The 61289-nt window shown below is 44.9% G+C and overlaps 4 protein-coding genes across 16 annotated transcripts in view; 3 read left to right on the forward strand and 1 right to left on the reverse strand.

The window, feature by feature from the left end:
* Positions 1 to 8210, forward strand: part of sfmbt2 (Scm like with four mbt domains 2) — a 23903-nt gene extending 15693 nt beyond the window's left edge. For all 5 annotated transcript variants that reach the window (XM_069519624.1, XM_069519627.1, XM_069519626.1 and 2 more), the window contains 14 exons: positions 65 to 162; positions 1173 to 1274; positions 1637 to 1867; positions 2581 to 2707; positions 2801 to 2914; positions 3006 to 3048; positions 3579 to 3646; positions 4308 to 4447; positions 4924 to 5033; positions 5554 to 5729; positions 5829 to 5998; positions 6572 to 6841; positions 6985 to 7107; positions 7219 to 8210. In XM_069519624.1, coding sequence (XP_069375725.1) covers positions 65 to 162; positions 1173 to 1274; positions 1637 to 1867; positions 2581 to 2707; positions 2801 to 2914; positions 3006 to 3048; positions 3579 to 3646; positions 4308 to 4447; positions 4924 to 5033; positions 5554 to 5729; positions 5829 to 5998; positions 6572 to 6841; positions 6985 to 7107; positions 7219 to 7359 — 1913 coding nt within the window. In that variant the 3' untranslated portion in view covers positions 7360 to 8210. The remainder of the gene's footprint in view (positions 1 to 64; positions 163 to 1172; positions 1275 to 1636; positions 1868 to 2580; positions 2708 to 2800; positions 2915 to 3005; positions 3049 to 3578; positions 3647 to 4307; positions 4448 to 4923; positions 5034 to 5553; positions 5730 to 5828; positions 5999 to 6571; positions 6842 to 6984; positions 7108 to 7218) is intronic.
* Positions 8211 to 18168: 9958 nt separating this feature from the next.
* prkcq (protein kinase C, theta) lies at positions 18169 to 32002 on the forward strand. Of its 3 annotated transcripts, none has more exons than XM_069519631.1 (18): positions 18169 to 18578; positions 22090 to 22414; positions 25240 to 25439; positions 25691 to 25751; positions 26421 to 26601; positions 26681 to 26712; positions 26795 to 26880; positions 27349 to 27478; positions 28238 to 28347; positions 28468 to 28597; positions 28697 to 28866; positions 28971 to 29144; positions 29218 to 29309; positions 29441 to 29503; positions 29588 to 29726; positions 29963 to 30151; positions 30815 to 30943; positions 31087 to 32002. In XM_069519631.1, exons 2-18 carry the CDS (start codon positions 22297 to 22299, stop codon positions 31243 to 31245), a joined length of 2163 nt encoding a protein of 720 aa, XP_069375732.1. In that variant the 5' UTR covers positions 18169 to 18578; positions 22090 to 22296; the 3' UTR covers positions 31246 to 32002. The 3 variants fall into 3 exon arrangements, with proteins under 3 accessions (XP_069375732.1, XP_069375734.1, XP_069375733.1); XM_069519633.1 differs by having other exon boundaries at positions 18528 to 18582; positions 22101 to 22414; XM_069519632.1 differs by lacking the exon at positions 18169 to 18578 and adding an exon at positions 21537 to 21857.
* Positions 32003 to 33078: 1076 nt separating this feature from the next.
* Positions 33079 to 48503, reverse strand: tbc1d30 (TBC1 domain family, member 30). 5 transcript variants are annotated; one of them, XM_020109798.2, is made up of 15 exons: positions 47788 to 48503; positions 45643 to 45807; positions 40860 to 40921; positions 40697 to 40762; positions 39879 to 40004; positions 39386 to 39571; positions 39210 to 39279; positions 38860 to 38958; positions 38600 to 38768; positions 38372 to 38477; positions 38166 to 38272; positions 37944 to 38083; positions 37042 to 37263; positions 36660 to 36746; positions 33079 to 35576 (listed from the first exon to the last, which is right to left on the reverse strand). In XM_020109798.2, exons 1-15 carry the CDS (start codon positions 48317 to 48319, stop codon positions 34387 to 34389), a joined length of 3327 nt encoding a protein of 1108 aa, XP_019965357.2. In that variant the 5' UTR covers positions 48320 to 48503; the 3' UTR covers positions 33079 to 34386. The 5 variants fall into 5 exon arrangements, with proteins under 5 accessions (XP_019965357.2, XP_019965359.2, XP_019965360.2 ...); XM_020109800.2 differs by lacking the exon at positions 36660 to 36746; XM_020109801.2 differs by lacking the exons at positions 45643 to 45807; positions 47788 to 48503 and adding an exon at positions 43025 to 43436.
* Positions 48504 to 49417: 914 nt separating this feature from the next.
* Positions 49418 to 52863, forward strand: atp5f1c (ATP synthase F1 subunit gamma). Of its 3 annotated transcripts, XM_069520428.1 has the most exons (10): positions 49418 to 49549; positions 50060 to 50094; positions 50534 to 50665; positions 50771 to 50978; positions 51390 to 51533; positions 51654 to 51718; positions 51805 to 51960; positions 52245 to 52341; positions 52528 to 52554; positions 52730 to 52863. In XM_069520428.1, exons 1-9 carry the CDS (start codon positions 49509 to 49511, stop codon positions 52532 to 52534), a joined length of 885 nt encoding a protein of 294 aa, XP_069376529.1. In that variant the 5' UTR covers positions 49418 to 49508; the 3' UTR covers positions 52535 to 52554; positions 52730 to 52863. The 3 variants fall into 3 exon arrangements, with proteins under 3 accessions (XP_069376529.1, XP_019968369.1, XP_019968370.1); XM_020112810.2 differs by lacking the exon at positions 52528 to 52554; XM_020112811.2 differs by lacking the exons at positions 52528 to 52554; positions 52730 to 52863 and having other exon boundaries at positions 52245 to 52345.
* The last annotated feature ends 8426 nt before the right edge of the window (positions 52864 to 61289 follow it).

Here is a 61289-nt window from a genome sequence, read left to right on the forward strand (position 1 = left end):
TCTCGTATTAATTCTGAATATCTGACGTATCGAACATTTTCATCTCATCTCTTCAAATCCTCAGAGCTCAGGTCTCTGAAGAGCGCCCCCGACTGGCAGCAGGCTCTGGAGGAGGCGCGACTCCACGGACGGAAGAACCCGCTGCCGCTCGAGGTGTTCAAGGTGAGTAGGATCTCACACGTCTCTGCCCTTCACTCAGCGTGTGTGCAGGGTCGGCACGGAGCCAGGCCGCGGGGTGACCTTGTTGTTTTGTCACTGTCGTTGATTTATGATGTGAAACCTGGAAAGTCTTTCATCAGAAGTTTTAAAATGACAAAGTTCTCTCTAGAAAAACTGGAAGGAGAATATTTAGTCCTGATTAAAGGTAGAACGTCCCACTGACCTGCCGTAACTTTTCACTGTATTTTCAAGGAAACTCTTAATTAAGAAATACTTAATACTATAGTATAAATACAAGTATAGTGATGTAAAGTAATTATAATACTTTTTTTTCCCCCCGATAGCCGTTAAGATGGTTTTACTCCTGCAGCAGAGTGAGCGACTGCATTTAAACAAACACTGGTGAACTTTGAGCCGAGCACAAGACAAATCTGACATGAATGAATCAGTAACACGGAGGAAAAAAAGAAAACGAAAACTGACTCCGACCACATCTGTCACACAGGAAGTGTTTATGAGACGAACATGAGTCAGGTCATTGTGATGAGGAGCAACGACAACAAAAAAACTCAATCAACCAAATACATCACAGCTCAATACGACAAAAGCTAAATAACTAATCATCCAAAGTACTTTTACTTTATTAATGTTGACCGTTGTTTTAAGGGATAAGTTACACTCAGCTCAAGTACTTTTACTGCTTTGAGCACATGGGTGTTCCTGATATATTGCGTTCACAAGAACATGAGGTCATCGTAACCTTCAACCACCAAAATCGAATCAGTTCTTCTTAAAATCCAAAGGAACATTTGTACCAACATCCGGAGAAACTCCCTCAAGGTGTTTCAGAGATGTTGCGTTCACAAGATCAAAAATAATGTGATTCATAAAATACCAACATGTAGTTTCACCAGGGTCACCAGCACTTTGATATCAGACTGAATTAACCTCTGAAGCACTTCACATACATTCATTATCTGAATAATCTAAAAGTCTGGACTTCACTGTGTCAGGACCACGTGGACCTGCCCGAGCTTTCCTTCCGGACGGGGATGAAGCTGGAGATGGTGTCGCCGTGGGAACAGCTCAGGATCTGCCCAGTTTCCGTCACCAAGGTGAGTCCGACGGAGCCGTTCACGTTTTATCTACAGAAACGAAAACACCGAGACACTCCCCACATTCCTCAGCTGCCTTTATTAATCAGATTTCTGCAGAAGAAGCTGACTCGCTCGTCTGGCTTGTTTACGTTGCCGTGGTTCTTTTTTTTTTTGACGAGGGCGTTTCAGGGAACTTTACACTGAGTTCTGAAGTATTTTGTCTCGTGTGTCTCAGTAATTCTCACTTATCACGTCTGTGTGTTTTTACAGCGAATGATCGAACACTTTACTTATTTTTTTTAGCCTTTTTACGGATCGAGTTTTCTTCTGTTGATGAAAACGTTGCATAAGAGTGACGTTCAAATCTTCTCCCTCCTCAGGTCTACGATAAGATCTACTTCCAGGTCACGCTGGACGACCTCTCTGTCGACGCCAAGCCTCGGTCCGTGGTGTGTCACGCCAACTCGCCCGGAATCCTGCCCGTCCAGTGGTGTCTGAAGAACGGCGTGGGACTGGAGAGGCCCCCCGGCTACGAGGGCCAGGACTTCGACTGGGCCGACTACCTGAAGCAGAGCGGGACCGAGGCGGCGCCCGACGCCTGCTTCCCCGATGTAGGACCAGACGTTTTTTAAACTTCTGTTCATGACAGAGTCGTGTTCAGTTCTGATGTAAATGTTTTGCGGTTATCACGGTATCTGAAGAACATCTCATCCTGAGATACTTCTTTCAACACGTTGCTCTCTGATCTGGAAAATGTTCTGGAAAACTCAGTTCACGTCTGATGAACTGATTAGAAGAAGATATTTTGGGATCTTAACTGAGATTCCGGATGATGCAGATTAAAACACGTCCTTGTTTGATTTCTTTTGAAATTTACATCATATTAAGCTTGTTTTCTAATATTTCCTAGAATGTCTCCGTGGTGAACTGTAAAAAATCTTTCCAGAACTTTATCTGATCACGTCATCGCTGACAAACACTCATATATTAGACAGGTCCCAGCAAATCAAACCAAATCACACTGTGACCTCACAAGGTTTTTCGTTACACAAACTTAATTTTGTGATTGTGACGGAGACTTTAATGGACTCTTGTGTCTCAGTGAAACTCAATGAAGCTGCCGATTCGCTGTTATTACACCTAAAAGCTTTCAAGGGTAAAAATCAGAGTGAAAATCAGTTTGAATATCAAATAATCTGAGTTTAGCTTTAGGTTATCTCAGGTCAGAGCGCTGTCCTGAATGTAAAATAAAGTCTGCCTCTCTGTCTCCTTCTGTGTGTGTGTGTGTGTGTGTGTGTGTGTGTGTGTGTGTGTGTGTGTGCAGACATGGCAGAGCAGAGGCTTTGCCAAGGACATGTGGCTGGAGGCGGTCAACCCTCAGCGGCCGGTGGAGGTGTGTGTGGCTCAGATCACACAGGTCAGAGGACGCCTGCTGTGGCTCCGACTGGAAGGTACAGACACGTGTGTGTGTGTGTGTGTGTGTGTGTGTGTGTGTGTGTGTGTGTGTGTGTGACAGCCCCCTCACTTGTCCCCCCTGTCTCCAGGTGTGGCCAAGCCCCTGTCAGAGTGCATCGTGGACGTGGAGTCAATGGACATCTTCCCCGTCGGCTGGTGCGAGGCCAACGTTTACCCTCTGACCCCCCCGCTCAGACCCGTCTGTATGTACACACACAAACACACACACACACACACACACACACATATTTCCCCGTGAGAAACAGGATGATACAAACTCTGTCGTGTCCACAGGCCAGAAGCAGAAGAAGATCGCAGTGGTTCAGCCAGAGAAACAGTAAGAATCCGACTGACTGTCCCTTCATGAAACCACATCTGGACTTTTATATGGATCTAATTGTATTGATTAGTTTTCGAGGTTAACACCCTCAAGGTTTATCTCTCCCCTCTCTCTCTCCCTCTCTCTCTCTCTCTGTCGCTCCGCAGCCATTCATTGAAAAAGTGTCTTTTTACAGCAGACCCCCCCTCCCCCCCCCCCCCCCCCCCCCCCCCCCCCCGTGGGCGCCGATTGATTTTTTTAGACAAATGCCAACCCGGCGGTTTGAGAGCAGGAGAAATATGTCGTCGTCTGCAGAACTTTGTCAGCTCTTATGATAACGGCTAATTCCATTTCTCACCTTCGGGGGAATCCCCCCCCCCCCACACACACACACACACACACTTTGTCCCCCCCGCTACGTTCTCCCTCACCCTCTGTAGCGGCCTCCTGCTCAGCTGATTGAACCGTCGTCTGGTTTCTGTTTGCTGGATGAGTTTATTGATTTTATCGTTGAGGTTTGATACTCACCCCCTCCTTCCCTCCTGCAGGTTGGTTCCGTCCCAGCCGATGGAGACGACGCCCGTCAACTACTGCCACCCCGTCGTCATGGATCCAGGTAATCAAAAGCCACGGTTACACATGATTGATCTCCAGTAATTGACGCTCGTCAGATCCTCGTTAACGGCTCGTTTGGTTTCTGGTTTTCTATAAAAAAAAGCTTTTCAGGATCACGTGTTATATCTCTGTGTTCTTCTCATGTACACCGGCACAAGTGGCCATTATTTTAGTTTGGTAATTCTGGTTTACAACTTGTTTTCGTCGTTTCATCCAGTAAAAGTGTTGCGGGGTGTTTTCTGGATGTGAGAACTGAACTGAAACCGCAGGACACGGTGTTCGTGGACAGAGAGAGCAGGGCGGCTAAATGTAGTTTCCATGATCCCCTCCCCTGTTTAAACACCACCCACCGGCTCATACATATTCATCAACTCACCTTATTACCATCCACCCCTGGCGCTGTGCTTCCAGGTGCCCGGCGGCGGTCGGGGGCGGGCGACCCGGTATCATTAAGTCGACCCTGGACTCATCTCTGCAACAAACAGGAATATATTATAGTTTTCACTTTGTATTTTTAAAATACAATAAAAAATAAATCAGCGCTTTACACTGAGAAACAAACAGTTTCTCTCTGGCTTGTACGGAGTGATGGTGATGTCACATCTTTAAAACCACCTTCAAACATTTACTTCCTCCCCTCTTCCCTCTTCCCTCTGTTCCAGGATCAGCTAATGGCAGATACTGCTGCTCCAAGATTTTTGTCAACCACCGCTGTTTCTCAGGACCCTACCTCAACAAGGGGCGCATCGCCGAGCTGCCGCAGGCCGTCGGACCCGGGAAGTGCACGTTGGTGCTCAAAGAGGTGGGCTGATGTCAGGAAGGGGGGGCTGGGTTTGGGGGGGTGCAGGTTTAATCAAAGGAGGTGCACATGTTCAAAAGGAGGGGACGGAGACAAGGGGGTTGGGGGTGACAGCGATGTCTTGTTAACCACCTGCAGGTTTCCCAGCGGTGTCTTCATTTTAATGTGAGGAGCTGTCAGTCACACACACACACACACACACACACACACACACACACACACACACACACACAGTCACTCAGCAGAACAACATCCTAATTTCTCTAGAGACTGAGTTTTTGCGCTCGAACTCGTTTTCTGTGTTTGCAAATTTAATTCTGTGTTCGGTCGTTCTTCTGATTTTTGGTTTGGAACCCACCGTCACGTTGAGAGCAGCTCACTCTGACTCCTCTCGCGAGCTCATCCTCTCGACGGTTGTTCCTTTGAAACCCCGGGGCTTTGATTTCTTTTAAATCCGTTGTTGCTGCTCTCGCCTCCAGCTGCTGAACATGCTGATCAACGCCGCCTACAAGCCCGGACGAGTCCTGAAGGAGCTGCAGGAGCTGGAGGATCAGAGCTGGGACTGTCAGGAGGAGACGCTCAAAGCCAAGTGAGGAGAAAGAAACACGGTGTCACCGCACGACAGGACGGAACAGATTCTATCATTTGTTTTTAAAGTACAAGATGAATGATACTCAGTGAAGTCTGAACAGTCCCATTTCTCAAATTATCGATTAATCATCAGCAAGAAATCAAGTTTGAATTATTTAATGAACTCAAAGATATTAATAAAATAAAACTAGATTGCTGGAAGAAGATAGAACGAAACAAACAAGTGATCTACACAAATAATTTCATCTCATCATCTCATCATCTGATTGGATGTTTAAGAAGTTGTCAGATTTGTCGTCCGACAGCTCAGCTCACGTCTCTGACCTTCAGCGTCAGATGGGCGATGGTAAATTTGACCGCTCTCTGAATTCACGCCTGCTCCTAAAAATCACGACCGCACAGACATAATCGCCCCCTGTCCAGTGCTTTGACGGATTACAGATCATTTCATTATCCATTGTCCTCATAAATAAAAGTGTGTTCACAGTCTGACGATGTCACGACACCCTCTCCTCCAGATATAAAGGGAAAACCTATCGCTCCACCATCCGGATCGTCCGCCTGGCCGACCAGATCCCGGACTTCTGCCGCAAGGTGTGCGTGAAGCTGCAGTGCTGCCCCAACCTCTTCAGCCCCGTCCTCATCGCCGACAAGTGCCCAGAGAACTGCTCGGTTCAGACCAAGACCAAATACAGTGAGTGTCACGTGATCATGTGCATCACCACGATAATTGTCTCTGATGAGTTGTGTCTTTGGGTTGAATTGTTTTCAAACGTCTGCCGTGCGTCCGCAGCTTATTACTACGGGAAGAAGAGGAAGCTGTCCAAGCCGACGGGAGGCGAGGAGGCGGCGGAGGGGGAGCTGGCCAAGCCGACGCGCCGCAGGAAGAAGAGGAAAGCCATCTTTGTGCAGAAGAAGAGACGCTCGTCCGCCATGGACTTCACTCCCGCTGGCTCACCGCAGGTTAGACAACACTCCTCTCTCTTTTTTCTCTCTTCTGTTTTCCTCCCTCTCTCACGTCGTCCTGTTCGCTCCTGCTCACACGTCAGGTTCAAATCTATTCAGTGTATAAATAGAAACAAACTCGTGAGACACAGGAAGAAGAAGAAGACGTGACTTATGTCTTTTAGAGGATTTACCCACTTAGAATTTTTCGTCTCAGCGACACGACATGAAAACCGTCAACCTCGAGGATGAACTCGGAATCCGTCGGTCGTTTCTTTTGCTTATTTCAGACGTGAACTTTGGAAAATGTCTCTGAGATATTTGTGTCTGTTGTGTGTTAAACTGTCATCAACACGCCCACCTGCTCGCTGTGAACGTTCCAGAAATGTCCCCGCTCTGTTCTCGCAGCACAGCCCCAACATCTGTTTGACAAATGAATTGACCTGGACTCACTCAGTTGTTTTTTGGGACATTTTACTGGGAGGGGGGGGGGGGGGGGCTGGAAGAGTTCCACAAAATGCCCCACTAGGTCCAGGGCCCGAGGCGTATGCCCACTTTCTCTCTGTGGTGATCCATCATCTGATCCCTCAGGACAGTGACGAGGGAGAGGAGGACGAAGAGCTGGCGATGCAGTCGGGCAGCGAAGGCAACAGCTCTGAGCCCCGCGACGACCACACCGACGCGTCCTCGGTGGAGGTGGCCAGCAGCCGTCCTCGCCGGGCGGCGGCGCTGCGCAGGGCCTTCAGTGCGGGACACGCGGCGGGCAGCGAGGAGGCCCCCGGGGTCCGCAGGAGGTCGACGCGTTCGCTGTCGGCCCACAACCAGAACAAGTACCAGCTGCCGCAGGAACAAGACGTGAAGGTGAGACTGTGACGGAGGTTCTGTCTTCACTGTCGACAAACATGGGACAAGGACGTGTGTCCGGGAAGAAGCCATTCAAGTTTGGTGTTGACTCTTTAACATGGACAGAAAGCATGTTTTTAACGTGTGTGTGTGTTTCTCAGGTGGAGGAGGAGGAGGATCAGCTGGTTTTGGACAGAAACCCTCTGGAGTGGAGCGTAGATGAAGTCGTTCAGTTTATCAACTCAACCGACTGTGCATCTCTGGCCAACATCTTCCAGGAGCAGGTGCACGCACACACACGCACACACACACACACACACATGCACGAGCGCTCTGAAGTGAATTAAAGTGTTTGTCCAGTTCTTGAATATTTACTCACGTCTGTTCCGGTGCAGGACATCGACGGCCAGGCCCTGCTGCTGCTGACTCTGCCCACAGTCCAGGAGTGTATGGACCTGAAGCTCGGCCCCGCCATCAAGCTGTGTCACCAGATCGAGCGCGTCAAGGTCGCCTTTTACAGGCAGTACGCCAACTGACCTCGGAGCAGCGAGGGAGAGGAACGCCAAGAGAAAAAAAACTGTGTTTGTGGACGACGTGGACGTGTTGGATTTAAGTTTTTGTGGAATTTGCAACTTGCAAGAAGAAGGAATATATACGACAAAGAGAATTCTGGAGGATTTTTTCCCTGAGAGAAGTTGAAGGATTTAATTTCTGGGCGACTGTCTGTGTGAAAATGTGACGACAGTTCCCACATAAACTTGGAACCGAACACACGGGAGAGGATCCATGTGCTTGACTGATCTGTGAAGAAGTTCGTCTGAGAAGCCGAGAACAGTTTATGTTGATTTCTTACTTTTCATTCCCACGTTATTTGTGATAGAGGAGCATTATAGCAATTTAAGTTAAAATAATTATTGACTATAGAGACCTTTTCTGCTTTTTTGTGACATAATTGGTTCTGGAAAAAAATATATTTGAGAAGTATTTAACAACCCAAGAAGTAATATATTTGTAGTATTTATTGTAATCCTTCTTTATAAGGAGTAATCTTATCTATTCGGACGCTGAGTAGTGAATTGAAGAGTTTTATCAAATTATTAATATCAGCTCCTTCTTCCCCTGAAACTAAACACGGAGGACGAATTCATTATTTCATGAACAGAAACTATAAACTGCTGTTGTTCAGATTCACAGTTTCATAGAGGAAACAGAAAAAGGTGTCCCACGTGCTGCCTGAGAGAAAAACGCCCTCCAAAATACTTTGTGCTCTTTCTCCTCATCGTTACAATCACGTGAAACAATCATCGAAGCTATTTTGTGTCCATCTATGCAAAGGTGTCGCAGATATTTTTGATAAGTCAGAGAATAAATTTCTATTGATTTTTGATGTTTTTGTCTCGTCCTTTTCTTCTCAGCGGGACATTTGTTCTCTCCTGGTTTCAGGTTTCGACCAACATGACGGAAAACAACTCACTAAATTTATGTTTTTATCTAAAATATCACCTCCAGGACTTGAATAATAAAAATAAGTGATGGTTTGCATTAATAAATTCCATAAAATCTTCTGGCAGAACATTTACACATGAATTAAGTTTCTGCTTTCCAAAACAAAGCGAAGGTAAATTCAGCCGAAGGTTTTTAAGACTGAAGTGCGTAAACAAAAGCTGCAATTTATCTCTTTTGCTTAGAATAAAAATGTCTGTTGATATAAAGAGTTTCGGCTTCGTCTTTTCTCCTCACATGAAAGAATGAATCAGTCCTTTATTCAGGAGCTATTTACACGTCTGACTGCTTTTACCTGAGGTTTATTTATAGAAGCCGCAGACGTGCTCCTGCATCAAAACCCTGTTGCAGAATATTGTGCTTTTGTATTATACAAAAAACAGGAGGACATTTATTTCAAAAAGCCGCCTCTAGTTACTGAGAACAACAAACTGACAGAATCCTCTAAAGTACTTCTGACACAATCATCCATCAGGTTATTGTTCAGATTGATAATATAGAGGAAGGAGAGAAGATCGTTTTAGGAGCAGAATTCAGTCTCATAGACCTCAGTCCTCCAGGATCCATGAACTCATCCTGAGGAAATCTCAGTGTTAAAGAAAGCGACGAAACATTCCTGGATCAGAGTTTGATTCCGGTCTTTCTTATCCCATTTACCATCTTTCCTCCAAATCTCCTGGAAATCAGTTGGATGGTTTTTGAGAAATCCTGCGGACAAACAAACCCCGATGGACGGGGGGTGAAAACGTAACCTCCTCGACTTTCAGACTTGATAAAGAAAAGTTAATGAGGTTCGTCCAGAAAATAAGAAAACTCAAGACGTGACATTAAAACTGAAACTGTGGATCCATTAAGAAGAGGTTTTATTGCCTCTGCCTGGTGGCGATGGCCGTTTCACGTAGAAGCATCACTGGAGCCGCGTTAAGAAGCAAAAACTAGTCTTTAGTCGGTCACGCAGCACACGACCCGATGAGCTGAGTCATTCGTGTTGCTCGCCTTGTTTAGCCAATAGAAATAAATTTCATTCAAATTCAATTCAAGGCAGTGATTCACATTCAGGTTGTATTCAGCAGCGAGACGTGTCGGGCCTCAGCGGCTCTGTGTGGCTGCTGCAGAATCTATTTAATAGCTTCACACACACGCAGCTTCTCCAACTCTGACACTTTGCAGTGAGTCACTCGGAGGAGCTGCTACCTTATACTGTTGCCAGGCAACCTCATTATCAAACGTGCGCTGTGCAGGACCCCTGCGTTGCGCGTGAATACAAACTAAGTCGCGACAGCCGACGACTGCACAAGACGTTTAATTTCACGTGAGTGAGAGCAGACGGGGAGTCGACGTCTCTTTTTTTTCAGCTGCTGTGGTTTTAATAGTTTCACTCGCAAAAAGGCTCTGACGGATAAAACATCCCAGAGGTGACAGGACGACAGATCACCTGTCAGTCAGAGTCCGATCGACCAAAGCTCGTCTCTGACGAGGCGACGATCCGTCACACGGACGTTTCAGCAGATATTCAGAGCTCAGCTTTGATTTTAAATCACGTCCAAATGTTTCCAATATTCCAATAAAGCAGCAAATAAACAAGACACTGAGGGAATCGTGTAGTTTTGACAGGGGCAGAAAAACACTAAACTGTTTTTCATCATTATCATCATTACAGACATGAATCCTAACCATCAGACAGGTGGAGCTGATATCATCCATCCATCCGGTAACCCACCGAGCGGGGTATCCCAGACGTCTCTCTCTCTCCCCAGGGGCAGCAACTCCCTCCAAACCCCCCAGAGAGTATGAATCCACCTCCAGCAGAGAACCAGGACCTCAGACTTTGAGTTGCCGACCATCAACCCCGACGTCCTCACACTCGGATGCAATGATGAAGCCAACAGAACCGCATCATCCACAAAAAAACAAAAAAAGGCAGGATACCTCTTCTCTCGACTTAACTGCAATTAAGTTGTCAATGATGTTGATGGTAACGGAAACTGACTGAACAAGACAAAACACAAATTAGAGGGTGTGAGTGTGTGCGACGGGGAAGTCTGAGTGACTGTGGGGGAAAGAACAAGGTGTTTGGTTAACCATAGTCTGAGCCATCTCTTTCTCACACACACTCACACACACACACATCACTTGCATTGCACTGCACACTTGAAATCTAGGTCACGGTAACACACACTCAGTGTTTAAAGGCTCTACAGAGAGAGAGAGAGAGAGAGAGAGAGAGGACAGTCAGATGTGATGAAGACGAGGCTCTCAGCTCACCACTAACTCCACCGTCTCCCCTGCTTCATTTTCTCACCGTTTCACTTCTCACAAGTCGTTTTCTTTTGACGAGGTGTTGCCGTTTCCCGCTCCCCTGTTGTAACCACTTCAGCTCAACCTACCAGAAGATGTGTGAACTTGTGGGTTGGAATCAGAGCAGAGAGCAAGATGCAGATGATAGATGAGTTTTTCTATCTGCAAGATGATCAGACCGGGTTCCAGAGTCTTGGGTCTAATTTAAGGATTCTCATCTCCGTTTCAAAAAAGTGTCCTCACAAATGGCGATTTTAAATGTTTGAGATAATTGAGGAACAGAAGGAACAAAATTTCGTCCGATGGAGAGGTGGTCTGGGAAGGAGGTTGAGACAAAATTAAACAACAGAAGAAGAAGAAGAAGCAGCTCTTAATGTCTGAGGAGGACAAGGACGTTCACTTTGGTTTGAGAACGTCCTCAATCTGCACCAAACTTTAGATCCACAATTCAAAGTGCATCAGCAGCTCAGATACTTCCTCCACCTTCCTGTCCTCTGGGAACAGTCGAGTCTTCATTGCTAATGAATTGCACTGAGAGATGCATGTAACCCCCCCCCCCCCCCCCCCCCCCCGCATCGACAGATCTCAATCTGAACCCAGCAAAGCACGTCTCATAAATTATGCGCCTCCCGAGCTTTTGATGAGCTAATAGACGTCTGAGTGGAGGTAAACTGATGCCGTGCACGCGTGCTCCAGACACGACTCAGCGTTAGTTCGTGTTGAGCAGGGCCTGAACGCTGGCCCGTCTCCAACATCACACCTCTGTTTGTACGACAGAGCGGTTTCCTCTCCATTGTTCATTATTCATTAGTCATCTGCTGCAGCTCTATTTCCATATGCCTGACTCGACCGAGCGAGGCATCCAGTACATCTGATATGTGCAGAGAGAGAGAGAGAGAGAGAGAGAGAATGAATCTGTCTCTTTTCGCTGCCTTCATCTCTTTTTCAAGAGCTAATGCATTCATTGATGTTATCATTGGGGGGAACGGATGAAATGATAAAGATGGAAATAAACTGCTGCTTTGAGCGGAGGCGGCGGAGGAGCGGGACACAACAGGACTGGTGTGTGAAGAGAGGAGAGTGTTCGGGCGGCGGGGAAAACAGAAACGTCTAATGAGGAGTTGGCCGAGCAGTCTGCCTACATGGGAATTCACGTTGAATAATTTGACACAGGAAATGAATTTAAAAAAAAAAAAAATTTCCACCCTGAAATTGGTCTCATCGCTTATCAACACCTTTGTCTCAGTTTCCAGAGAAATAATTAAATGTAGGCAAAAAACTTTTGTATGAAACAGTGGGAGGAAAACGAGAGTGTGTTAAAATTTAAAAACCAGAAATCCTCCAGAGATTCTGCTGAATTTACTCCAGAGCTTCAGTGGTTGAGCTGATTGATATAATCCAGACAGATTACGTTTGAGCCCCGTTGAATAAAAGTTGAAAGTAAAGCTGAAGAGATTCTTGCATTTTTTTAAATTTCGAGAATAATATCGTTATATTACGAGAATGAAGTCATAATATGATGAGAGGATTTGTTTTTCCACTTTCTTTAACATTGGGAGATTTTCCATTACGCTTTTGATGATTGCTCATAGATTCGAACATGTTTGACCTTGTGCAGATTAGGGAGGTCGTTCAGGGCGGCGGCGGCTGCACACACGGACAATACCCACAGTTCTTATTTTGCAAGGTCGGTAACATGTGGCACCGGATTCAATAAAACAATAAACAATAAAACTGCTGTCAACATTAAACCCTCGGAGGAGAAACACGAGCTCTACTGAGCGGTTCTCTAATTTTAAACTTATTTTCACACGTGCGAGCTGCATCTGAAGCCATCAGATGATCGAGCAAAGAAAACTCGAGTCAAGTTTTATCTGACAGTAAATTACGACGAAGTTAAAACGGCTCAGAGCATTTTTCTTTTTACCTCCCACTCAAGAAGGCACCATAGAGCAGGATTAGTGTGTGTGTGTGTGTGTGTGTGTGTGTGTGTGTGTGTGTGTGTGTGTGTGTGAGTGGCAGGTCTGTCAGTAACGTGAGATCAGATCCATGTGGATGAGTGGGGGTGCAGGTGGAGGTCGATATTAAACTCTCCTCTTTAGCTGCGTCAGTGAAATTCGAACCCTGGTCGGAGTAAAAGACGACACGTCACGACCGTCATCATCCAAACAAAACTGCAGAAAAGTGTCTGAACCACCTGCAGACACAATTTCCATCTTTGCTTAAGAATGTTGCAGAACTTCCCTGGTCCCACACGTGGAAATCAAAATGTCACAGCAGCCGAGAGAAACAGAATAAAATATATATTTAAAAAAAAAACACTAGGATAAAGGACAAATAGTGATCATATTAATCATCATTAATCATTATTGACCAATGTAATAAATTAAAATTCTTGTTTTCACCCCTTTTGTCTGTTTGTTTCTAAGCAACAAAATGTAAAAAAAAAACTATTTCCACAGAACCAGGCGGATGGAGAAAGAACTCATTAAATCTTGTAGTGGATCCGGACAAAGGGAAGAATCCAGGAAATCGTTTTTATCGTTTTCTTTAACGTTGTGAGGTCGTAGCTGCTTTCTGACGTTTCCACCAATTTCCAAAGAGTAATTCATGGATCAGACATATTCAGGGACCGATATCTGTGAGTGTGTGTCTTTCTTTTCTCTGTGTTGCACACACACACACAATCCTTCACTTCTCTTTGTCCTCCTGCAGTGTACTGTGTGTGTGTGTGTGTGTGTGTGTGTGTGGCACTGAACTGCTCAAGCTCTGCCCAGATGTTTCATGCACAGCACTGCAATTATCGTGCTCTATTTGCGTGCACGTGTTCTTCTCAGTCGTAAACCGGACCAACTTCGCCTCGCTCGTCCTGCACCTGCATTACATTTTGCACTTTACCTGCTTTTTTAAATTGTCGCAGTCATGTCAAACAGCTGACTCATTTCCTTTCTGCGTTCTTTATCGCCAACTGCTGCACGGCCTCGGTTCAGCTCTGCATCAGCTGCCTGCGTGTGTGTGTGTGTGTTGTTTCCAGGTAGAAGGTGTGTGTGTGTGTGTGTGTGGGGGGGGGGGGTTATTTTTACAGTAAAAACACTCAGTCGTCAGCTTATAAAAATCTGTGTGCTGGTATGCAATATGAATGTGAGGGAAGAGGGAGGAGGGGGGGTTGTGTGTGTGTGTGTGTAAAAAATAAAAATGGCTGGGAGGAGGAGGAGGGGAAGGAGGAGGAGGAGGAGGAGGAGGAGGGGGAGGAGGAGGCCGGATTGTTGCGGCAGCTGGTTGGCTGCTGGGCTGGTTTCCATGGCAACGTGTATAAAAAGAGTGCAGGCTCCATCCCTCAGTCCCGTGTCAGTGCTTTGTACAAAAGAATAACATTTTCCACTACGTTACGAGCCTCCTCTCTCTCTCTCTCTCGCTCTCTCTCTCTCTCTCTCTCGCTCTGAGTCTTTGTCTCCATGTGTGTCCTTCTAAAATAAAACATGGCAGATATTAAAATATAGTTTTAACACGCACGACTTAATCGGTGCGCGAGGAACCAGCAGATTCCTCTCGTGCAAATTCATATTATTTCCAGAGAGCACGTCCTGATTAGAGGGAGGAGGAAAAAGAAAAGAGCCTTTGCTGGATTTGCTGCTGCTCACACTCACAAGGACGCTCGTGGTTGAACTCACAGAAATAGTTCAGCTTCTTTTTTTTTTTTCGAGCCGACACCTACAGCAGGAACTCTGAGGGAAACGATATCGAGTCACTGTCCAAAACTGCAGCTGGAGTAACGTTATATCTCCGCTGATAAAGCGAGTTCGGTGACTGTGTCATCCAAAACTCGTCATGCACAGAGAAAAATAAAAAAACTGTTCAAATTCTAGTAGAAAAATATCTTCAACTAGAATAATACTCAGTAGTAATACTTCATATCACCACCAAGGCCCGGCAGCCCCTTTAAATAAGAACAAGCCTTGGAGCTGAGGACTTGGGATGTTTCTCAGTTACACATCGCTGCTAGTTTCAGGTTTGTTGCCTCATTTGTTGAAAGCAGACAACATGCTAACACAGATCCGGCAAACAGGAGCTGACCGCCCATAGTGCCGTCAGTCTGCGTGGGCCAGATGTTTAAATCCACGGAAACCAGATGACTCACACTCACTGATACCAAGTCCCCAAAGAGGTCTGACTCTTTTCATCAAGATTCACAATCAGGTCTGTGAGAAACCTGCAACAAATGTTGAAAACTTCCTAAGTAGGAGAGAAAGAAATCCACAAAACATAAACCTCAGTGGTTTTTTTTTCTTTTTCTTCTTCAGTTGAGTAACTTTTGCGCAATCCTGCAAACAAACAAACTTCGATGCAAAACACAAATTCAGCCTCTGGGAGTGTATGAAACTATATGATTTAAAAAAAATAATTATTCATCTGATCGTGAATTAAGAGGACAAATGTCTCATTTGGAGGATTTCTCGTGTCACCGAATGACTCCAGAGTTCCATCTGCAGATACTTCTGGTACAAAAGAGCTGACGTCTGGAAAACAACTCCATCAATAGGATGTTTGTGCCAATAAAAAAAAAAAAAAAAAAAAAAAAACAGGCGAGGAAGAACGAGACGAAATCAACTGGATTTGTGGGAAATCTGGTCATAATTTTTAAAAGCGCAGCCAGGAAACAGAGACGGCTAATACGATTTGAGGGAAGCTGTTTTTTTCCTGTTCAGAAAAAAACAAACAACTTACATTTAAATTATATTCATGTCTGCAGCTATTTCAGCAGCGGCAGGAGGGAAATGAAATCCTGCGCACACAGACGCTGTCCACAGACGCTGTCCGAAGACGCTGTCCACAGACGCTGTCCACAGACACTGTCCTCACATGGTTCAGTAGATAACGAAACGCTGCACACAAACTACAGCGACGCCTCGAGTTCAGTCAAACAAATCTGATTGGTGTAGCTCATATTCACAAATCACAATTTGTCTCTTGGATCTTTAGAATCCAGACATCTTCTGCTCTTCACCCTCAACAAGAGTAAAACTACCGAAAAAAACTTTTAACAAGATAAAACACAGCGTCAGAGGACACGTGTGAGGATCCGTCTCCCAGGTCACAGCCACGAAGCCGTAAACCATAAAACAGACTGTGAACAAAGATGGAGTCTGGAGGATGAAGCCGCGGTGTCAAGGTTCCGCCGATACTCGCACTCGACCGACCCAGTCAGTCAAAAAAGTATATTTAAAACGTATTTAACTTTTTTCCACTAACATGGAGGAGACAGGGTTTTTGACCTATACTGCAGCCAGCCACCAGGGGGCGGTCAAGCTGTCATGTCGTCCACCTTTAGTCTTTGGTTCGCGTCTCAAACCCAGAGAACAGTCACCGCGTGTCACCGGATCATTAAACCAGAAACTCGATGATAACAACAACACAACGTCCGGACGTGTGGACGGACAACAGGAAGTCCCACAGCAGGTGGGTGGAGCCACGAGAAAAAGATTTCTCAAAGATTTATTCAAGATGATTTGTGTCGGGTTAAAAGTTCCGCTCAGCTCATTCGCTCGCTGAGGTTTTTCTGAAATTCAAATCAGTTTCAAATGAAGTAGAACATGACGGCAGCAGGCCAAGAATAATACGTGGCTGTTTCAGGAACTACTGCTCCGTTGTAAAAATACACTGTCGGGTAGAGTGAGACAGAACAAGACATTAATAAACAGAGACTCTGCAGACGGAGGAGTACACGATACAGTACAGCAATGGAAAAGTGCAGTACTACAATGTGCAGTAAAGTAACTGTAAGTGCAGTAAAGTACTTTATTATATTTTACAGCATATAACAATAATTTACTTTAATGTACTTTACTGCACGCTACAGCACTTTACTTTAATGTAAAGTACTTCACGGTACAGGGTGAGACAGTATCACAGAGCAGAGCACGAGAAAGTTAAATATACTGTCCTCTATTGTACCTCGCAGTACTGTCAAGTACATAAGAGTACAGTAGAGACTGGACAGTAAAGTACAGAAGAGAAGTAAAGTACAGTAGAGTACAGTACAGTGAAGAGAAGTGAAGTACAGGAGAAGAACTTCAGACCGTAACCAGATGATTATAAATCATAGTAAAATACAAGAAGCAATAAAACTAAAATACACAATATTGTCAATATAAAGATGAGAAGATTAGAGTCAGTGACCGGGTCCATGTTTCTATGTGAACAGTAAACGAACAGCACCAACAAGGACATCTGGACTTTTTCTCTCTGTTTCTGCTTAACGCACAAAGACTGTGTCGTAAATCTTCTCTGTGTAAACTGTAATTATGACTGTGTGTGTGTGTGTGTGTGTGTGTGTGTGTGTGTGTGAGAACAGCAGCGCCTGAACAATTAAATATGCCAAACACTCAACAGTTATCGGAAGGAAGTGTGACCTCACTCACACACACACACACACACACACACACACACACACACACACACACACACACAGATTGGTGGTTTAGTAAAATAAACATAAACAAAATATATTTTCGTTAAATTAATCAGGTTACACTTTTACTTATTCCATCAATTTATCATCATCATCATCATCATCATCATCATTACATGAACACTGGCACCTCCTGGTGGACAAACTATGAACTATTATGTCTGTCACTGCTTTTCATTAATTAAAACTCTCAGGTCACCTTCTTCCATCTTCTTCTCATTCAAAGTTTTGTTCTTTGAGCACGTGACACAAACGAGACACGATCTTTATTTTAACGATGGAGAATCTTCACGTTCACCAGAGTTTAACACGTGAACGACTCCCTGAGACGATTCAACGGAGTTTTCAAGAAACATCTTTAAAGTCAGTGTTGTTTTCTTGACCCTAGTTTTTTTTTTTTTTTATCTTGTCTTCTCAATTCTGGAAAATTCCTCTCGGGTAAAATTTGCTCAATCAACAAGTTTTGAATCCGAACAAACAGAAAAATAAGAGCACTGGTACATTTAAATAACCTCTCATGATTTATTTTGCAGAGTTACAGTGAGCGGCTGCTGTTTTTTAAATATTTGTGATAAGTTTATAGATAAACTGTAAAAAAAACCAAAGACAATCTATCCTCAATCACATTTCTTTATCATAAGTGTTTGACATCAACACTTTAGGAATCATTTACAAATTCTGTTTCCCAAAATATCTGCATTGGTCTCACAAATCTAAACTGGCCTAGAACTAATGATGATGATGATAATAATAATAATAATTTAAACAAGGATTGGGAATTGTAATGTACACGTACAATTCATAATTATTAACAGTAATATAATTAATCTAATTTATAAATAATAAGAATAAAACTGTGTATTGTTGCCATGGCCATCAAAGCTGTATCACATCACTCTCTACCGCCCCCTGGCTTCCTCCCCAAACCGTCGACTCTACGTGGGCATCACCCCTGCCAGGCCCTCGAGGGTTTCAGACACTAGGTGGCGCTATGAGCCCTTTTCGACCAAAGTTATGTGGATTATTCGTTTTTGAAAATCAGGTTTAAAGGTCAGATTCAAAGATCTTCCCATGCACAGTGACAGTTCTCAGCTCAGAGGACGTGGAGCTGTGAATGTGAGGTTTGTCTTTAAACGTGTCTCTGAGCTTCTTTCACTTTGTGTGGGTGACGGATCTGTGCTGCGTTCAGGGACCCTGCACACTTTGCTGCGGCTGGTTTTTAAAAAGCTGTTAACACGCTTCCAGTCGCCTACTTGTTATTTTCACGAATCTCGATCCGGATGAAATGTTCGGGGGAAAAATACAACAGGCAACTTTTTGTTCATCAGAATGTGACGGTTTGTGTTGTGTCTCTGGCGTGAAGCCGCACTATCCGGACGGTCAGTGAACGCCTCACGGTGTGTTGAGCTGCAGCCTCTGGTTCTGAGTCAGTGAAGTTCAGATGTGGAGAAGACACAACCTCAGGAGACACTGAATCCTCCACAGGTCAGTTCATTTTAATAAACACACACATCAGACCACACGTATGTGACAGTTACACACTTCACATGTGTCATGTGTGTGATATTTACTCACGCTTTGTATTTTGCTTTTACTTGTAACGATGCTGGATTTAGAATATATCTTTATATTTGGATTTATTATCAACTAAATGTACTTAAATACATCCAAACAGTATTTTATATACATTTTTATTTTATGACCTGCATATTTTTCTTGATGATTTAATGTGAGCAATCATTTTAACTACTTTAAATGTGTGTAACCTGCAAAGTGATTAGAATTTATAGTAGTGAAATAAATATGATAAAGTTCATCCCTCTTATAAACTCTGTAACTGTAAATAACTGTGATGTGTAGTTTGCTGCTATTTAATATTTTATAATTATATACACGTTGATTGTTAAACCTATAGTTAACCATTTTCAAACTCAATTAATTTTCAATATTAACCTTTAATTTGGAAGTATAAATGAAAGTATTACACAAACTTGTGCTATAAGCAGTAATTTATTATCGTAGCTGATCCAAAATGAAGCAGCTTTTATCTGTACAGGTGTTTTACGTTGTTTAATCCATAACAATCAACACATTAATGTGATATTTGAAACTGATCGGGTGTTTCTGTGTAGAAATCCTGCATTAAAATTGTAGCTCTGAGATAAAGTGGAGTAAAATGTGCAGTATTTGGAGGATAACAATACGAAGTACCCTTAGAACTACACAAGTGCAGCTCTTGAGTAAAAGTACTGTAGTTACATCCCCACGCAGAAAACTTTGAATTCCATTTCCTGGGAAATGGTCTCGTTTTGACAGTTTTTACTAGAAGATGATTCCTCGTTTGCTCATCGATTTCCTGGAGACTGACTCAAACCTGAACCATAGTTACTGCTCACCTAACCCGAACCTTAACTTAAACCTAAACCCTTAAACCTAAACCTTAACTTAAAGGTCCAGTGTGTAAGATTCAGGTGAAAGGATCTATTGGCAGAAATTGAATGTAGAATAATCCTCATGATGTTTAGTTCGTTTCATCTAAATTGTATGAATTGTAGTTTTTCTTTACCCCAGAAAAGGCCCTTGATATTTAAATACTTTATATTTACATGGAGGGGACCCTCTCTACGGAGGCCGCCATGTTTTTGACATTAGTCCAGACTGGACAAACTAAACACCTTTTGGGTTTTTATATTTAATTAAAGTTTACCACAGGTTCTTCTTCATGTTTGGAAGGAGAGGGTGAGGTGAGGGGTGTTCAGCTGCAACATGAACCTTCAGCACTAGACATCACTAAATTCTACACACTGCACCTTTAAATATAAACCTTAAGTTAACACACGTCTTTGAATGAGGCCACTTCAGGGCGTCTGAGTGTGTGTGGGCTCTTGTAGAAGCAGCAGCTGTAGTCAAAAGGTTTCTGTCACACACACGGAGCGACTGTCAACAACAACAAAGACTTCCCCCTTCCTCGTCAAACACACACACACACACACACACACACACACACACACACACACACACACACAGGCTGAACTTTGGCGTGGTCAGTACAGAGCGTCAGGTGGGCGGCTCCTTTGACTTCTCACCTGAAAGGTCTCTGAAAGGTCTCGAGCTCTTGACCTTCCCCTTGCCCCATGTGTGTTTGAGGATGTGTGCATGTGGCATTTAAGTGTCGGCGGGTGGCTGCAGCAAAGAGAATCCACTACGCCCATCGGCAATGATCTGACCCCTGCACACACAACCACACACACATCCACCCACACACACACACACAGATCTGCCGTTAACTCAACATTAATTCCTCTCACTAAAAATGGAAATGAAAATAAAAGTCTGTGTTTGTGTGGAAAATCACATCAGACTCCAGCAGCAGCTGCTCGGGTTCAAAACAGTCAAAGATTAAATTTTAAATGTCAGGATCAGCAGATTGTTTTCACAATGACCCCTGTGTTGGTCACGGTTAAATCTACTTACATGTATTGTGCGGTTACTTTATGAGAAGGAAAGAAAAGGGGCTCGGACGGATTAATCCCATTAGGACGTCACCACAGGCCCGATGCTTTACATTCCATCGGCTCCAAAGCTGCAGCTCGTTTCCTCCCGAGATCGTCTGTGGTGAAATCTTTTATTTTATGTTGAGTGAGTAAAGAAACTGGCTTCAAATTTAAATCAAAGTCACAAGTCATAGGCGCAGTGTTTGTGGACGGAAGTTGACCAGGCCGCAGATATTAATGTTATTGTTAAAGTTTTCAAGTTTCTCTGGCTTTGCTTTGTATTTGGCGCCATTTTTAATCTCTGGTTTGCAACGGCTCCACCTGTGAAGCTTCAAAACAAAAAAGGAAATCGCCCCGACACAGGAAGTGTGGTTACTTCGTCGTAACGTCAGCACCGGAGGTTTTACTCCTTCTGCATCAACACAGCCGGGAGGCGTCTGCAGCTCTGCATGTTTCACGTGTTTGAGTCTGTGGTTGTTTGAGCTGAAGGACTCTGATTTTATTTATTGTGGAAAAATTCGATATTTACTGGAGAGAAAAGTGGTAAAGAGTCATTAAGTGATTTTAACACAGTGAGTGCACGATGCGTTCAAGAGCTGCTGCAGACGTCATGGTGATGGTTGTCATGGATACTATGTCACAGTGAGACAGAGCCCGACGGATTCATCGGTGGGCTGATGAAAAAAAAAAATCCAAATGAGACGTGTATTTATATTTGAATTTCTTCAATCAAGTTCTGTATATTAGGTAGAACTTGTGTTTTATTTTATTTCTGGTAAAGTTTATGGTTAAACTGTGAAAACATCTGAGGTTTTGAAAACGACATCTTCGGAATCATTGATCATTTCTTTCTGGCCTTTGCGTGTCTCTGCGTGTGTCTGATCACATGACTCCTCTGACTCAGGGTCAGTGGGAGTTACGGTAAAGGAGGTGACGTCTGCCAACTTCTGACAGAAAGCACTGCGGACTCAGGCTCATGCGGTCGTATATTCCTGATCTGAGTTTAGTATTTCAGCTCTATTAATAGTCACCTCTGAGCCTGCTCTCCACCAGAGGCCGTGACACACACACAGAGACACACACACACACAGACACACACACACACACAGAGACACACACACAGGCCTCAGATATCACATCGACCGTCACCAACACTCTGACATCAAAAACTGCTGCAGAGTGGGACTGTCGTTATCTTCACAGCCGATCTCTTATTGTGAAGCGAGGGGCTGGAGGACTCTGTGACAGCTGGTGTTTACGGCTCCTCGAGGTATTTTGTTTTAGCTGCTGTGACTTTCAGAAGCTGCTTCGTTATCTTGCTCCGGGGATTTTCGGTGCAAAATAGTTTCCCGTGCTCTCACAGTCAACTTTTCTACGGTGGATCTGTTTTTGTGTCCACACGGGGAGACGCTCACGAGGCGAGCGAAAGGGGAAACTTGACAGCGAGTTCTTGTGGTTCCGTTTGTCACAGGTAATGAAACCTCTCTCTCTTCCTTTCACAGATCGTGACAAGTGTCAAGGGCGAAAAAAAAAAAGCGAGCCCCCTCCTCCTCTTCCTCCTCCTCCTCGTCCTCGTCTGCCAGCCCATCGCTCCTCTGCTGCAGCATCAAAACTAAATCTGAGAAATCTCATCTGCTGGCGCTGCTTTCGCAAGGTGAAAACCACCTGGAGGTTTCCTGTGGATTTTTTTTGAGGAATCGTCCGCAGACATGTCGCCTTTCCTGCGGATCGGCTTCTCCAACTTTGAGATGGATCCCGGTCTGGCGTACCACGAGGAGGTGCTGAGCCCGTACTGTGCCGTCTACATGAAGGAGGCCATCGACACAGGTGAGCAGCTCCTCTGGTTCATCAGGCCTGTGGTGGTTGTGACGTCACACAAAGTTACAGAAATCCTGACGGCTCGTTTAAAGTCACTGCAGGTGCAGATTTTCAAAAACTTCAGGAAACAGTAATATCTCAGTTTACTACACACAGGCCCATTGTTCCTCGTGCATGCACCAGACACAACAACGCTGCCACAGACCAGTCTCTCTACCTTTGGTTTAGCACTAGGAGATCTAATTACTAGTTAGCATCTAAATTTAGCGTCTCTGCACCATAATACTGACAGTCACACGCGTCGGCCTCCAGCATTACTTGACCTGAAATTGATTTGTTTTGTTTCTGTGCTCTGAAGTCAGACGGGGATATTTTGAGGTTTTCTTACAGAATCGGTTATTTTCATTTTTAAAAAGCTTGTTGACGACGAGGGAACGGAAACGCTGAAGGAATTAAACACCAGGCAGAGACAGCTCGGTAAATAAATATCCATGAATCCATTTTTAACACATAAAACCTCCACATCCTTCATTTTTTAAAACGATCTTCCTTGTGGTCGTCGATTCTCGTCCAGTGTCAAAACTTTGTGAAGCTTCTCAGGGTGATAGCAGACAGGCGGCGGATATCTTTGTTCTGCATCTGGCTATCTTTAACCACTGGTGGTGGATATGAGTGAACTGTGTCACAGGGAGGAAAGAGGAGGGTCCTGATGTTTCTTTTCCTCTTCTGCAAAACCACACGACTGATCCTACGAGTCTGTTATTTCATGAAACACTGACTCACTGGATCATTCAGTTTCTTTTTACCATCCATGCCGTTCTGTATTGTTGCAGCTCATTTACAGTTAAATATGAAGACAACGTTAAACATGAGCAACATCTGATTTTCCCTCCCTGTCGGCACGTTGACCTCCATCACACTCAGAGTGTCAGAGGTTTCGGTGCTGATGACGCCTCGCTCACACGCTCCACGCCTAGTTTGTAAAATTAAGAGCTGATGATGAGAAACTCCCACGGCCGAGAAAAACTGCATTTTTTTTTGGCTCACCGCTGCCGAGTTCATTTTCAAATAGAAACTGATGTGACGCATAGACAAACAGCTTTCGTTTAAAATCCTCTACAAAGATACTTCTTCTTTTGTGACTCCGCCAGGTCGTGTTCAGAACCGAACCAGTTTGATTTTGTTTTCAAAAACAGTTTAAGTTCTTCAGCTCGCCCAGAAGTCAGCTTCACGCCAGAGAGACTAAAACCTTATCATCTCAAAGATACGTTACATAAAGTACATCTAGTGCAATTATACGGATATGAAGGGTACATAGAGGTAGTATGGATACAAGTACGAGTACAGAATCCCCCAAAGCTACAGATACATGCATGTTACATGTCACAAGATTCCATTACGAGGGTTTATCTGCACATTTCTACAAACTGTGACCCTGACACTTCCAGCAGAATGAAATCCTGAAGGGGCTGTTTGCTTGTTCTGCTCGTTGCAGTTTTCTTTCTGAGACTGTTAAAGCAAATCAAGAGCTGCTGCTGTTCACCTGTTTATGCAAAGTTCAGTGAAGCTCGACTCACTGAACGTAGAACCTGAATTGTTCTTTCAAAGTTTATTTCAAACCTCTGAAAATTCTACGCTAAGCTGAGAAGAGGAACAGTTCTCGACACACACATACTGAAACAAAGATCTGGAATAAAACGTCCAGAAGAGGGTTGAGGGTCAGAAACAAAAGAAAAGAGGTGAAGGAGGAGTGAGCACAGCTCTGTGCCTTTAGTTACACGTACAAACCTCCTCTGTAACTTCTCTTATAACAGATTTATAGCTGTTTCCTATTTGTATTTATGTTCACGAGACGTCTCTCCCCCTGCGCTACTGGGAAACAGTTTGACGGCTCGTCACTGCCGCCGCCCACTGAGCCGTTCTTGGTTCACTTCCATGTTAGAGTCTTGTTCAAATGAGGCAAAGCAGCTGAGTGTTTGTTTTTTGTCGTGTGACTGCGGACGCACAAAACACACAAGAAGAAGAAAAACTACAATAACTTTGAAGTTTTTCATCCTCTGCTGGTTTAAAGTCTCTTTAACGTGTGTGAATGTAAATGAAAACACGACCTCACGTCTAAAACGCCTCCATACTGTTTCAAAGAATAACACAGGAACTGGCTGACACCAAAACATGTCACCTCTCTATCTGCACAACGTCGCAAGGAAACCTTAAACACACACACACACACACACACGCAGACGTAGCTGATGTGAGCGGTTAATATTTTCGTCTCCGGGCGTTTTAATCAGCACAGATGGCAGCTGCGAGGCCGGCGGAGAGACAAGCGATGAGCCGCTGATGGAGAAGGCCGCAGATCACTTTGCGAGTTAAAAAGCTTAGTGGGCTTTTATTGTTGAAGGACGGCATGTGGTGGTTATGTAAGTGGATATGCAGGATGTTGGTGCGGAGGAAAAAAAATGAGCAGATGTCAATTATGAAGGCCGTGGGATGAAAATCTCTCCGTCTCAGTGTCACGTAAAGGTCTGATGATGGTCCGCTGGTCAAACCCTTCAGATATCGAATAATCCGCAAATTAAATGTTGCACCAGCGGCAGCAGACGAGAATCAGATGTCATAACGTTAAATACGAGGACTGAGCTGTTGATGGGAGCGAGAGGCAGAAAAACAGCATCTAATCCTCCCAGCGATGGTACAGATTAACTCCTGGTGTCCGTTTTCATCACCGGCAGGAAATCGTGTCCATGGCCATTAATCAAACCCCCCACGAGTTAAATGCATCGCATTAAAGTCGAAGTAACGAGCAGAAGTATGTGCACGTTCTGTCGTTACAGAAAAAGGTCAAGTGTACAAGCAGAAGAAGCCGACCATGTACCCGCCGTGGAGCACTACGTTCGATGCCCACATCCACCGCGGCCGCATCATGCACGTGATGGTGAAGGACCAGACGGCCGAGCTGAAGTCTGAGGCCACGGTGGCTTTGGACACGCTGGCGACGCGGTGCAAGAAGGAGAACGGCAAGCTGGAGATCTGGGTAAGTGTGTTGCATGTACAGTGTACTACAAGGTGTCGTCGTATACTAGTAGTAGTGTTTACTGCTGCTGAAAATCCTGTCTGGTTTGTTGGTCTGCGTTTCATGTGCCAGACAGCGTCGGCCTGTGTCAGCGCCACAAACTGTGATGTGCATCAACAGCCTGAAGCCACAAACTTCCCCTTTCATTCAATTAACTGTCTTTTTCCAAGTCGTCACATTTGTTTCACAGTTTCTGTTTCTCCTTGTTTCAGCTGGAGCTGAAGCCTCAGGGTCGCCTGCTCATGGAGGCCAGATATTACCTGGAGAAGAGCGGTGAGTGCTTCAAACTCCCCCCCCCCAACTGACACGTGTGCACACACACACACACAGCCGAACATCTCCGAAGCTGAAACTATCTTGAAATGAAATCAGTGACCAACCAAAAAAAAATCAAAAATCGTTTTCTTTTGAGGATGGTTCTTCTTAAGAAGAGAAGAAGATTTTTTTTTGTACTTTGAACTCTTAGTGAGTAAGAATTCACTTTTCAGCTTTTTGGATTTGCTCAAAATAACTGCTTCCAAGAAAACAAGGGAAATTCATAATTTCCACATGCAGTTCAAAATCAAGCACCGACTTTATTTTATTCTCTAAATGCTTTAATCGACGACAGAGGTGGAAAAAACAATCCACCTCGTCCTTTATCCTGCGTCTCTTGATCTTTCTTAATGTTTAATCCTCTCGACCTAATTACATTTTCTCAAACTAAAAATAAAAGGGTCGACCCTCGGCACTGAGTGCTCGGTGCTTTGTGTTGGCTCCTCTTCTCTGGTGCTTTCCTGACATTAACACGACTCCGAGGCCGTTTCTATATTTAGATCCAGCAAATAGGAAATCACCTCTCAGGACGACAGGTGGAGAGAGCGACTGATTCGATGTGAATGACTTCCTCCTCGACGACACAAACACAACACAGCTTGTTTTCAGCAGCCGTTTGTGTTTCAGACGCCGCGGGTAAGACGGAGGGAGACCCGGAGTCTGAGCCGGAGAGAGACGGCTTGTTCGCCCTCCATCAGCGACGCGGTGCCATCAAACAGGCCAAAGTTCACGTCGTCAAATGTCACGAGTTCAGCGCCACGTTCTTCCCTCAACCGACCTTCTGCTCCGTCTGCAAAGAGTTTGTTTGGTACGCGACCGACCGAGAAGTCATTCAAAACAAATGCATCCCAGAATTTCTCCTTGTAACCTGTCTGTCTCCTCCGCAGGGGTCTGAACAAACAGGGTTACCAGTGCAGACGTAAGTGTCAGCAGTAATTCTAACGATGCTTTTTGTCCTTTCCCACGTGTCTCACACCCGCTCGTGTCTCTGTGTCTTTCAGAATGCAACGCAGCGATCCACAAAAAATGCATCGACAAAGTTATCGCCAAATGCACCGGTTCGGCCGTGAACAGCAAAGAAACGATGGTGAGCGTCTACAGCGGGTGTGAAAACATCAAAACATGTAGATATGATGCTGGAGTCACCTCGTGCAGATTCTCACACGAGAGCGGTGTCCCCGTTTCATGGACCACATCCTTCAGAGGACTCGATGAGTGCAAGACCACAAATGCCAAACACAAATTATATGTGTTCTCAACTCAGGCGCCGCATGCTTCGGAGGCTGCATTTTAAAAAAGTGACAGTTTCGGTCCTTTCATTCCTGAGCAGTGAAGGCTCCGCAGGGTGGATCCTCCTCAGGACAAACAATCCCAGGATCCATTGCTCTTCACCCAAGTCCAATGCTCACACATTTTAAAACCCAACACTCCCTCCTCGTGTTGCATTAGTCGGTAGAGACGACAGCCTGCTACCTGCTGTTTGGATAAACAATGCGTTTCCACTGATTTTGTGAACCTTCTTCTGTTTCTATCCTGACGTCTTCTTCTTCTGCAGATCCACAAGGAGCGCTTCAAGATCGACATGCCGCACCGGTTCAGAGTCTACAACTACAAAAGTCCCACCTTCTGCGAACACTGCGGGACTCTGCTGTGGGGACTCGCCAAGCAGGGGCTCAAATGTGAGGGTGAGAGGACGGAGTCTTATGATTTTCTGTAGATTTGTCTTTTTTCTGGGACACTGGACTCGTGTCTCGTTGAGTGAAGCTTTGGGCTTCGCTTTGTGTGGAGGAACCTCAAAGACAATTCAGCCTCAGAATAACGTGTAGAAAAATGAAGAGCATAGTTCTATTATATTATTTCGAAATGTAACGTCTGCATCCTGTGAAAAGTACATCTAGTGCAATTACACAGATATGCAGGATAAATAGAGGTGGTGTACAAGTACAAGTACAGAATTAAAAAACTACAGATACATGCACGAATACATGTCACAAGATTCCATTGCACACACGTGTAATCATGCACATGCCAGTGGGAGTCCGAGGGTTTATCTGCAAATTTCTACAAACTGTGACCTGATATTAAATTCCACAACATGAGACCTCCAGCAGCTGCCATCTTTCCGGTCGGACGAAGTATTCACTGAATTCTTTCTAAGTGTCCGACGATCGAACCAAAAACAAACTGCAGCAGCTGCTGCTGGGAAATATCGTGTTCCGTGTGAAATCAACAGCAGAAGCCGACACAGAGACGTAGTGAGTCTGTGTGAGGCGTCGGTTGTGTTGCTGCTGGTTTTGTGATAATATGTGAAATATGTAAAAATGTGAAGAACACGCGACGCATTATTATTCCAGAGGACGATACATCGTCTATGAGCGGAGCAGTTTATAAAATACCATTAAATTATATTCGTTTTGTTGAGTTATTTCTTTTTACTCGTGCAGAGTGCAGCATGAACGTTCATCACAAGTGTCAGACGAAAGTCGCCAACCTCTGCGGCGTCAACCAGAAGCTGATGGCTGAAGCTCTGGCCGTCATCGAGAGCACGCAGCAGGTGGGACGCACAAATGTTCTGCTTTTTTAGGAATGATCGCCAATTCATTTATATATATATGTAGAAATCAAAGAAAGATAAAACGTGAACGATGGTGTTTGTTTTACCTTTAACCTTCAGGCCCGAAGCACCAAAGACAGTGACATCATCGGTCGAGAAGGTCCAGTAAGCGTCGGTCAGGCCGGAATAGTCCGAGCTCCGTCGGGGTTAATCATGGGATTACCGGCCTCAGCTACGCCTGCGAACAAAGGTAAACCAGCTCTGACATCTTTCTTTTCATGGCACACGTTCATTTCCTCTTTATTTCTTCAACAACGTGCACTTTTGTGTTTTTTCTGACCTGTCGCAGAGCTGCAGGGGATTTCATGGGACGGGCCCACAGACTTCGGCGGGTCGGTCGCCGAGGTGTCGACACAGGAGGAGCCGCTGTACGCCGTCCCGAGGAAAGATCACCACGCCAAGTTCGCCTTGGAAGACTTTGTCCTGCACAAGATGCTCGGGAAGGGCAGCTTCGGAAAGGTACCTGGATTCCACACCAGAGAAATGAGGCTTTAAACGTGCAACAAGCAAAACAAACTGTCCGGCAGCGACAGCACTTTCCTGAAGTTCTCGCTGTGTTCAAGGTGTTTTTAGCCGAGCTGAAGAAGAGCGGCCAGTTCTTCGCCATCAAGGCTCTGAAGAAGGACGTGGTCCTGATGGACGACGACGTCGAGTGCACGATGGTGGAGAGGAGGGTTCTGTCTTTAGCCTGGGAAAATCCTTTCCTCACGCACCTTCACTGCACCTTCCAGACCAAGGTAACGACCACGTCCAAGTGATCAGGGGACGTTCCCTCCACAGCTCTGACGTCTCTTGCGTTCTCGTTCTCAGGAGAACCTGTTCTTCGTGATGGAGTATCTGAACGGAGGAGATCTGATGTTCCACATCCAGAGCGTCCGCAAGTTTGACCTGCACAGAGCCACGTACGTGCACAACTTAACTCAATGAAGATGCATGACTGTGGTTTCTAACTGTTCCAGAAGCTTCTGGTCGTGAGGGAGCAGGTTAAACAAACACTTGATGCTTCCCTCCTCCTCTTTCTTTGTCTGTGCAGCTTCTACGCAGCCGAGATCATCTGTGGGCTCCAGTTCCTTCACTCGAAGGGAATCATTTACAGGTAGAGTCTCAGCTGGAGCCGGAGATAAACATTTGAAAATAGTGACACGCAGTTTTCTGACTTCTTGCCTCGCTGCGTCCTCAGAGACCTGAAGCTGGACAACGTGCTGCTGGACTCCGAGGGTCATATAAAGATCGCAGACTTTGGCATGTGTAAGGAAAACATGCAGGACGACCTGAGGACCTCCACCTTCTGTGGGACGCCCGACTACATCGCCCCTGAGGTGACGTCACACTCAATACACGCCATCGTAGCCTGAAGGATTAAAAAAAACTACAACGTAGAACAGGAAATATTGTGTTTAAAGTCTGAACGAGCTAAATGCAAAACTAATTAGTCCAAAACAAAACTCACGAATGAAAAGTGTAAACGAGGAGTCAGAATAACAAGACATGACTTTACAATCAGCTCAAGAGGAAGTGGTCGGATCTTAAATGTTTCTCTGTGTGTGTGTGTCAGATCCTGTTGGGTCAGAAGTACAACAGCGCAGTGGACTGGTGGTCGTTCGGCGTGCTGCTGTTCGAGATGCTCATGGGTCATTCTCCGTTCCACGGTCGCGACGAGGAGGAGCTGTTCCAGTCCATACGCACGGACAACCCTGTTTATCCCTACTCCCTCAACAAAGACTCCAAGGACATTCTAGTCAAGGTCAGTGTGTGTGTGTGTGTGTGTGTGTGTGTGTGTGTGTGTGTGTGGACAGCTGTATGATTCTCGGGATCAGGGGAATTAATTATTCCCTTGAAACATTAATTCTGTGATTCAGGTTTAAAAAAAAAAAAAAAAAGCGGTTTGGATGACATCCACTTTTTTGTCAAAATTACAATGAGGTTTAAATTTAAAGTACATTAATAAATTTGGTTAAAGTCAATTAAATATTAAATATTAAATATATTTTGCTTGTTGTCGGACGACTGGGAAGAGCTTTTTTAAAAAAAGAGCTATTTTTAAAGCATCACTTTGGGCTGTGGGAAAAGTTAATGTGCACTTTTGCTGGTTTGTTTTTAATTTTATGAATAAAATGATAAATCACATATTTTATATTTTTACTAAACATAATGAAGAATGGTAAAAGTCGGAAGCTTTAATTTACCTTATGCAACTAAATCTGAATCATTTTCAGGCCCAAACTGATTTTTTACTGTCGTTCAACATTTAGAATAAAAAAATATAAGAAGAACTATAGAGAAAATATTCAAAGAAAAAGAAAGCGGCCTTTTTTAAAACTGAGGAAACTCCCGGATATTGATGTGAACGGTCCGTGTGCTCGCTGACACGTATGTTAAGCTGCTGTGTCACGTGTTTGTGCTGCAGCTGTTCGTCAGAGAACCTGAGGAGCGGCTGGGAGTGAAGGGAAACATCAGGCAGCACGGTTTCTTCCGCAGCACCGACTGGAACGCCCTGGAGCAACGGCAGGTGGTGCCGCCCTTCAGGCCAACCTTAGTAAGTGCAGCAGGGCACAAGCTCAAACCACGAGACAGAACCTTGTGTTTTAAACAAATTAGAGCTCGACTAAAGAGCCAGCAGAGATATTTAGGAAGTTGAACATCTCTGTTCTTTCTCTATAATGAATCTTTTCCTCACAGACGTCTCCCAGCGACTGCAGCAACTTTGACAAAGAGTTCATCAACGAGAAGCCTCGGCTGTCGTGCGCCGACCGGACTCTCATCAACAGCGTCGACCAGACGATGTTCAGGAACTTCTCCTTCGTCAACCCGGGGATCGATCGCATCGCAGCGCGTTGACCCCCTGACCTCCCGACCAACAACCTACTACCTACAAACCAGCCGCTCGGTCACGACCAGCACTTCACTGCAACTACAACTAAACTGAAGACGATGAATGTCACAGATCTCGACTGTCTCCACGAACATAACTGTGATGAACATGACTGGGTTCACGGCACACGAACACACAAACACGTCTCTCCGCATTTTAAAATAAAAACTCAAATAAGCCACGAAAAAGTTTCGGAAACAACCAAAAAAACTTCTGTGTTGAGGCAAAGAAGAAAATCAGAGACTCTTAACACATAAAATCATAAATTCACCTTCGTTACATCATGATACTTCACATGTACTTCATCAAATCCACGAAGGAATCATTTAGACTTTATTTCAATTACCTTTTATAGGCATGTAATGAATAATCTGTAGAATCCTCACCTTCGAGCTGTTTATCGATAGAAAACGTGTTTGTAATAATTTGATGATGCATCTTGATAATTTATTCACCTCCTGTGGTTTGACTGAAAAGAAATCTTTAGTCCTGTTATTGTTTTTTCTTTTGCCTCCACTCGTTTTTAACACGTTAACAACATCTGTAGATAAACTTTACCGTCGCTGGAATAATCCTGTTACTGTGCAGCAGAGGTGACTCCCACAGTTACCTCTGGAGTTTTAATGATGCCGTTATTTGAATGAGGTACTTAGATCCCTGGATACTGCAGTTTTTCAATCATGTACAATAAAATGTGAGTTGTTGTTTTTTTTTTGGACGACACTTGATGTGTTTTGTTACTCATCAGACACACACAGAGAGAGAGAGAGAGAGAGAGAGAGAGAGAGAGAGAGAGAGAGAGAGAGAGAGAGAGAGAAGGAGGAACCAACTCAGATTTTCCATCCAACATGTCTCTTAAAGGTTCAGTGTCATGTTGCAGCTGAACACCCCCCCCCCCCCCCCCCCCCCTTCCAAACATGAAAAAGAACCTGTGGTAAACTTTAATTGTCATAAAAACTCAAAAGGTGTTTAGTTTGTCCAGTCTGGACTAATGTCAAAAACATGGCGGCCTCCGTAGAGAGGGTCCCCTCCATGTAAATATAAAGTATTTCAATATAAAGGGTCCTTATAATTCTTATAATTTAGATTAAACGAACTAGTGAAAACATCCTGAGGATTATTCTACATTCAATTTCTAAAACGTTTTTTTAATTTCAATGATGAAAAATGCCGTTTGTGTCACACGAGCACAGAAAGAAGTTTCTCCTTTGCACAGTTTGTTTTCAAGTTGGACTCATGCAGTGAATTTAAATGTAGATGATGTGACAGCCAAGACATCTGGATCGCCCCCTGGCTGCAGTGCACATCATTTACCCCCTTCATGTTAACAGATGGACCAAACTGAAAAGTCAAATAATTATTTGAAGGTCGACTCACGGTTGTTCGAGTGCTCGTCTCGGTGGGACGTCGATACTCTGACTCCACGTGACGTCCGAGATGATTTAGGCCTCATTTGGCCGCGGGAGGAGGCGGAGACACGTCCTCCATCTTTATTTAATCTATGGACAGAAGACAGGGCCTGCAGAACATGTTGCTAACCAGTAAAACTGCACGTAACAGGGAATTGAGTCATTTCTCTATTTTGATGTGAGACCCCTTCCTAAGAATGAAGGCTCGTATGGTGTCATTTCCCCTGAACACGTCTTCACCCTCACGTCACTCAGCACATTCGTGTCTTAAAATAATAAAGCGACATTTCACCACAAACCACAGGACGCAGCAGTAACAAGATGCAAAGTCATCAAATTTAACAACCTGTTAAGTTTTTCCAGCCGATGACGTGACACAAATGACCACAGTGGGATTTTTCCATCTCCTAACATTTATTTGCATTTCCTTCAGCGGACGACAAGCAGCAGCTCTGTGCTACGTTTCCCTGCAAGACGGTTTATTTGTACTTTGAATCAACATTTATTAATGTTGTCTCCTCAAAGTACAAATAAGAAAGAGTTGTACAAGTACTTTTTCTGCCTCTGCTCTATAAAGCACCACATTCCAGTCACTGCATATATAACACCACTTAAATACGGCTGCTGAATGAAAACCTTGTCCTGTGTGTAGAATTACCAAGTTTCATTAAGCAGGATTACACAACAACAGGGATTTGAATCAAGGAAGAACTTTGTTTCATCTTGGTTTAGCTCCGACATCAGGGAGCCGACACAGGATTTATTTATTTTTATTATCACTTTCTTTCAACATTGTGAGATCGAGAATAAATCATGGATCTTGATGAAAACCAGAAATGTTTTGTGGATTGATATTTACGAGCGCGTGCAATTTGGTGCAGATCCAAATTAAAATCTGCATCTAGTTGATTTAATTGTGTTTTCATAGTATGGAGACTGTCGGGCCTTGGTGGAGGTAGGTGCTCTGGAGAGCGACATTCTAAAATACTCCGCCTTGTTGTCAATCGCACTTCATCACTGACGGAGACTTTACATTCCTCGTGTTCAACACTGGAGACACGGACAAAAAAAAAAAATAAGTTAAGAGCTTCAGGACAAAAAAAAAAAAGGTTTTTTGGGCACATTCACTCACAACGTTTCGATTCTTAACTTACATTAAGTCTTAGGTAATATTTAGTTTCTTGCGGAGTTATTTCTTTAAATACTTGGCATAGAAACAACTGGATGGCTGTTGTGTACTCGCATAGGAAAAAGGTTGTGTTGACAGATATGTCCAGAAGCAAACGTGAGTCCGGAGCAGCGTCTCCTCGTGTCAGTCCAGAGAAAGTCCACGTTCAGGATCACGCTGCTGTGGAACAGATGCAGACGTCCAGAACTGATGCGAGAGTCAATAAAGCATTTAACTTTTATATATTAATTTTGATGAGTAGATTATGGTCAAGAAGAACCTGCATAGGTCACTGATAGAGTCTGATACTGTGACGTCTCCGCTGCTTCACAGATCTGATCAATAGTCAACTATGTTTTTTTAATGTTCGTCTGAAATGGCTTGTAAATTTACGGATGAACCCTTTTGTCTTCTCCGCACGTTCTTAATTTCTCAGCTTTAAATAAGATAGAGGTTGTTTTCTCGGTATGCAGGAGGCAACGTGGTGTAATGATCGAATGATTCACTGTGTTTCCAGCGTGCTCAGGTTTTCATCGCCTCCTGGTGGTGCCGGCAGCACCACTGCAGTTGAGGTTGCGGCTGAGCTGGGGGAAGTGTACGGTGGGGGTTCTGGACGTGGGACCGTAGAGACCGAGGTTTCTGGCTGCGGCCGACCTCCTGGGCTGCTTCACGCAAGGGAACGGGGAGAAGACTTGCTGTTTCGGGGCGGAGTTGGCGGAGATGAACGCTGGCGTTGACGGGGAGGAGGAGATGTGTGATTTGGAGGATGAGGAGACAGAGGAGAGTGAGGGCGTGGAGGGGCAGGGGGTTTTATAAAAGGTGGAGGAGGCGGGAAGAGAGAGAGTAGATAAGCTGTTGGCGGATGAAGAGTATGGAAGGCAGGAAGTGGAGTCTGGTGAGAATGAGGAGGACGGTGCGAGAGAAGCCGACGTTGGGACGGGGGAGGGCGGCGGACTCGAGGTGGAAGAAGGGATGCAGGAGACAGAGCCGGCGTTTCTCTCTGAACCTGAGGAGTCGGACTCCTTGTGTCTGTGTGAGGACGGCGGGGGAGGGAGCAGAGGGACCTGGGCTGCAGACTCTGGGATGGTGGGTTGTTTATCGGGGTTTGCATCGACGGGGACGGTCAGGTTCGACTCGTCCTCTATATCCAGAGACGCCAGTTGCACCTCCACCTCTGCAACTTCTGCTGCTGGTGTCTCCTCTGCAGCCTGTGGAGCCTCCTCACATACAGACCCTGTAACAGAGAGATCAGTAGATGGAGAGACAGAGGAGTCTCCTCCTTCCTTCTGCTCCTCATGATCATCATCATCATCTTCCTCGTTCTTCCTCTCCTCTTCACTCTCAAACCTCACTGATCCTCCTTCCTCCTCATCTTCCCTTTCCTCCGAATCTCCAAAGCCCAGCTCTGCCCGAGCCCTGGCCATATTCCTCCGATGCACACGGACATGAGCACGCCAAGGTGACCCGCCGCCTCCGCCGCCGCCCCCCAGAGATCCAGGGCTGTTGGAGGGGAACGAGCCCCAGCGCGGCCTGGCCGGGGAGCCCTGACCCTGGGGCAGGAAAGCCGGTCGAACCCCTGGTAGAGTGGAGGGGTTAGTGGTGGACGTGGGTCTGGAGCCGCGGGGACCTCCGGTTGGTGTGTGACCCAGAAGGAGGTGGTTGATCACAGCGCTGGAGGGGTTGAGTTGGGAGGCGAGGACACGGGTGGCCGGGCACTTGTCTGGATGGAAGGTGAAGGGGACAAACACAAAAACAGGCGTAAAGGAGACATAATATAAAATCTTATATTTGTGTCTCAGCGTGAAACAGTGAGATTTATGACTGAGACATTGATTTCACTGATAAACATTCTGTTGATGGTGCAAGTCAATGAAAGCTGTTGCACAAAGCTGACACCAGAGGGCGTCCTGACTTTTCCTCTGAGGGTTTATCCATCAAGCGTCTTACAGTTCGTGAACGACTGATCCAGAGCATCCTCATTTCTCTCTCCAGCTACAAACGTTAGCATTATATAATATGCACACAGTGTTTTTGGGGCCTTTTTCCCCAGAGTCAGGAAACAGTGTGAATGTAAACACGACTTCATGGACGCTGAGCTGAGTGTTCATGCTGTGAATAGATCGACGGGAGATGAGTGTGAGCACAGACGCTCGTGTTTGAGAGGGAATAAAATCAGATCTCGCTGTAATGCTGTTACACAAGCCTCGGAGATGGAGCGTTAGCTGGGAGCAGCTGCAACAACCAAGAGTTTGTTAATGAAGGTTAGCAGAAGAAAACAAAACAGCCGCAGAAACAAGAATCAGTTGTTAAATCAATTATAACTGGAGACACGTGTCAATACTGGAGATATTATCACCGTGTATCAGGCTCTAATATAAACTTAGAAGCACATGGTGTTTAGTTATTGTTATGACTGAAATGTAATAATAATACAGCAGCTTACAAATTAGCACAAATAGAGATTTACTGGAACTGGAAGTTATTAAACCATCTGACAGTCGTGACATGTGTCTCCACATAAATATTCATTATTGTTAATTGTTTGTATATATATATATTTTTTTGAACCACCTCCAACCATCACCAGTTGACCCAGCTACAGTCAAGCCTTATCAGCGCAAGATATCCATGTTTTGTTTCCTTTACTCAAGAGCGTGGGCTTTTTTAATTTGCCAGCAGAGCGTATTGATTTCACTTCAGTCTGCTCCCCTCATTAAATCATCCGATTGCTTCTTCAACACCCATGAAGCATTGCAGAAATAATTCCCAGAACACCCGGTTTAAGAAGGTTCGACCTCAGTACCCTCGGCTCGGTGGTCGGTACTGTCGCTGTGTTTGTTGGGAGGCTCCGGAAGAACTCCGGGACTTGTGGGAACTTCGGGTCCAAGTCCTACGAGTCACACATCATCATCATCATCATCATCAACAACAACAAAACTTTCTGTTGTGTGGTTGTTCAATGTTCCCGGGAAGAATTTCATCTTTATGTCTATTCACAATTTGATTTAATTGGACTTCTTCTGTACTGATTCATGCACCTTACCCATTAAAACCATTAAACCTGCCATCAGGGGGCAGATCCAGGATTTCTTTCACTTTCTTTAACATTGTGTGAAAAAATAATAATGTATAAAGACAATAATTAGAAAATGCAGAGACTTTAAAAAAGTTTCTCTTCCCCTCACCTGTGCGTATGTACAGTTGCATAGCCTGCTGCTGCTGCCGCCTCTTGATGCGAGTGTATTGCTTCTTGAGGGCGTAGATGTCGGTGCTCATCCTCTCCATCATCATGCTGTTGATGGCGGCTTGATGCTCCGCCCTGGCACCTCCTCCTGCACCGCCGGCCCCTCCGGCTCCCACCGCGCCCGGGCTCAGCTCTGCGAAGTTTCCCTGCTCTGGTCGCTGGTCTGGAGGTGAAAGAGAGGTGGCGTTAACTCTTTTATCCCAACATCAGACTGCGACACGGGAGAGTTTAAGAGATTAGGGTCAGGAGCTAAAAAATACATGAATCAGACATAATCCAATGAGGCCTTTTCTTACTTATTTCAGCTTCCATCCTCTTTAATCAGCTGACAACTCGAGACACAAAACTAAGCATCAGAAAGAGAAAATCCTCTCGTTTCAAAGTAATTTTTTCTTTCTTATTCCCGCAGCTCATCCTGCTATTGTGCTCCAAAGAGCAGATCCAGCGTCTGACCCTGTAAAGGCAGGTGACAGCTGGTCGTGTAGTTTGTTCACTGCTGTTCCAGAGTGACTGTGATGTTTATTGATTATCGTTTGCCGTAGTTCTCATCGTAAGTTTAGCTTTTTGAACCAGGTCAAGTCACAGTTAAATCTCTCTCCGGAGTGTGACGCCTACTGCTTCAGATCTTAAACTAAGTCCCTGAGGTCGTTTTCCTTTTTTCATGCTTGTGAGAGTCGTTGGAGGAAGAGGAAGTGGGGATTTGTCTGGAGGAAACAGATCAGAGATGGAGTTTGTACTTAGAGTTAAATTTGCGGGGCAGAACATGAGGGTTTGAGGCAACAGCTCGCCTGAAACTGTGCCATTTAAATCCTGTGTGTGGATTCCTGCGTCTGCATAACTGACCTTTCAGATGTTTCTGATATCTCTGCAGCTCGGGGGCCAGGAGGCCGCCCAGGGGCCCCAGACAACCGAGCGCGGTCACCACAGAGTCCTCGTCGTCCATTTCGGCATCGTCATCGCTCTCCCAGCCGCCCAGACCACCACTGGAAAGAGAGAATAACATCCTCATCACCACGTCTGTCATTATCGCACCTTGTTTTACAAATGGAAAGAAAAAAAACAAACCTTCCATTGGATTTGACCGAGGTAGGGAACGGAGTGATGTTGTACGTGTATTTCTCTCTCAGCTCAGCCAGCTGAGGGAAAGGAAACACTGCCATGGAATAAACCTCCTGACGGACAGAGGAGAGGTGGGAGAAGCACAAATATATTAATTTTACAACATCACAAAAGTATTTGAGGAGGCGCGAGCGGTTTTGTTTATCTCGTACCTGCATGAGTTCAGGAGGATCGATGAGGTTGTGCTCCAGCATCTCCTGAGTGAGACAACCCATGGTGCTGTAAAACTCGTCTGCTGTCTGACAGTACTCGATCCTCCTGCTCAGACAGAGGGAGGTCGGTTTGTTTATTTGTCAGCAGGATGACACAACGTTGAATACTAACACAGAAAACTGGTGACGGACACAGTGGGGGAACAATAGAAACTTTAAACCACTTACTCTCCGAGTCTCTCCCAGATCGCGAGGGCGACTCGAAACAGCACCTCTGACCCCTCGAAGAAAACCGAGTCCCAGATCTTCAGCACGGTGGACGCCGGCAGACAGGTGGCGAACATGGTGAGGAACCACTGCATAGTGAAGACGTTGGTCAGCGGAGGCTCGTAACTGCCTGGAGGAAAGAGACACAGGCTGAATGATTACACAACTGGATTATAACTTTTCTTTTGCCTCTACACACACACACACTCTGAGATCTTTACCTCCAGCCTCTCTGTTGGCTGCTTTCTGGAGGTGGTGCAGGTGCTGGGAGAGTCTGGGCAGCTTCAGACGCAGCAGGTCCCTGAAAACCGCCATGTCCACTGAGAGGAGAGATTAAACATGACGATCCTTAAAGTCTCAAATCGTTTTACTTCACATTGTTGATGCTCAAATGCGCTAAAGTCACGATATAATGAGAGCAACTAGCAAACATGTCCTCCTTCGCTGAAGACACAAAGTCCATGTGGCTCTTTCTTCAGACTATATTTAACTTTCAGAAGTTTGTCAACAACATCTTACGGAAGATGAAACTGTACATACACAGTGTTGCCTTCAGCTTGTGTGTGTTTACCTGACAATGCTCGAAGGTTGTTGGCGAAATAACTCTCTGGCAGAACTTTGTCAATCAGGTAGATCATCACCTGACAACAAAAGAAGGGACAGTGAAGTTGAATTATTACTCAGGTGACAAACAGCGACATAGAGTTCAGTTTAAACACAATGACACAGATCACTGTGTGTAGCTACCTTAAGTGCATCGCTCTCGTCGCCCTCTGTGACCTCCAGTATGAGAGCAGCCAGTACATTGAATCCTTGGCAGTAGCCCACACTTTTATTCCAGCGGGCGTACGCCAGCAGCACCCTCTTCAGCACCACCCTGTCCTGCTCCCCCTCCTGGCCACAATACGAGCTGCAGCCCGTCCTGTGTAGGTCCTGGACATGAGGAGGACGTAGAGTTATAGATTCTTTTATTACAGGCCAATGCATTAACTGGGCAGAGAGATGAGGAAAAACACAGAGAGGCTGAAGAATGGACTTTGTCCTAATGTATTTACTCTGTTGAGTCATTGAGAAATGGAAAAGAGCTTTGGTGTTTCCATGACGCAGCGATGACGTTCTTTGACGACAGCCATTTATTCATCCTCTGTCTCAATTGACGTGTTGAAAATTGCCGAGCGCTCATGTGGAAACACATTTGGCTCAACCCCAGACCCCCCACAATAAAAAGCACTCTGGCTACCTTGACGATTTGGATGCCGAGGGAGTCGTCGTCTGGGTTGCTTCGCTCGTTAAAGGCAAAGCGAAGCGTCTTGTCCCAGTCGATGGAGATGGTGTGGAGGTACTGGTCTGCGAGTGTTAGCCAGACCTGCACAGAGACGACAACAGTAGATACACAATGAATCACAAAGTGCCACAAAAACAACAAAGACTTATTCAGGAGAAGAAGACAGTCAGAGGAATAATTCCAGTATCAGGTCAGACAAGACACAAATATTACAGCTGTACTGTTTTTCTCTGGAGTCTCTTTCCTGCGGCTCTTCTCCATGAGGCCCCTTGTTTCCCACTGACTCAATTTGTTTTGTAAGATTTCATTGTTCATCTCCTCCGAAGAGATCTAAGTAATCACTTGTCCACGTCCCACGACAGAAACTTAAGATGTCTAATACATGAAGCATTGTAGACAAAGTGCTGCTGCTGCTGCTTATTAACATCGACGTAGCTCTGAAGACTGAAAAACTCTTGTTTGGAGGTTAACAATGAAAAACAGGGAACACACTTTTCCTTGTTGTAGCACTAATGGATGTTTATTTTCTTAATTTAAGTCTTTTATCATTATTTATAGTTTTTTTTATCATAAAGTTTATGGTTAAACTGTAAAATATCGAGCCTCTTTGCCACAAGGGTTTGGCAATGACAACTTTTAGAACCGTTTAGAAGGTTGCAATAGAACTGCTAAATCAACTTACACCTTTATTCCCCAGGAGGTAAACTGATAACAGTAATGAACTCCTTTTCCAACAAGAGAAACAAAGTCATACTTAGTTTATGGTTACGTACCCTCTTCCTCCATTCCTTTGGTATCCCAGTAGGAAGCCTAGCCACTGATTTAAGAGCGTCGTACCACTGCAGGGGAGAAAAGATACACATGGTTTTAATCATCTTAGTCAGAATTATCACAATATTACACACAATCATTAGAAGCAGTCTGATGAGGTCTCACCTGCTGGAATCCATTCTTTCCCAGCGATGGTTCGATGGTAAACTTCAGCCTCGTATCAACTCCTGCGAACAATCGAACACATTCGGTTTCACTCACCATGAACCAGATTTTAAAAAAGTCAAGAAAACCAAGGTTTCCAAAGAAGGTTTGGGGACAGGAGAGGAAGGGGAACGTCTCTGAATACACACACAATCTAAAGCTGGACTCCACGATGCAGAAACCTCCCAATCTATGTAAACATCGGGCCTGACGAGGTCAATGGCTGTTTTAAACACTAGGTGGAGTTTTGAGCCATGTTCAACCCATACATTGAGTTATTTCCCCAAAAATGTGACATATATGTGATATTAAAACCTAAATGAACGTCTCAACAATAAGAAAAGTCTTAATTGAATATTCAGCTCAGCGTCTTTTCTTAATTGATTTGTATTTTGATGCAGTTAAGTGTCGCTGTCCATTTCCTGGTGGTGCTGAACTCGCGTCACTGTAAGTACACAAACTTGTTTAGAGAATATCTAGAGCTACCCCCCCCCTTCCTTCCTTCCACGAGGACCAAACGGAAATTAAATCCTGATCTGAAGTTAAGAGGGAATGTCCCGACATGTTTTTCGGCTCGGAGCCAAACTGCGGCCATTTCTCCTCCTGCTCCTCCTCCAGCAGCTCAGTCCCCCCGGAGAGAGTCCGCCGCTCCCGGTCACACGAGGAGGAACAAGACGATTCTCTCTTCAGTAAAAAAAAACCCAACTCAATCCTTCAATAATAACAGACAGAACGTGTTTAACCTGTTCGCTCCGTCTCTGTCGTTTCCTCCTGCGCCATTCTTTATTCTGCGGCTTCCTCTCGGAGCCGTGTGAGAGGATTAACGCGGAAAAACCCTCCCACTTCCCGGTCACAGATTAGACCAACACCGCTGACACGAAGCGAAGAGGCCGAACCCCATCACAACAAGAGACAGATTCATTTCTGTGCAGGTTAAACTGAACCAGTGAGATGGATATGACCTCTATTTAGTTGATACCCACGATAAACAACTGCTCCCAGTCCAGCGTAAATATCTGATGTTTGTTTTCTTTATTTGTATTTAAATTGTATGTTAGGAATAAATCAAAGTTCTTCATTATTGTAGAAATAAGTCCAACAAATGTAGTAGACTTCATGCAGGTCATGGTCACGCTGAGTCTAAAAGGGTTTTGTGGTGAGACTTGAAGTTAAGGAGAAAAGTTGAAGGGTTTAGATCTCATGCAGGGTAAGTGGCAGGAGTTTGAGTCGTGGATAAATATATTTGAACTGAAAATAAAAAAAACATATAAAGGTGTGAAAACCAATGCTCATTCATTCCAGTTTCAGGCAGACAGAGGTCACTGGCTGTTTGTCTGATGTGTTTCCAGAATCTGTGACTTCCATCAAACTACGAGATTGTAAACGATCAAACTGTGCACGGTCCAGTGCAAAAGTGAGATCTGGATCTTTCTTCTTGACGCTCCTGAATGTCTATTCAACAAAGTGTGAGGTGAAATATTAATGAGCAACTTGTCCTCAGTTGTTGGGTCAAAGCCTCGTATCCTCTGATGCTTTCATTTTGAATTCACTGAAGGTCTTTCAGTCTGTTTGACTGTGATCAGAATGAGCTCGTGTGACACCTGAAGTGGCTCAATCACAGGACGTACATTTGAAGACCTTTTTTTAAAACACCATTACATAAAACGTGGGTGGGTGATATCAGCTATAATTACGGAAAATCTAAGATAACAATGAAGACAATATCATGAGTGGGGTGGTTTAAAGGGATAGACAGTTCACCCAAAAATGAAAGCTGGGGCTTGCAGACCTCTGCATGACACCAAAGGAACAGTTTATGTTCATTTTCTGTTTATTAAGGTTTGAAGAATCATTTATTTCAACTGTATTGGATTTGGCTGCAGCAGCTCCGTTTACCCCTGAGACTCCAGAACACTTCACCCACCCGTCCATCGCCACAGTGGTGGGTATATAGAGTGCATTTTTATTTGTGGGTGAACTATCCCTTTAGCTGCCACAGGATGCAGCATCAGACTAATGATGTTACAGCCTTTAATGCTTCATTTCCCCCATAAGACTTCACCCCAGTGATGAACGGTGCCATGCATTGCTCGTGGGTTCGGTACGTGCGTGTTGTGTCGGGTCACCTGGCTCTAAGGTGCAGAGCAGCCGGGGAGCACTCCTGGAAATCCCGTTCCGCTTCTTCAGGACGTTGCTGATGATGTTACCGACCCCTCCCGATCCCTGCTGCCGCTGCCTCGCGCCCGCCCTCGGCCTCCTGCCGGCGGCGAGCAGCCGCTCCTGTCTCATCGGGAATCAAACCGTTCGCTCCTCTCGCATCGTTTCCGCCCGCTCCAGTCTTTCTCTATTCGTTCGTCGGAAATGAAGCAGCCCTCCAGGGGGACAGAGGAGAGCAGCGGTTCCTCCAGAGATAATCGATTCGACTGATGTTTGAAATCTCTTCCGGTGATGGTTTGTGTTTCCGATCTGAGCTCAAATAAAACGTCACATGTCTCAGTCCATCCTGATGCTGCGGTGACGTCCAGGACTCACATACGTCTTCGTGAAATACGTGAAGTTAAAAAAAAAAAGAAGTAATTAGAGGAGGAAGAGGCGGTTTGTGCAGCTGATGCTCAACACCTCCTTCCTCCTCATCCTCCTCCGGTCCAGCGTCACCAGGAGGAGGTGCGAGGGTGGAGGGATGCGGTAGGGGAGGAGAGACACGTGGGGAGGAGACATGGGAGGATGAGGTAATGGTGGAGGAGAGGATGAAGAGGGAGGAAGAATGGATTTCTGCGGTTGACCCACTTGTACAGTGGGTCTTATACTGTAGAGCGTCTTTTTGAGACATTGAGATTGAGACCAGGAGAGAAGACACATGTTCCGCAGACGACCCACAAAGATTTTATTTCTAATATTAAAAACAGTCCCAGTGGATCATCTACAGTCCAAGAATTGGGACAGGATCTGATTTAAATACCCTGCGGCCACGGAAAAAAAACAATATTTGGGACATCAACCGAAGAACATTAGTTTGTCCTATTTACTTAAATTAAAGCAACTGCATTTTAAAACGCCTCAGTAGAAAATCTGTAGAGCGGCTTCAGACCTAAGATACCACCCCAGTTGTAGCCTCTTCACACTGACCTCAGAACTCATTTTAAGGATCTTTAATAACTTACAAGTAAGGTTGTGAAAAGTATCCGTATACTTCAATACTTACCCGTGTTTAAAAAAAAGACAATCTCTGTTCATTTCACTTTTGATATTAACGAGAAGAACCGAAAAGGATCTACGCTCAGATTTTCAACCTGAGGCTGCGTCAAAGTAACAAGAAGAGAAGTGTCAGAGGGCTGTTTGCTGATATCTGGCCTCCTTCGTGTCGATTTGGAAATTTCATAGAGTTCAGAGAGGTAACCCTGCATTGACATCATTTAAGAGATATCACTAAAGAAAGCAAAGCGGCTGTTGAAAGTTTTACTCAAAAGAAAAACTTCAGCAGATATCATTAAAATGAACTATCACGACCTTTTTACCCCAAAACAAGACAAACCTTTGCTCGGTCTAGTCTCAGTGTTTCCGTTGATAACAGCTATCAGTGAGGAAGTGGCCTTTCCTGCTGTGAAGAAAGCAGGAGGAGGCTGTAGTAAGTTCTTTTTCATTTCTCCTCTGTGATGGAGAACACGATAGCGTCACACTGCTGCAGTTATTACGTGTATCTGAAGTCCCGTGTTACGGCTGATTAAACAAACAGAACTTATCTCTTCATATTGCAAAAACCACTGAAATACCCGTTTTTAGTGAAGTACTTTACACCCTACCTCCATGTGAGCCTCCGCGCTGCGTGTTGAGAGAAGATGACAGTTTTAAAAAAAAGGCAACTTCAAGTTTTCCCTCATATCAACAACAAACACTGAACCACCCCCGAGCACACGCAGAGAGAGAATCCTTTAAAGAGGTGTCAGCTGACACAGTGTGCAGTGACATCTAGTGATGAAGATGCATATTGAAGCCAGCTTGAACACCCCCTCAACCTTTCCAGTCATAGTGGAGAACAAACTGTGGCCTTCAGGTCACACTGGCCCTTTTCAGACCTGGTATACGTTCCTGAGCGACCTCAACTTTATCCTTATCGGCCTCATTACTGCAAACATCTCTTACACAACAGAGCATCTGGATTATTGCAGGAGCAGCTTCAAGGTTGAAGAGTGGAGAGGCTGGGATATTAACATTTAAATACAGTTTCTCACGCTCCACTACTTTGGGTCTGGCTCAAAGTCCACTATGTAAATTCACAACAGTAATTTTCATACTAGCGTATGATACGACAACTAGTGAACACAATGCTGTGTGGCATTCTGCACTGGAAAGTTATTTCTAAATTGACCGCAGCCTGTGGTTGTTTTGCAGAGAAACTGATTGTACTAAAGATTTGTGGAAAGTGACATTAAAGTATAAAAATAAAACATGACAAATATATATTTCCACTGACTTCTCTGTGCCTGTGTTTCAGGGACTTTAACTGGGTCAGAAGAAATGAGTCGTTTTGTTTGTGCTGCTATTTTGCTTCTAATAAAAATATGAACGGGCTACAACAGCTTTAAAAACAGCTGCAGTTGCGTCTGATGTTATTTGTTCGCAGACGCTGAAAACCAGTTACAGAAATCATACAATAACCAACCAAGTAAACTGTCCAAGTACTTCCTCCTGACAGTTGACAGTCATAAACAACCACAACTGCAGAGAGAGATCAGTATATTCTTACGTCGTTTTGGTGAGACAGCTTGAAGACACGCTGTGATAATGTCGTAGTTCTTCTGCAGTTTGTGACAGAGTCGGTCTCGTCTCTTCAGCTGGCGAATCAGCTTGGCCGACTGCAGGCCTGTGCGATATTTCACCTCCTGGATGATCGACTGCAGCTCCGCAGGGGCTGAAGGAGCACAAAGAAATCAGGGTTAATCAGGGCCTCATCCGCTCCGATGGGGATGTTTCATTCCTGTTGTTTTCTGAGGTTCAAACAGGGAAACTTTACATCTGGTGTATAAAGAATGTCTGAAACAAGCTGAAACACTCTCAGAAATATCATGTGAACAAGGTAAAAAGATGCACGTCTGATATTTTCGACCAGCAATTAAATGCATCGGCCATTCGTCGACACATTAGAATATTTTCTTACACGTGCTGCGTGATTTATAAATAGTTTTCAGTTGTTCAGAAACAAAACAGAGAGAGATATATATTCAGACACGTCTTTCTAAAATATGATGTCAATCTAAATGAAGCCACCTGATACAGTTTGGATGTGATGTCTGCTTGCTGCTGACAGATCAGAACATCACAGTCATTAGTTTTCCGAGCCGTAAGCGACGTGGAAATGAAAACCAGAGCGTCGCCCCAACACAAACAAACGTTTCTCCCATTAAGAGAAAACCTTTTAGGCTGAGGAACATCGGAGCTCTGATCAGGGATCATGGTAATGAAGAAATAACTTAATACTGAAACTGTCATCTGCCACAGTCGTCATCATCAGGCCAATCGAAAACAAATGCTATGTCTCCTTGTACGTAAATATCCAGAAAACTGAAGCCAAAGCTTATAGGTTATCGGTACTGGTTGAAAAAAAATCCATATCGTGCTTCCCTATTACCCCAAGTTCACCCTCTCCAGGAGGTCAAAGGTCAATCTCCTACATACCTTGGAGCAATAAGGATATTTAAGTAAATTGTGCACTTAACTAATTAACTGCTGACCCATCAACAGATTAATAATTTAACCAAACAGACTGTGACCACACACAGCAGAGACAGAGGCCACAAGTGTTCACTGTTCTTTGAGTCATGATCAGGGGCCGTCCTCTTCCTCTTGTGCTGGCACTCTGCATTGTTTAACTTGACTGAGCCTCACATGTGCGGAGGGCAAACAGGGAAGTCAGCAGCCCGGGCTGTGTTTACTGAAAGATTCCACCTTAACAGAGAAAACAATGGCGGCGTGGTGCTCACACTGACGTGCCTTTAAAGACTCTGTGGCAACGTTAGAAAGCGAGCTGCCGACACACTAATGACCGTCTGAGTCCGAGCGTGTGTGTGTGTGTGAATGAAAAGGTTCTGCATACTCTGGATACCTTCCTGTGAGATCTGATCACACTGAGCCATTGTTAACAAGATGGTGTTATTGAAGGAGTCGCAGGATATTCGAGTAGATCACAAAACTGAAAATCCTTGTCTCATATCTTCTCCTCTGTTTGTCGTCTCTCCTCCTAAATGACCTGAAAAACAATACTGTAATTGTGTAACTGTAACTAATCTCCAGATCCACTTCCTTTTTTAACTTTAAATTTGCTCGACCTGTGTGTATTTCCACATAATGCATATCTGTGTCATGTTGTCTTCATTCATCGGGGGCCTGGAGGCTCTGGATTTCTTTGCCTTTCACTTATATAAACCGTTCAAAGGTAAACAGAGGCTGGAGTGGAATCAACAGGATTCAAAGAATTCACAGATATCACGAGGGGGCTGATGGTTTTGATTGAGATTGTCTGTAGCAGTGAAACAAATATTCAAAGTTTCCCAGCAAACTCCCGATATCGCTTTCACACATCAGCGATAAAAAGGAAACTATGGTGTCAGTTTTAAACAGATAACATCAAAAACACTGAATTCTTATATTCTTATTGCAGAATATCAACAATATAAACCTGTTTTTTTAACATCAAACTATATTACATCCAACATATCAGCCCAAAAAAGTGAAGAGGACTTTAAACTTAGGAACTTAGGAACTTTATTTCTTATCTATATTTATTGATATTGAACCTGTTATTGAAACTTTACAGTAAACCCAGATGTTGATGGAGAAAGAGCCGCAGCAGCACACACACACACACACACACTCCTACCCGCGCCCCCCTCACCTTTCTGGGCCAGGTAGTTCATCTGATGCCGCCTGGTGTGCTTCTCCTGGAGCTCCTGGAGGAAGCTGGACCCGGAGTTGCTGCGGCCCAGGAAGGCGTCTGACCCGGACGCCTCGGTGGAGCTGTCCCAGCTGTCCAGGTTCCTCCTGCCGCTGTACGTCTCATACAGCTCGACCAGGAGACAGTCCACTATGGAGGTCCTCGGAGCTTTGAGTGCATCACACGGGGACTCGGGGTCCCCGGTGCTGGTGGTGGTGGTGGTGTTGCTGTCGGCAGCACCGGTGCAAAGCAGCGGCGGTGGAGCCGTGTGCCCTCCGGGGAGCTGCTCACGCCGCCCGGGAGGTGATGATGTGTCACTCGGGGACTCGTCGGCGGGGCTCGACCACCGCTGGAAGCCGAGGAAGTCGTCCTGGAGGGAGGCGGCGGAGTTGACGAACACGCCGCTCTCGTCTTCGGACAGGAAACCACCGCCGGACCCGCATATGTCAACTTCTAAAAGTTCGCTCCCGGTTCTCTTCAGCCGCGCCGCCATTTCTCCTCCATTCGCGGCGGGCTAGGTGAGAGTTCCGGTCCGGAGCTGCGACAGGTGAGGCGGCATGTGTGAGCAGAAAGTTTCCCCGGACCGCTCCACTCCTCCGAACAAAGGTAGAAAGTGGAAACTTGTCCGGCGGCTCTCAGCTTCCTCCCTCTGTTTTCCTGCACCCCCCCTCCCCTCCTCCCCTCCAGGATGGTCCGGCCCACTCTCACCCCCCCCTCCCCCCCACACACTAACTTTCTGCAGGTGCAGCCGGTGCCGACCAATCAGAGACGAGCCCAAAATACATCCACCAATCAGCTTTCACCTTTCAGAAGAAACGCAAATTAGAAGCGTGAATTATTTTTGTACGTAGAATTAACGTTATTATAAGAAATGAATAGATGTAAGCAAACCAGTCAGCGTTATAATAAATAATAAAAAATAAAACACTTTATATGTGTAGCACTTTAAAAAATAAAAACTGCAGCACATGACAGCAGTAATATGACAATAACAATAAATAAATAAGTAAAATAAAAACTGCAGGTACATTAGGCCTCGACAATTGTTTTTTGTTCAGAAACCAGTTTTGAATGTAAACCCTCATTTTCATTTCACCAAATGACTTTAACCTGATTGTTATTTTTGTGTGTGTTTCTTTTACCATTACTTCAAATTGATTATTTCATCAGCTGTCTTTTATTTTCATGACGTTCTATTCATTGTATTCTTCTCTTTGTGGTTTTGTATTCTTATTTTCGATTGCCCTCTTTGTGAAGAACTGAGAAACTGCTGTTTTGAAATGTGTAAATAATTAATTTTAATAATGAATAATTATTAAAGTAAAAGTTAAAGTAAATGAATGCAATTTTATGTGTAACATTGCGGTTCGGGTGTAATATGGGTTACGAGGGTACGTTCTTGTAGATTTTTCAGGCAGCTATGCTTTACTTGTATAATCACCAGGATTATACAAAGTGAAAGAAGGTGTTTTAATTAAACCATAATGCTTCTTACTGTTTTAAAATAAGAATAACTCATCTACTAAAATGCTTCTTGAACTTTGTTTTTTTTTTTTTAGCAGCATCCGGGTTGCGGTCTCCGTTTTAACGACACTTCCGCTGGTCCGTGAAGGCAGCAGCGTTCGTCCATCTTGAAGTCGCGCCTGCGCAGTCGTGCTCGTGTGACCTTCACAGGAAGAACCATGTTCGCCCGGAGCAGCGCGTTGATCTTCTCCCCACAATGGTAAAGACTCTCACATTTTTAAAAACATTCCCAGCCGCAGCAGCTCGCGGCTCCATCTTCTCTCCGCGGCTCCATCTGCGGCTCGTCTTGCGGGGAAGGAGTCCGGCTCCGACGCGCTAACGTGTCTCCTGAAGGACGGCGCTAACGAGGCCGCAGCCTCCGGCTAGAAATGAATGAGAGCCCCGGCTAGCGGCTAACGCTAGCCGACATTGTCTAAGTGTGCAGGGATGAGATTCAACTCTTCGCTTGTTCGCTAACGCAAGAAATGTGTATTTCAAACACGCGTGAGTCGCAGCGGGGTTCATTAGCCCAATGCTAACTGTCATAGCATCGGCTGCTAACCGATGCTAACTCCGCTGCAGCTCTAATCTGTAATCTGGTTTTTAACTCGGTCTGTGACAACGTGGCGTCAAACACCAGCTGCAGTTAACGTCACATTCATATTAATGATGCTAATGTTTGGATGTTATATTTCTACTAGAGGTTAAACCTGACTTCTTGTGTTCACAGTGGGCAGGTCAGGAACATGGCTACCCTGAAGGACAGTAAGTACTCATGTGTACTACACACCAAGTACTGGACAACAACACCCTGAGTTCAGAGTTTTAGCAGCCAACACACAGTTTTCACCAATTAGAAATACACCAACTCTCACAGTTCTTCGAAAGTGTTGACCTGTCATCTCCTCTTCGTTAAAAACTTCACTACAGGATCAAACTGTCAGATGTTCGTTCTGAATCATTAAACGTAGTTAAAAGATTTTGAAGTTGCATCTATTTTCCTCGGCTTCGTGGCTTCAGTCCAAAATGCACAAATGTTATTGTTGTAAATCGGATTCTATCTGATTGATGTTCACCTGCTGTGATTCAATATAACTGAGGCTGTTACTGACAGTAGAAAAAAGTAAACAGAGCATATCCAAGTGGAATCTTCTGATAATATTTCCCAAATCTAATATGAAGTGAAATCCTCTTTCCCCTCCAGTCACCATTCGGCTGAAGTCCATCAAGAACATCCAGAAAATCACAAAGTCCATGAAAATGGTGGCCGCTGCCAAGTACGCTCGTGCTGAGAGGCAGCTGAAGCCGGCACGAGTCTACGGCACCGGTGCTCTGGGTACGTACACCCTGCCTCCGTGTCACCTCTCAATCCCCGGATGTGATTTTTAAATTCATTTAAGACACTGAAGTATGATTCCACGGTTTCCTCTCTGCCCTTCAGCCCTGTACGAGAAGGCCGACATCAAAGCGCCGGAGGACAAGGCCTCCAAGCATTTGATCGTCGGTGTGACCTCCGACCGTGGACTCTGTGGCGCCATCCACTCTGGCGTGGCCAAGTCCATCAAGGCCGAGATCGCCAACCTGACCGGCGCTGGCAAGGAGGTGATGGTGATCAATGTGGGCGACAAGCTGAGAGGCATCCTGCACAGGTACGAGCCCTGGAAACATCCAGCAGGTTTAAAGGGTTCAGGATAATAACTGCTGCTGGTAAATCAGATGAACTGCAGTGTCCCTGTCGTCGGGGATGTTTGTGTCCTGGCTCTGGAAGCATCAAACCTGACGACAAAGAAGGACGACGTGTTTCACTCACATGCTAATGAATCAATTAGGAAAGTTTAAATGCGGTGAAATGGTTTCTAATGCCGAAATTTCCAGTTTTAAACTTTATTCGAAGAGAGAGACGGGATTTAGATCAGGGTTTACTGACCTGTCATGAAATCTGTTATTTAAAATTACGCAGGTAAAACGGATGAAAATGATTTACACCGTCATCATAGATCGTTATTTATCTACCCGAACATGTTGAAGCATTTAAGTTGATGTTGACCATCCCTCCTCAGAACTCATGGAAAGCACATCATACTGAACTGCAAGGAAGTCGGACGCAAGCCCCCCGTCTTCGGTGACGCTTCCATCGTTGCCACCGAGCTGCTGAACTGTGGATACGAGTTTGACCAGGGCTCCATCGTCTTCAACAGATTCAGGTACAAGACTGTTTCTTTACCGGGATTTGTTTGAACCTGTTTTCCAAGAGTTTAACTTTTCTGTTTTTAAATGGATTTCTTTTTTTTTAAAGCACTGAATCTCCCCTTTCTCTGCTGCAGGTCTGTCATCTCATACAAGACGGACCGTAAGCCTGTGTTCTCCAATGAGACTGTTGCTAACTCAGGTACTTGCGTGTTTAGTTTTTACAAACAGCCTCGTTTCTATCAGTCAGGCAGAAAATAGACATTTTCACGTACTGTCTCCCAACAGAGAGCATGGGCATCTATGATGACATCGATGCTGACGTGCTGAGGAACTACCAAGAGTTCGCTCTGGTCAACATCCTGTACCTGGCCATGAAGGAGTCGTCCACCAGCGAGCAGAGCGCCAGGATGACTGCCATGGACAGTGCCAGCAAGAACGCATGTAAGACTTCCTGTTGAATACATTCTCACATTCCGGTCTTGAAGGAGTCAGAGGCCTGGTGACGGTTGAGATCAGTTAAACAATAGATTTCTTGTTTTGCCAAACAAACAGTGAAAACACCAATTTGAGAAGTTGTTTAGAGAAAATTGATCGGTGGTGTAATAATTGGAAACTAATGACATCATACAAATTAGATGACGTCTGACCTCCTGCTCTCACGTCACATTTCCTCTTAAAGTTTCTCACCTGACATTGATTGATGGGTTTCTCCTCCCTCCTTTCAGCTGAGATGATTGACAAGCTGACCCTCACCTTCAACCGCACCAGACAGGCCGTCATCACCAAGGAGCTCATTGAGATCATCTCTGGAGCCGCTGCTCTGTGAGTCTTCCCCCCCACATCTGCAGTATTTCCTCCTCTCCTTCCTCTCCCTCTGTTTACTCTACACCCCTTCATTATATTCCTCCATCCCTCTGTTCACTCTCTGACCTCTCAATCATGCATGTCTTTTAAATTTCCATCACCCCCTCTCATGACTGCTTCTCCTCTCTGACCTCATCTGCTCAGGACCTGAGGCTTGTCTTTGAACAGGAGGTAACTTTACAGACTGTAACATTAGTTTGCTGTAGAAGAGCCAGGATCGTGTTTGCCATCACTTCTTCGACTACAATAGATTCCCTTTAGCTTCCAGTTTGTTAGACGCAGCCTCTGTCAGGTCTGAAAGTCTCCAAACATTCACTGCTCTGAACCTTTTGTCTTTTCTTTGCAGATAAATGGGCGACATCATCGTTTCCATTGACTATAGCTCTTCAAAGTACTTGGGACACGTGTGGTCAAGAGTCTAATGAATATTTGTGCTTCTATTTGTAAAATATATGGAGAAAATAAACCTCTTACGCAGAATCCTTGTCTTTTCCTCAGTCCCTGTACCTGTTTCCTCACAAATAAACGTTCCTGACTGAGATAAATCAATGTTGATGGTTTACTCACTTCAAGGTTTTATCACTTTTAAAGATGAAAATGTTCTTTACACAGAAACACACATTCTATGTAGTTTAGAGGCAAAACAACAGAATGGCCAACAAACTAATTCTGCAGCGTCATAAAGCTAGTGTTTAATTTAACTGCAGACCTGAGAGAATCAACAGTGTGATGTTTTCAGTGATTTGAAATACAAACGTTTACAATGCAACAGTTATTTTTAGGGATACTAGCGAGCTGGCTTCGTTATCGACCATGATGTAAATAAACTCACAATAATAAGTCTGTAAAATATAAACAGACATTGTAAAACACCAAGCGATAATTCAGTAGCAAAAGACAAATGCTTTAACTTTTGAAAACAGAACTTTTAATTGGAAGTTGATGTTTTTTAAATTGTGGGTTTGAAATAATCGACACTGACATTAACTTCCATGAAAACAAACCAGTGTGGAACAATTTTTACGTTTGAGGGAAACAATAAATGAGTATAAGGCGAAATAAGAGGCAAGTTTTACTGTAGATTGTAGAAACCTGACACAACTGAATTTCTTAAACAAATTAATGAGACGTGTTGATTTAACAAGAGATTAGTTTGAAAAAGTTGAAGAATAAGTCTCCAAACATGAAGGTTGAAATGCTAAAAATTTCTGTTGTTGAGAGTTAGAAAAATCCACTTTACACACACAAGATAATGTTGACATCATCTCACATGGTTGCCAAGAACTAACACTAATTATCTAACAATATAAATAAAATTAAAAAAACTATTAAATCAGAGGATATTAATGTACTAAGGTGTACAACTGGGAGAAAAAGCTAAAGATCATTTTAAGACATGCAGATGAGCATTAGTGGAGTTATTGTGATTTGTATGAAAGTACCTCATTCTTCTGATTCCCCCTGCAGTTCGTGCAGCGTCCACCAGGCTGCGCTGTGTGATAAGAAATGCTCAGTGACTCTTTCAGCGTTAACCTGCAGGAGAGACAGAGTCAGAGGAGAGGAGAGTTCACAAACACACTCTCATCCATGAATTTCCTGTTTGATAGATGATTCATTTCCGATCAGCTGATTGATTAGATTCAACATCTGATCTGGGATCAGCCTTTTTTATCATCGTCTTGTGGTTTCATGACGATCAGGCTGAACTTGATTCATTAGAAAATTAGACGCAGGGTGTTTCTCGTTGGCTTTTCATGTAATTTCTGTGTCCGAAATATCGTCCTTCCTGTTTGTGCATGCCTGCATCTGTGTGTGTCTGTGTGAGTGTGTGAGTGAGTGTGTGTGAGTGTGTGTGTGTGTGTGTGTGCGAACATGTCCTGCAGGCCTTGTTTGTCTATTGTATTTGTGCTTGTTATTGTTTACTCCTGAGGGGAGTGGAGAGCGATTGCATCTGAACACTGAAATTACAGCGATGCCAGACTCTGATAAACACAGAGAGCAGCAGCCCCCCCCCCCCCATCTCGCTGCTGAGGCCTGGTGATCCAGCGTCACGTGGCCGAGGGTGAGGAAGAGGGTGAGGAAGAGGGTGAATTAGGGAGTTCTCGTTGATTCAGGGGGGTTGAAATGGTGGAAGCTGAGTCTCGTTCTTTATGTCTTTTTTTAATTTCTACTTCGGTGAAAAGTTCTAGACTTTCAGTTAAATGTGGAAAGTCGCAGGTGGAAGCTCGACTCGGTCATTCGACGCAAAGTCGAGACGACATCACATAAAGACAGAAACAGAACGACCCCCTCTCTAGATCAATAATCCAGAGATGGGAACGTTTGACTGTAGAACTGACGGAGAGGCTGGAAGCAGAGAGAAGTGTGAACTGTATGAAGTATTATTTTACTCTACATCTTTGCTTCTTATTTAAGACGTTTACTTTTTTCATATCGACACAAAGTTTTATTCCTTTATCATTTTAAACTTCAGGATAAATATTCCACAATCTGGAAAATGTATTTTTCCTACAAGCCGGTGGACCAGACGACAAAACAGAGAAATGACTCGATACTCGTATTCGTCTGTTGTTAATGTGATGAAACCGTGCACGTGTGTGTGACTGTTAATGTGACGGTGCTTTGACAGTTGGCGCCATAATGAAAAGACTCAAACGAGAGCGGCGGGAGAAATGAATTGTGTGTTAGTGTGAGAGAGAGAGAGAGAGTGTGTGTGTGTGTGTTTCTACATTAAGGGACGTGTAAAGGTGAGTGTGTGTCTGTGTGTGTGTGTGTGTGTGAATGAGTGAAGACATCTGAACATTGTGTTCGGGGGGGCCTCGCCGCCGCCGCTCTGTATTAGCTTCACCTCGTTATCGTTATCGTCGTCCTCCATTGTGGCACGACGGGCGGAAAATGATTAGAGGAGCAGGTGACAATGGAGGCAGAGATTTGTGCCTTTACCGGGGGCAGCGGCGCTGTCAGGTACAGCAGCATTACACTCAAAAAGAAAGGACCAGGGGGCGCCGCACAAAAGAGCTGCTCTCTTACTTTAAAACACTCATGTCTTCTTCAGGAGAGCGAGCGCCGCTTCACGGGAGCCAATCCACTGCCTCCCTCCGTCCCTCTCTCAGGTAATCACAGAACGAAGGATGAGAGCTTTGTAATGACGGGGGAGTCTTCCCACCCCTCCTCCCTTCTTCCTCTTCTTTTCTTCACTCTTTAACTCCCTTCTTTTTCTGACCAGAGGAAAAGTGGGGGAGGTAACGATGAAGGAGAGAAGACAGGAAGCAAGGACGAGGCTGTATGTGAGTGACACTTCCTCATCTTCCTCTTCTTCTCTCAACTCCCTTCTTTTTCTGATCGGAGACAGGAAGCGAGGCCCAGGCTGCTTTCCCATAGCTGCACTCTTCCTCTCCCTCCTCTTCCTCCTCTTTCTTCTTTTTCTGACCAGGGGAAAGTAAAGTGGGGGAACAGAGGGATGAAGGAGAGAAAACAGGAAGTGACAATGTCGACATTTGTGCATGTGAGTGACACTGACACTTCTTCTTCTTCTTCACTCCTCAACTCCCCTGGCGATGAAGACAGGAAGCGAGGCCGAGGCAACCCTGACTCTTCCTCTTCTTCTTCCATCCGTCCATCCGTCCATCCCCCTTTTGGCTAATCACAGTATGAATGAGAACATTGAAAGGAGGAAGACTTCCAGCTCCTCCCTTCTTCTTCTTCTCCTCCCTTCTTGGAGGGAGATACGGATGAAGGAAGGAAGACAGGAAGCGAGGCCGAGGCTGTTTCCCACGGCGACATTTGTGCATGTGAGCGACACCGACTCTGATGTAGTAACGGCGGGGCATTATCTCATTCAACACCCCCCCCCCTCCTCTTATCTCAGTGCGTTCTCCTCCCTCTCACCCCCCTCCTCCCGCCCCCCCCCAGCCTTACACAAAGCTATCTGCTCTGTGGACTTTTCTGACTATTTATGTCGGACAAGGTCAGGATCGTTTAAACCGCTCTGCCTCTCTCAGCCCCTGCAGATGAGATAGCGCGGGAAAAGGAGGGAGAAACGATCGATTCCCGCCGCCACGCAGATTTATTCCCCTCCTCCTCCTCTCTCTCATTTCCCCCCCGGTGGCGTTTTCACGCTGAGCCAATGGAGAGGGTCACCGTCGCCACCGAGGCTCATCAGTCTCCTTAACATCCCGGCGGTTTAAAATACAGTAGCAGGCCTTAAACTGGACACTTTTCTCCCCGCTCCAAATGAGACGCGTCCTCGCATCAATCCGGTCGGCTCGGGTTTTTTCTCCGGGGGGAGCGTGAATAGTGAGGCCTGTTGAGGAGAGAGGGGGAGAGTGAGAGATTTAGACGGGGGGAGTGGCGGGTTGTATCATTCACAGGGGGCGTTTTACAAATGAAGTGGGGCACTTACTCAGGCTGAAGGCTTGATTGTGGAGCGGGCCGGTCGGAGGCGAGCGAGTCCGAGCAGCACAGAGCGCCTCTCACACACGCAACGCAAACCGGAGGAGGATCGGCTTGTGTCAATCAGCAAAAATCTATTTGACGTTTTAGTTTGGTCCATGTCCCATCTGCTGACATGGAGGAGGCAGGGTTTATGAACTATGCTGCAGCCAGCCACTAGGGGGCAACTGAGACACTTCCATCTTTATTTACAGTCAATGATAGAATGTGTGTGTGTGTGTGTGTGTGTGTGTGTGTGTGTGGAATCATTAACAGTCAGTTGTCATGGTTTGAATAATTGTTTGAACTTACACACACGTTGTCTCAACCATGTGTGTGTGTGTGTGTGTGTGTGTGTGTGTGTGTGTGATCCCCCTGCCACTCATGTCTTGGGTTACTGTGTTTCTGGCTGTATGATAGATGGCTCAGCCCAACCTCAGAGCCCCCAGTCTGAGCCGCCGGATAGCCTGTCACTGCCAGTTTCCGCCAACTCAGTGTGTGTGTGTGTGTGTGTGTGTGCCTTGCCAGTTCCGACCCCCCACTGCAACAGGATAGGTGGGTAAAGATGGCCTGGCAGTGTGTGTGTGTGTGTGTGTGTGTGTGTGTGTGTGTGTGTGTGTGTGTGTGTGTGTGTGTGTACTGTGAACTGCCCGAGGTCCATGTCCTGCTGAGTGTGGCGGCCCCAGCCCTTTCCTGTCCAGACCACACGTCTAACCAAAACCCAATGTGTGTGTGTGTGTGTGTGTGTGTGTGTGTGTGTGTGTGTGTGTGTGTGTGTGTGTGTGTGAGTGCTGCACAGTCTGTTTTTATCATTTATCCTTCTAATTATTTTACATCTGATTGATTGATTAACTATTAAATCTATAAAATGTCGATGAGTTGTGAAAAAAAACACCAATAAATTCTCACAGGTCAAAAAGTCTTTACAACTTTCTAATATTAAACAAAATGTCACCTGTTGCTTCTTTGGACAGTGACAAAAATAATTAGTTAGATAAACAAAGATATTAATAAAATGCATATATTTTAGAAGCAGCGATGAGACATTTAAAAAAGATTTCCTGCTCGATAAACATTCCAGAGAAGTACATTTCTGCTGCTTCTCAAATAAGTTAACAACAATACATTAATTCTGCAAACTGATAATCATAAATAATCTTTATCATCTTCTCTGTCCATCTTGATCCTCTCGTCTCCTCGAGCCTCATCTGTCCATCAACCTTTCCCCCCCATGACGGTTTAACGAGCAGATTATTAATCTAATTATCGGTCGTATTATTATTAATCTTCTTTTATTCATCAACAATATTAAACAGACTAAAGCCTCGACTACAGCGACTAAATGGAGCTTTTAAGATCATTGTCACTAATGAACTCTCAGCTGCAGCTTTTAGGCGAAGTCCCGAAAAACATCATCATTTCGTCCTGAACACTCCACCTGCTGAGAAAGCCCCTGTGATCGGGCGGAAAGCTCCAGAACAGCTTCTGAACGGCCCCTGCAGTGTTTCCGTATCTTTCTCCGAGGTGAAGAAGGAACTTTGCATTTCGTTTTAAAATAATTGACATTTGATTTTCAAGCCTCTTTGCTAAAAAAAAAAAAAAAGAAAAATCTGTGTAAAGGAACCACTTGTGATATTTCTGCAGTAATGTGGTGTAAGCATCGGTACAGATGTTACTGGGTCGGAGTAAATCAAGATGGAACACAAAGTAAATGAAATATTGAAATATGTCCTCTCCTCGATGAAATCATGCAGATGGAAGTAAACCTCAACATCTGGACCCGATCTTTATTCTGATAAAGTTGAAGCAGAGCAAAGTTACAGAGGTTTTAGAGGCTTTATGTTCATGTGTCATTCCAATTCTTTTATTTCCACTTATGTGTCACTTTAGGTACAAATCTAAACTAATCGATTATCAATCAGTTGATAAAGTTTGTCTCCTCGTCTCACTCATCGCTGGCTAATTCTCCCCAGATCTTCTTCTTCCTCCTATTTATTTATTTTTTTGTGCTTCCACTTCTCCGTACAATTATCCTTAAAATACGTTTTTGGAGATTTCAGCAGCGATAGCAGACAAACGAACGGCACCTCGAGGAGAAGGAAAAATAAGTAGACAAATCTCCCCCTCTTCCTCCTCCTCCTTCTTCTTCTTCTTCTTCGTCCTCCCTGTTCTCCAGAGCTGCCAGCAGACAGTGTGTTTCTCAGTGTAGTGGAGATTATAGCCGGGAATGACAAGCACGCCGTCTGATACCATATCCGCTCTGAATTACAGATCAGCCCTTTTTAAATGATATTTTAAATACTTGCTGCAGGCTGAGAGTTTTCACAGGGTCTTATTTCATTGTTATTATACTAGTACCATATTTTTGTTAGAAAATCAGTGTTGGCGCTTATTTAAATGAGGGAGAGTGGAAGCCGATATACACTCCAGTGTGTTATTTTACTGTGCCACTTTGGAAAATCCCTCAGTACACCCCCTTCTACTCCTCACACACACCCACCAACCCTTTTTTTTTTTTTTACTGTGTTCTCGTTGGGAATTAAAAGGGAGCTCTGTGAAAAGGACAAAAGAGAAAGGACAAATTGTAATTAGTTTGATTTTGTGTGTGTGCTTGGCTGTGAGGTTGGTGCAGCCCATTAAGGGTTAGATTCCCACACAGAAAGACGAAGGAGGCTTTGATTACCTCTCTCATGTGTCTGGGTGGGGGGGAGGGGTTGGTGGCGGCGGCGGCGGCGGGCGTGTTTGCTCAAAAAACTGGGATTTGACTCGAATTCTTACCCCGTCGCTCATTTTGATCATTGAATGTGGAATCGTGAAAAATGTCCCTTTTTTGTTTTTCTTCTACTCCCCCCCCCCCCACCCCCCTGCTAATGGAGAAGACAGGCAGGTCAGGATGTGGGGGAGACGGCGGCGCAGTACACTTAGCGGCGTGCTGGGTGGCGCTGTTGCCCCAGCGATGCTCCCGCCTTTTGGATAAAAGGTCCCTGGGTTTCAGTCGGAGGCTCTGAGCTCTTTGTGCTTTGGCGTTTCATGATGGGATTCTCTGGAGAGCAGAGGATGGAGAACGACACTCCTTCCCCCTCTAACCCTCTCTCTCTCACTCTCTCTTTCTTTCTTTCTCTCTCACTCACTCCCTCCCCCCCTCTCTCCCTCTCTCTCTCTCTCTGCTGGAATACACCCCAACCTTGACATATTGAGAATGAAAACGACGGTTCCACATCCCATGCTCGCTTGTTGACAGCGTTAACACTCTTTTCATGTGTGTTTTGATAGCTGAAAATGAACCATATTAGAGTGTTGGGAGTCGGGCCATGCGTTTCCTCCTGTGTGAGGGTTCAGGTCCACGTAACTCAATATTTGAGTCAGAAAATCGTTCCCGTTTGCTCCCACGCGCTTCGCTCACGTGCACGCGCTCGCAGCACTAATTGTGCTCCGTGTTTGTTTGCGAGGTCTGAGAGAAGAATGTAAAATACACCCAGGGGAGAGAAAATTTAGCCACTGGGGCTAAACTAACAATTTTAACCCAGTCACGCCCTCCTGGTGTCTCACCCCCTGAATCACCCTCCCAACCCTCGTCTCACCCGCCTGTCTGCCGTCTCACCTCTTTAACTGGGAGAGAACGTGGCAAAGCGTTGATCGAAACGTAAAGTGCAATCGAACACTGTGACATGCAAGCGTTGCAGAGAAGGTCGTCCTTGTGGAAGAACTCTTGGAGGTACATGACACGGGTTTCATACTATGTGTTTTATATACACGTGTGTTTCAGTTACACTTCATGTTGTTTGATATTAATATAGAAGTGGATCTGTTTGTTAGAACTGAGCGTGTGAATCCACTGAGTAACTTCACAGACATGTTCAACTATAACCTCCGGCTCCAGCTCAGTTCTGCTCTAATGACGCTCACTTCCCCCTGATTCATCTGTGTGTGTGTGTGTTTATTTGTGTGTGTGTGTGTGTTTTCTCCTCAGTGTTTACGTGGTAATCGAAGCCGCGGCCCCTGCGTAACCTTGTGAGAGTCATTAGACAGCACGTTCATATTTACTGGATGTGGACGCAAAGTTTTCACAGACAATTATTCCGCATTTAGTCGATGCTTCATTTGTTGCTTCAGTCTCATCATCACGGATCGACTTTGTGTGAGTGTTGTTGTTGAGCTAGTAGTTTGTGTGTTTGTTTGTATGAAAACGTCAAAAAAAATCCACTTACCTCACAAAAATAAAATCCCTGGAGCTGCAACTTCGTCCAGACCTGCACCAAAATGTCACGTGTTCTTTCTTGGCTTATGCTCCATCCTTCCACTCAGTTTCGTGAAAATCCGATCAGTAGCTTTTGGCATAAACCTGCTCACGAACAAACACAAACAAAAGGACACGGGTGAAAATAACCTCCTGTAGGCGGAGGTAGAGAATTAAACCAATTTGATCCTGATGAGGTTGTAAAAGTGTCTAAATCAACCAGAATTCAAAATATTTG

Source organism: Paralichthys olivaceus, chromosome 23 (genome assembly GCF_024713975.1).
Source record: "Paralichthys olivaceus isolate ysfri-2021 chromosome 23, ASM2471397v2, whole genome shotgun sequence".
NCBI classification, from domain to species: Eukaryota; Metazoa; Chordata; class Actinopteri; order Pleuronectiformes; family Paralichthyidae; genus Paralichthys; species Paralichthys olivaceus.

Coding starts and splice junctions, on each gene's coding strand:
- prkcq (XM_069519631.1), top strand. CDS start 22,297: ATGTCGCCTTTCCTGCGGATCGGCTTCTCCAACTTTGAGATGGATCCC. Junction 29,145..29,217: donor ACTGCACCTTCCAGACCAAG/GTAACGACCACG, acceptor TCTCGTTCTCAG/GAGAACCTGTTCTTCGTGAT. Junction 29,727..29,962: donor CCGACTACATCGCCCCTGAG/GTGACGTCACAC, acceptor TGTGTGTGTCAG/ATCCTGTTGGGTCAGAAGTA.
- tbc1d30 (XM_020109798.2), bottom strand. CDS start 48,319: ATGGCGGCGCGGCTGAAGAGAACCGGGAGCGAACTTTTAGAAGTTGAC. Junction 39,572..39,878: donor TCGGCATCCAAATCGTCAAG/GTAGCCAGAGTG, acceptor CCTCATGTCCAG/GACCTACACAGGACGGGCTG. Junction 38,273..38,371: donor ATCCTCCTGAACTCATGCAG/GTACGAGATAAA, acceptor TCTGTCCGTCAG/GAGGTTTATTCCATGGCAGT.
- atp5f1c (XM_069520428.1), top strand. CDS start 49,509: ATGTTCGCCCGGAGCAGCGCGTTGATCTTCTCCCCACAATG. Junction 50,095..50,533: donor CATGGCTACCCTGAAGGACA/GTAAGTACTCAT, acceptor TTTCCCCTCCAG/TCACCATTCGGCTGAAGTCC. Junction 50,666..50,770: donor CTACGGCACCGGTGCTCTGG/GTACGTACACCC, acceptor TCTGCCCTTCAG/CCCTGTACGAGAAGGCCGAC.